The 60,439-nt window shown below is 48.6% G+C and overlaps 1 protein-coding gene across 1 annotated transcript; it reads left to right on the forward strand.

Moving 5' to 3' along the window:
- The first annotated feature begins 22,356 nt into the window (after positions 1-22,356).
- Positions 22,357-28,039, forward strand: Skel (DM13 and DOMON_DOH domain-containing protein skeletor). The gene is made up of 11 exons (XM_089576838.1): positions 22,357-22,540; positions 23,000-23,072; positions 23,140-23,248; positions 23,388-23,553; positions 23,632-23,704; positions 23,763-24,285; positions 24,342-24,471; positions 24,528-24,641; positions 24,703-25,164; positions 26,566-26,729; positions 27,917-28,039. The coding sequence occupies exons 1-11, from the start codon at positions 22,357-22,359 to the stop codon at positions 28,004-28,006; spliced, it is 2,088 nt and encodes a 695-aa protein (XP_089432964.1). The 3' UTR covers positions 28,007-28,039.
- Positions 28,040-60,439: the final 32,400 nt, after the last annotated feature.

Here is a 60,439-nt window from a genome sequence, read left to right on the forward strand (position 1 = left end):
ACGTCATCAGGAAAGCAAGAAAAGTATTCCGAAAGTGCGGGGAACGGAACCAAGGATCTTCAGATTGCGAGATGAGCACGCAGCCCATATGCTACAAAACCGTGTTGCTTCTTAGCGAATAAAAGTGAACCTAGTGTATACGTTTGCTTACGACTGTATGCTAATGAGCAGGGGTGTGATTAGAAAGGAAGAGAGAAAAAGTATAAATTAAAAAATTAATGCTTTCGCCTTCAGCACGTAATAGTTAAGTGACTTCCGTAATTTTGTCTGTGTGTACTGGGCGCTTGCTCGGCGCGTCCCGCTGTCTTTGCTGTGCACCCCGTAACGCTCGCCGCTCTTCAGCGGCCTCAGAAAACATTCGCGACGTAGGACGAATGTATGGACGATGAAGAAGACGATTTTAGCACGAGAAGATACTAGTTAGAACACACTGCTCGAGAGGCTGTTGCGGTGACCGCGTAGTTTAAAGCAGGGCTGTCCCAACGACGGCCTGTGGCCCGCGGCAGGACACAAGCCCCCCATTGACATCCGACTCCTGGCACACCGCGAGGCCTGATCTCGCGCACGCACCGCGTCGAAGCTCTTATTGTTGATCCTCTCCGACCCGTACGCGGCCATGTAAGCGGAGTTGTGTCTGTTCTGCTGCGATAATGCACCAGCGTGTGAAGCCTCCACCTTTGGTATGCTCCACTTACCAGCAACCCACCTACTTCCGCCCTCCACAAGGCCTCCACCTTCGAGAAGTCCACGAAGCAGCAAAACAGAGAAGCGACTACGAAATCGAATTTAATGACGCACTGTGCCAGCTGCCCTACAGAAGCACCCCAAACCGCTCCCCCCCCCCCCCCCCAACCCCCTTCTAGCTAGAGGGCTGCCCACCTACCCACCTCCACCTTCCAGAGGCGGCACCCACCTCACTTCCGCCCACCTTCGCCCGCCAGGAAAATTCTGTCCGGTGTGTGATGCCTCGGCTTAGATTCGTAGAGTAAAAGCATTAACGTAATCAATGAGGGCAGATCCAGCTGCTATCGCAACTTTCTGGCATCAGGTTTCGTGATCGTGCTGTCATTTTTTTTTTTTTTTTAGCTCGCTCATTCGGGCGGATCGATACCTGTAACCGTAACGTAAGCGCCGTCAGTTCCTAGCTGCCGGCGCCTGGCTGTCTGGGCGAGGACGATATAGAATGCGGCCTTCGCGAGAGATGCATGGAATGCTAACAAATTCCTGGCTAGCTGGGTCAAATATCGTTCGCGAACGTGCTGTCAGCCTGAAGATCTGGCATCGCACCGGTAGGATGTAAGAGCTCCTGTTCGCCAACGCTCAGCGCAATATGATGAGCAAAAACGCCACCCTATCCAATTATGCATAATACTGCAGAACGTTCTGTGCCACTGTAGTGTACTGTTGCATATTGCCACGAAAAGTTGAATACAAGTGTTAAAAATCAAGCAGAAATTGTCATTTATACCCGAGAGCCGTCATTACTCAGTGTTGCTGCTTTCATTTTTCTTCGATTCTATTAACCTACTTTGCGGCCCTCTAGCCGAAAAGTTTGGAGACCCCTGGTTTAAAGCATCGGGAAACTAATCTGCTGTGCGTGTGCCGCCGCTAGTTCGAATCCCGCTCAGGGCAATGATTTTTTGTTTCCTACATGACACCGTTCTGACGGAAAAGTTGAGAACTTTTCGGAGAAGTTCGATTTCATGTTCACCTTCGTGTTCATCTTCAGATTAGCCGTGGTTCTCAAACGATGCTCTCTTTAGTTTTCCGAGAATGAGAACTAAAAGCATTTCATGCTTAAAAGAATAGATGATGCAATACTGAAGCTATATACTCAGGAAGGTCAAAATATCAATGTAATGCGTCCGTGTATTAGCGCGTCATTCCGCTGCCCCTACCTGCTATGACCATGTATTGCTCATAGCAGGTGGGCAAAAGGTTTGTTTCTTTCCACTCTTCTTTCGTACTTTTAAAGTAAAAGAGCGCAATCACAGGCAACTACGGGGACACGAAGACGACCGAACACGCTACAACACTTATTTTAAAAGAATGCAGAGCCAACAAGCTCAGCGCCAACTTTTACTGAAGTCTTTGTTGGCAAACTGCGGGTTTCCAAGCCAGACGAACGACAGAATTTCCGCTCTCACATCCGGCTGAGATAAAAATGCCTCACGGTCCTTATGTCCTTACAAGAACCCTGCAAGCGCGCAGCCGTTTTTCGGAAGGGCACCCTTGCGACGCGAGATGTTGACGGTGGAGGCACTTGCTGCGTGAGCTGGAAATCGCCTCTGCATGCGGTCACCGAGGGGACTGAAGTGAATGCGCGGCTTTACGGACGGCAGCAGAAGGCGGCCGACTCGTCTGTATATCGGCAGCACACGCTCCTTGCCGCACACCTCAGTCGCTCACGCAAAGTTCTTGAAGCGTGTGCTGACGGAAGAAATGCACTTCGCGTGGGACCACCGGTACAGTGCACTCGCGGGCCTATTCCTGCAGTTTGTTACGGGCACTCGCAATCTCTGCCGCCTCGGTCTCCGGACAGATTTTATGTCTTTTTTTTTATTCCGTGTTCTCAGGGAAAAGGCCCTTTTCCCTCCGCTGAACGGATGAGTAGGTATGTCATGCATAGAGGCCGGATTTTTAGGCACTAAAAAGCACTTTTTAGGCGCCATAAATAGGCGGCTAAAATTGCATTTTAGGCACCTAACGGAGAAAAATAGGCACTATAAACTTTATCAAAAGTGCACACAGTTCCGAACTTCAGCGCGCAATATCTGCCGTAAAATAAAACAAAAACACAGCAGGAATGATTTGGGACCTTAAGCAATGTGCGAACATTAGAAGTCGTTTTTTTTAAGGCTGTCGCGCAACTTTTCGTACAATACACATGCTTCAGCAGAGCAAAAGGGACGGTTACCAACCCTTTTAAAACACTTTGGTATACCTCGAAACAAACAATTCGCTTGTAGTGCACAAAAGTAGAAACAATGAACACCTTAACAGGAGGCCATGTATTTAGAAATTGATAGAAGAGCGAAGAAACCATTTCGATTTAAGGATCGAGGGAATATGGCGCGGGAGCGATGCCGGAAGTGTGGCCTTCATGTAAGCATTAAATGAACATTGTTTGAGTCATTTACTCTATCGTTTTTGTGCGCGAATGCATTTTCGTATGCACGCATGACTGCCAGCTGTCTGGTGTGGCCTGCTCCAACAAGATTACCGCCAAATGCCATTTGATGAAGATGGCATGCGACTGGGGCACAAGGAACGAAAGCAAGGCAGGTTACCCAGGTGGAAATTTTAATCAGTTAAACTGTTTCCAGCAGGTTTATGGAACATTTTACTGTTGGTTTCAATTGGAACCAACTGGGAATTATTTGGAGGAACCTGTAACTTACTCCGTATACTTTCCGAAATGTGGTGCCATCTCGTCAACTACCACTTTAACAGCCAAAGTCATCAACAAGCTGCCACGATAAAATGGCAGAAAATAGGAAAAAGGTTGCTTTGATATTTTCGGCTGACGTGGTTGGTATTGTGTACGCAGCCGGCGTAGGTGCAGTGTTCACCACAGCCAACTGACGAGGTCATCTAATGTTGCCACGTGTGTGTTCTACTCAAAACCGAAATGGATTCTAAAGCAAACAGAATCTGAAAGCAAAACCACAGCGTATTTCAGGCCACTTTTCTGTAAAATAGGGCATTTTTAGGCACCGACGTCGGAAATAGGCATTTATAGGCACTGACATCCAAAATAGGCATTTATAGGCACTATAAAAAGAGTATTAAACATATTGTCAACACCTAATTCGTGCTCATATGTGAAAATGGTGCGCCTACGAAGCGTTGAAAAATATAGGCATTTGCCTAAAATCCGGTCTCTAGTCATGCATCAGATCGTTTGTTTTTCGCATTTCTGAGGCTAGCAAGGAAGGGGGCTAGTAAGAGGATGTGAACAGTATTTCGCGCAGTTTGCATGACAGAAAGAACTGCTGCGTATACAAACGAACCATTAAAACGACATGGTCCGCTTGGATACTTCGAACAGAGTCCAGCTTGACAATATTTTGCTCTGTCACATTGCAAGAGGACAAGCGTAAACGGTTCACATGTACCGGAGACCGAATCCAATTTCTAGGTTAAAAAGCTCAAAAATTTGAAACAACCACTACAGGGTTCAACATCGAAGTAAATTAGCAATTAGTAACTACAGAACAACATGCATGTTTTACGCTCACTCACTCACTCACTCACTCATTCGCTCACTCACTCACTCACTCACTCACTCACTCACTCACTCACTCACTCACTCACTCACTCACTCACTCACTCACTCACTCACTCACTCACTCACTCACTCACTCACTCACTCACTCACTCACTCACTCACTCACTCACTCACTCACTCACTCACTCACTCACTCACTCACTCACTCACTCACTCACTCGAGGCAACGACAGCTTCGAGTGCGACTCCGCCCAGTTCGTTGTTTATTTGAACTTTGTGTGTGGCAAATAGAAACGCTAAAAATGCGCAACAAGTGTACACATGGCCATTAGTTAACGGAATGAAATAAAACGGAGCGCCCAGATCAAAATGGCTGATCCTTTAGCAACGGTAAGCTGAAGGGCTACAGCAAATAGAGCCCGATCATACTTCTAATCAAACAGGATACAAAGACCAAAGCATTCCTGGCATCTCCAAATCGAAGAGCCAAGGTTACATGTGTTTACTGTGGGCTGCCCCGCCAGAATATCGTCCAAGCCGGACTCAGTGGCTCCTAATCGGATTAGTGACTCCTGAGCCGGATCATCGCATACACCTAATCCGGATTTGCGTCCTTCAGGTCGGAGAGTACTCGGATGCGTAGGAAGATGCGCTCTGCCTGGACAGGAAGAGTCGCTTGATGCTTATGCTCAATACGGTGGCAATCGAGGCTGGAAAAGATTGAGCGAAAAACTAGCAGGGCGGCACGGAGAAAGTTCTTATCTTCTGGGCTTCTCACCGGGAGGCTATTTATGCTTTCACTTCCGCCGTCATGGCTGTTTAATGAAGCAATGTCGCCAACTTTTCTACTCTGCCAACTAGCGTCGACGACTTGCTCTTGCTTTCGCATTCACCGCATATCGTTCTCTCTTCCTTCCCGACGTCTTCCTTGGCTTACAGTCGGGAACCGCTGTATTACGCTGTCCCAATATCCCGCTCCGCTTGATTTCAGGCGGTTTATCGTGCTGTGCGAGTGGTTATTGGGATTTTATTACGATCGGAACTACTGGGGTGCAGGTCCAGCCCGCAGTTTTGCTTCAGTCTTGTTTCGAGACGACGATCTTTTTATTTTTATATTGTTTTGGGTTGCTTTTCGTTCAACGGTTAAGACAATCATTCCGATCTGTTTTTGCGAGCGAGAAAGCATTTATCTCCTTACAGAGTACGTACTTCGACAGGAGAGGTGTATTTCTTGTTATCCTTTGTATGCAGCCTTAGAGTTGCATTTTACTGCCGGTAAAACTTGACAAAAATGGTAGATACAAAAAAAAAATTGATTTCATCTCAGCGCACTCCATAGTCGAGGGTTCCGGGTTAATTTACACACGAGTCTCCTCGTTTCTGGTTACAACCCTATTTTACTCAATTCTTGCACCCCGAACCGATTCTTTAAAATTGGGGTTAAACCTGATTTCTACCCGAAAATGCTGCCCCCAGCGAAAGTATGTCTTCCAGTGCACAAAGCTGATGACACCGCAAGACAGCTAGCGGATACCTGTGCTCATTCCACCGGGGACACGTTTTCGGTTAAGTGATGGCCTTAAACTTCTTTTAACGCTTCTTAGCCAATGCGCAGCTTAATGCTGGGGTAAGTTCAAGAAATGCGTTTTTCAAGCGAAGGGCTTAAAGTAAAGGGGTACTGAAACGATGTTTCATGGGCGTCACTATATCAGCGCTGCCCATGTTAACGACTCCTTGCTCCAGGGCACTTAATTGTGCGTTTAAAATGACCGCCGTCAACTTGAATGAATGCTTTCGCAGAGCACAAACAAAGGCAGGGAGGTCTCTCACGAAGGCAGAAAGGGCGCACAGGAGATGGGAGCTACGAAATAACTGCAATGAATAAAAAGAAATATCTGATTTGATACAGTTTTTTAGTGAAACCCGCCTTTTCATATTTGTATTTAAGTACTGAGCAAGATATGGAGCATTTTATTTCTAGCACAGAAACGAGCTCTCTGGAAAATTATTATTATTTTGCTGCAGTGAATTACCCGGAAAACACCGAATAATGGGACTTTTTGCTAGATAGCCTGGTCTGTACCCTACTTTTAGCTCACAAAATATCGCCCGATTTTTACTCCTCGAATTCCGAGGAAAATAAAACGTGAAAACGAAGTGACATATTTATGCCGCACGGGGTTCTTAACGTGCATCGAAATTTCAATACAGAGCCATTTTTGTCTTCCGCGCCAATCGAAATGCGGCCATAGTGGCTGGGATCGAACCTGTGACCTTGGGGTCGTCCTGACCAGTGCCTTACTCACTGAGCCACAACGGCGAACATGCGAAATGGACGCCACGCGTGAGTTTGAAGTTCAGCGTGCCAGCAGCTGACACGCTTGAATTTCAACACGGCATGTATAGGTTGCATAAAAATTATGTTTTTCCACCTAGACCACGTATGATTATATTTTTCCTTACTTTCAGTCTGTGCATGTCCTCATGAGTTTAAATAATTTTAATCCGTTTAATTCAAACGTTGCAAGGATCTAAACCTTGATTTCGCAGGTTAAACCTCCCGCTATAACTGTCGGGGTGGACAAAAAGGGATCGAGTGATTTGTCCAATACCTCACGGGAGATCGGCGAGATGAAGAGCCGGTTTCATCTTTAGATCAGGTTTTCAGGTGTTTTGTCGCAGTTTTTGGGTGTCCGGGGCAAATAAGCTTGTCTACAGCCCTTTCATCGTCGAGTGCTGTCGGAGACCTCACCGTTGGTCCAAACTGCAATCCGTGTCCCATGAAGCCGGACAATGGGCCTGTGAAATCAGTGTCTTCATCGGATAATAACCGAATGCGGGCTGAACCAAAGTGTGCACGACGGTCGATAGATTTTGCCGCTGTTTTGACGCAACAGGTTGTGGAGATTTTCGCGTTCTGTTTCGCGCAAACGTCGATTGTGTACTGACTCTAGTTCTTGCTTTACTATCCGGGCGTAAATGCTCGCTTTGCCGCAACGTATGCTGGCCCCGGAGAGCGGGCACCACGAAGTATTCTGCGCTTACATTCACTTCGCAGCGAGCTCTTCACGGATCGTCGCCGCCGTGACCCCGTGGCGTCTTCACTGAGCGCGCCAGTTTCGTCGATAGCAAGACCTTACTCGAGATACTGTATATTGCGTTGTTCTACGCGAGTTCAGCAATGGGGGTTGCTCTCTCTCGACAAACAAACAGCTGTGTGTTTGTACACTGACTCGCATCCTGGCTACTATATATGCTGACCAAGGTGCTTGCCTTCTTGTGGACATCATGGAAGTTACCCCAAGGCCGAAACAGCGCACACTATAATGAACGGCCGCAAGCTTAGATGTAATCTCCGTGTGCCTTACCGTCGACAAGAGCGGACATGCCTCGCGGACATAGCAATGAGGTGAGCATGATAGATTCTCTTTGACCAACCTCCTGCGCGATTGCACAGTGCATGAAATCGCAGCACTGGGCTGATACTTCGCTATCTCTGGAAACAGAAGTGGAGAACGAAATAAGCATGCATGCTCTTGTTGCCGCGGGCAGCCACATACAGCAACCAATCCTCGATGTTTCTCTACTTATTAATTAACCAAACGGTTCGCGAGTGCTGCGCAGGTGTCGGTCTGTGTACGTTATACCTCAAGTGGCAACGCCACTTAAGTGCTGACATGAAATTTTCGATAAATAGCAGAAACGTACAAGCGTCCAGAAAGGGGATCTATGAATATACTGACTTTACGGTGCAGTCTTCCGATATGCGAAAAATTCGAAAAAATTGCTTTCGTAAACAACTTCCCGTTGTAAAATTGCGCTTGTCCTCAATTTCTGAGCATGAGGCAGACGGATTGCCTCGCATACCCCGTGCAAGCTCGTTCTTCGCTTTATCCCATGTGGCACTGCGTTGTCTATAGGAGTGGCCGGCTGACGGCTGCTGCAGCCGCTTCTTCCTCCTCCCGCTTGCATTTGCGACGTTCTTGTCGTTGCGAATTATTCGGTTGCGGGCTTCATCTGATGGCACTTGATGGCGGGCGGATCGGCGCTCGCGGCCGAGAGGTCCGCAGGAGCCTGGAGTGGTAGCTGTTGCGCCTCCGCTCCTCCGCGCTGTGACGGTGGCGTCAGACTAACCGATGATGACGTCATAGCCGCAGAACGGTTTGCGCCGGGCGACCCTTCATAAACCGTAAGATATACAGCTCTCGCTGTAAAAATGTTCCCCTTGTGACTGAGTTTTGGCGGAAAATCATAATCCTCAAATTCTCTTGCAGGGCCACCGAAGCCTCACAAAAACATTTGAAGGACGCTGATGAAAAGGAGCAACACCGTTTCAAGGGCTGATTGTCTTGATGAAGAGTGGCCAGTCCTCACTGTACAGCGTGATGATTTCCACGAAACGACCAAACAATACGGCCAGCGCTCTGCAATAACGCAATATCATTACTGCTGCTCGCAAGGGGGTGACGTACTTGGTCAAATCGTCTATGTACAAACTTTTTTTGGACGTCGTCTTGTAAGCTATGTATCGGTGAGCGTGGATCCTGGGCTCCTGAAAAACAAATACATGAAAGGGAAAAAAAATGCGCATCTCCATTGTTCTGCTGCTATTACGGCTCCTGAGTCGTCCGTTTTTGTTTGTCCGTAGCCTTTCCCCTTTATTTCTCTCGGCCCTGGGACGCAGGGCAAAGCTCGTTTCGGCGTCGCAGCACGCATAATGTCCATAAGAAACCCGAGCTCCCATTCACCGCGCGCATTGTCTCTATACGTACGGCTGGCCCATTGTCACCGTTGTCCCAAAACACAGCGCTCATCTGAATGATATGACTAAACGGGGACCTTGCGAGCGGGTTCCAGAAGTTTGTTTGCCGCAAGTTACTGGAGCACTTTATTCTTTTTCATCCGGCCTCTCTTTTTCTCGTGCGGTCACTCCAGCCTCCCGCGCAGCTCGAAGGAAGAAACGCGCGCCGGCCCTTTGGGGGACGATGGAAGATAGATAAATGGTTCTCCCGTCAACTACCGGGCCGCCAGCGCCGCAAGGACCCTCCGCGGCGCTTATTTTACCCATGCATAGAAACGAGTCGAGGAAAGGAGGGTTGGGGAAGGTGACGAAAGTAATTAGAATGTCTCTCGTTACGCCTGTGGCACGGTCGACACTGTCGCTCTCTGTGCCGACGGCGCGGCAACTTGGCCTCTTTTGCTAATTTAAATGTGTTTGCCCGCATCAGGGAGGAGCGGCTTGGGTCGTGCGTAGAGGGATCATTTGCGCCGCTCTCGGAGCTTGCCAACACTGAGCAAGGGCAACGTTATTCGTGAAGTAGACAGCCCTGTTAAACGTACACCTCTTGCACTGCGTCGCTTAACAGGGCTGTACAACAATGTACAATTGTACAACAACAACGTACAAATGCGCAATAACATTTGTACAACAACGTACAATTTGTACAACAACGGATGAGCGCCTGTTATTTAGCTTTTATTTCAACGCGGTTTCTGGGTTGTCCTCGGTGAACTTTCTGAACAATGATGAATATACGCGCTATAGCGTTTCGCCCTGCGATTTCTTTTGCGACCACAGAACCCATACTTTGTTATAAACTCAAAATTTTGAAAATCTAGCTCAAGAGTATTGGCGATTTTCATAAAATCGACGCCACACATTGTGGCCGCGCCGCGACCTCGCGATGCAGCTTCATGTCCATCAATCTAGGAGTATTCTTGCTGGTGTCTTTAACCATGCCGACATAGACTGGGCCACAATGCATCACACATCAGAAACTTCAGAAGCGCTAGCAGACTTGATGCTAAATTTAAGCTACATCAACTTGTTGGTTATTGAACTCGCATGCAAGGCACAGTAAAAAAAAAAAAATCCACGGCCTCATACTTTCTAGCGACCATTTTCTATCAACCAAGTACTAGTGGACATTATTGAAGGAATGTCTGACCACAGTATACCAATGTGCACATTCCCACTCAATTACTACGTTACTAGCTTGCCTGCGGCTAAAAGTTTTATTAACTTTAATAGAGCAGATGACGCCAGCATACTAACTTAATCTATCGCACGAATTACATTCTTAGAAAAGAGCTGCTGAAGAATCCACTGATGTAAATTCACTGTGGCTTCATTTTAAGAGTATTGTTCTGCACGGAGTAATTAATTATAATCCAATGAAACAGAAAAAAAAAACACCATTTCATGGACCCGTGGATCCCACGTGAAGTTATTCCATGCAAAGCGACATGTAAAACGGCTTCGTAAGGCTAGCAAAAATAACCCGAAACGATCTACAATATCCAAGTTAAAAGCTGCTGTTATGGACTTCAAGCAAAAACAAAAAACTTAGATGCAATACAACTACAACGTGACCTTCCCTAACTTCCTGAAAAATGTCCCGCTAAGGTTTTTGATACACCTACGCAATGCACGGCCTACAACAACCAAACTAACTAAAGAAATGGCTACTACAACGTCGAATGTTACACAGTTTTCTTTCAATCACTCACCACGAAAGACAGCTGTATACTTCCCCCTCTACCACTGCTTTGTACCTCGGTGCTTAATCCGTTAATAATAACGGGCAACAGAATCCTCGGTCTCCTCTTCAACATTGTCCCTGAAAAACCGAACGGCCCTGATAGAATTCCAAACGAATTCCTTAAAAGATGTGCTAAGGGGTGCAATAAACATGTGGTACAGGTTTTTCTTAAGTCTCTATCAATCGCTAATCTACCGCATGACTGGAAAAGGCTAAAATAATACCAGTTCACAAAACAGTAGATAGAATCAATGTTGCTAACTTCAGGCCCATATTGCTCACTAGCACTTCGTGCAAAATACTAGAGCATATCATTTCTAAACACATAACTACGTTTCTATAACAAGAAAGTGAAAACTTATTATCGCCTCACCTGAAATGGTTATCGAGCTGGCTCGTCAACCATCCCTCAACCGAGGTAGTTCGTGACCTTACTCTCTGCATCAATAACCGTTCTCGAACTGACGTGCTTTTACTCGACATATCTAAAGCTTTTAATTGCGTGTGTCAGAACAAGATAATTGCAAAAATAGAGCAGGTTATTGGAAAGAGAAAAGTTTTGGCCGGGCTAACGGATTTTTTTAACCCATCGCTGACAGTTATGTTCGACCATATGCCGTTTGATATCGTCTCTGTCACATCTGGAGTTCCATAAGGCTCGGTCCTCCTAGTCGTTATTTTTATTTTATTTTTATTTATTGATACCCTCAGGGTGGGAACATTACAGAGGGGAGTGGGTCAATACAACGATATCGATAAACACAGCAAAAATTTCACAATACAAGTAACAAATAACGTGAATGTCTGCAATATAAGTGTAACAGTGTTAAGTGTGCGGGCATACAACACGATGAATGATTACAACTTACTAGACAGTTTCTATTTGTGATGTAACATGTCAGAGGACACATAGAGCAGCAAAAGTGCAAATGAAAGAAACTAGGAAGGTGATTCTTTACACAGTACAAAACTTGCTGGTAACTATATATTGCCACGGACCTGGCTCGAGCTACCTGCGCACTAAGCCGTGACGAGGACGAAGTGGTCGCGTTCGCGTGAGGCGTTCGAGCTGGCTCTGTTCTGGGCGATTAAAAACCTCGGCCGTTCTGCGGTCCCCCTCTACGTCTACGACTGTGCTCTGTCTGGCCTGTGACATGCTTACTGAAATAATGAAGGTTGGGAGATCCTTGCGACAGAGGAGGGAAGGCGTTTCCAGTCTACTGATGTGCGGGGAAGGAATGAATCGGAAAATGTTTTAGTATTGCATATAAAATGTGCCAACTTTGTGAATGTGGTCTAAACGTGATGACACATATGAAGGTGGAATCAATGGTTTATTGGTTGGTTCATTGGGGTAAACGTCCCAAAGCAACTCAGGCTATGAGGGACGCCGTAGTGAAGGGCTCCGGAAATTTCGACTATCTAGGGTTCTTTAACGTGCACTAACATCGCACAGTACACGGGCCTCTAGAATTTCGCCTCCATCGAAATTCAGCCGCCGTGGCCGGGATCGAACCCACGTCTTTCGGGTCAGCAGCCGAGCGCCGTAACCACTGAGCCACCGCGGCGGGATGGTGGAATAAGTAATTCATCATGCAGGATATCGTGGTAAAAGTTGTTATGAAACGAAGATAGCCGTGCGAGATTACGTCGGGATGCCAGAGATAAGAGGTTTAGGTTAGATTTCATTGTAGATATGCTAGATGTGCGATTATAGTTAGAGAAGATGAAGCGAGCTGCATTGTTTTGAATCATTTCGATCTGGTTAACCAAGACTTTAATACCTGGGTCCCAAATTGACGATTCATACTCGAGTTGGGAACGAACAAGTGTTTTATAGAAAAGAAGCTTAGTGTCAGCAGGGGCTGCATGAAAGCTGATTTTAAGTATCATAGCATGCGATTAGCTTTGCGGATGATGAATTCGACATGTGTTTTCCAGCTGAGGTTAGAAGTGATATGAATGCCCAAATACTTATATGTCGTGACAGATTCAAGCGCAATATTGTTGAGGTGAATCATAGGTAAGTCGCAAGTTGTTCGAGATATGCGCATGAATTTACATTTCTTTACGTTAAGCGTCATTTGCCATGTCTTGCACAAGGAGGAAATATTGTTAATATCAGCTTGAATTGCCTGTATGTCGTCATCGGTTATTATTTCGCGGTAAAGAGCACAGTCATCTGCAAACAAGTGAATGGATGAGGTAACGTAGCTAGGTAGATCATTAATGAAGATTAAGAAAAGCAAAGGCCTGAGAACAGTTCCTTGCGGGACGCCAGAAAGAACGGGATGTCGACACGAGTTAATGCTATTGGTAGTTACAAATTGTTGACGGCCGGTTAAAACACACCGGTTAAAACACACTCTAGCCCAATCATGCGCAGTTTTAGCAGTAAAAGCCGATGACAAACCTTATCAAATGCCTTGGCGAAGTCTAAAAAGATGCAACCAGCAATAGAGCGACGATCAAGAATTGTGTGTAACCTATATATGAGTAAATAAAAGAAGTTGCGTCTCGCATGAGTACGACTTGCTAAAACCATGTTGGGCAGGATGAAAAAATGAGTTTGATTCTAAGAAATTTACTATGTGTGAAAAAAAGCACGTGTTCGAATATCTTACAGGGGATGCTAGTAATTGATACATTGGTAAGTAATTATGGGCGCAGCATTCTGGTAAGTCAGTGGTAAAGTCTTTTGTAAAGTGACTGGAGAATACATTGTTTAATGCTGTTGAACACTCATTGCCAGAAACCACTTCGTCATTGGAGTTCGTTAGAGCAATTCTAGTCGTGTCAGAAGGATTAATAACTTTCCAAAATTTTCTAGGATTTCCTAACAACATATGCGGTAAAGTCTTAGTAAGGAACAATTTCTTTACGTTTTTAATAGCTGAAATATAGGCTTCTTTTGCAGAGCGATATAATGACCAGCGAAACTGACTATGCACTATTTTTGCTGGGCGGTACAAGCGTTTTTTTTTCGATTAGATAAGCGCCTAATGTAGGTGTTATACCAAGGGGCTTTTGAATTATACGAGATGGTCCGAGTTAGTATAAAACGGTTAGTAAGAGTACTAATCTTATGCTTGAACAATGACCAGTTAGTTTCAACAGGGCGCGAATCATAATCTTGTAAAAGCGCTGTGAGAAAGGAGCCGAGCTCACTGTTGATTTTGTTGAAACCAGCACGATGATAGTTGCGCAGAGTTTTAGTCTTCCTATGTGTCTTCTGTTTAGGTATAGTGATAGAAAAATTCAATATGCGATGATCGCTTAGTCCTGGCAAATATGATATTTGTGAACATAGTTCGGGGCTAGAACAGAGAATTAGATCTAGTACGTTTGCGGTAGTGCCAGTTATTCATGTAGGTTCAGTGACAATTTGTGTGAAGTTAAAGCACGAACATAAATCTCTAAATTCTTGGCAAGAAGAGGAATTGGAATTTACAGGATTAACAGAGCAGGACCAATCAATGCCAGGGAAATTAAAGTCTCCGAGTAAGAACACATGTACTGACGGGTAACGTGTGGTTACGAAATTAACGGCGCCATGAAGCTCGGAGATAAATGTAGATGATACATTAGGAGCGCGATAACAAGCACCTAGTATGACTTGGCGGTGGGTTAGTTTGAGAGATACCCATATAATTTCCAGGTCGGTTGCGATGTTAAGAGCGAATGATTTCATGTGTTTGCTAACAGCTACAAGGACGCCACCGCCTTGCCTCGCATACCTGTCGCGTCGATAGAATGTGAACTGTTTAGGTGAATCAAGAATTTCACAATCGTGAATGTTCCTATGATATAGCCAATAATATAGGAGGCAAAACTAAACTCTTAGCGGATGATTGCGTCATATAGGTGTTCCAGCTAAATGTAAACAAGCTTTTAAAAAAGGCGGAGTGTCCTAACCAAGTTAAACCAGCTGAGAGTTGTTGAGAGTCGCCTGACCTAGTCTGCAGTATTTTTCGTTCTTCAAAGTTAATTAATTGGTAGAAACTAATTACCTACCTTTAGTTATTGGCTTGAGGAATAAAGTGGCAATGCAGAAGTTGTAGATTGTCTCGAATAACAGCTGGAAGCGCTGTCTTCATCAAGGGACAATTTACGTAGCTTTATTTACTGGCTTTCAAAGAAAGCTATCACGTGACCAGCTGCTGGCTCACATCTCTGCCCCAGCGCGCACGCAAGCCTCATCGGGGAGAGCACTTCGAAAAAAGCGGATTTTGTTTTCCCGAGACGCGTTGCGTGGTACCGTTGTCACGTGGAGGATTTTTTTTTTGCGACTTGTGGATTAAGGCCGGTAAAAAAAAAAAGTACAATACAGAAAAGGTAGCTTGGTGGAAAAATTTTCGTCAGCTGTTTTTTAACACGATCCAAAGTTTCTGTATTGACACTTTGTTCCTTCAGTCAATTATTAAAAAGTCAGCTCATCAATCTTTACTAATTTATAAAGTTTGGAGAACGAAAAAACGCTGCAGACTAGGTCAGGCGACTCTCAACAGGCCCCAGTTGGTTTCATTGGGGCTAGGGCACTCCATGTTTTTTAAAACCTTTGTTACCTTCAGCTGGGGCACCTTATAACGAAATTAACAGCTAACGACCACCTTATTCTTTCGGAATCTCCTAGCACGTTAGCCGAGTGGTGCTGCCAGTGGCAAATGTGTATTAATGTCAATAAATCAGTGGCAATGGCAATCAAGGAAAAAGCATTTCTCTCACCATATACCGCAAATAACACGCCATGAAAAACAGAAATATTTAGGACTAAAGCTGATATCGAACCTTGCTTGGGAAACACACAACTACTGCACAACGGAAGCTATTTTATCTAAAATGACGCTTAAAGCTCGCTCCAATGAATATTCAGCTACTGATCTATAAAACATTTGTGAGACCTGTTTTAGAATACGATAACACAATTTGGTGACCTTATACTGCAACCAACACAGCTAAACTTGAAGGCGCACAAAGAAAAGCAGCAAGGTTCATTCACAGAAAATATCGCCGCACTGACTAAGCCTCATGTCTCTTAGCGTGCTCAGACCTCAGCACATCATCGACGAGAGCAAAACAAGCTCAGCTAAAATTCCTTTTTCAAAATCTGCATTGTCAGTACAAAATTGGTGTCACACAGTACATTATGTATTCGCAATCTGTAATAACACAGCACCAACACGAGCATACGCTTACCAAGTATTCCTTTTCTAATGACACATTCAGGTGCTCATTCCTTCCTCGGGCAATCAGAGAATGGAATAAACCAAACTCGTCAATAACAAAAGCAAATTCATTATTCCAGTTCATTTCACAGCTAGAACTCATCACAAGAGATTATTAATCCTTATGTTTGTTTCCAACTCTCCCTCATATAGCATTGACAATACGTAGAACTGAAATTTAATACACCTGTTATTACATTGCCCGTTCTGCCTTTGTCTGAGGTGTGCACGTGCTGTTGTCCATTTTATTCTGCGTGTGTTCTGTATTGAATTTTGTATACTCCATCGTGTTTCCAATTTGCCTTGATCTAAGATGTGCCCCAGCTGTTGTCCACTTTATTCTGCGTTTCTTTTATATTGAATTTCGTATACTTTATCGCTTATATTTCTTGAATCGTGTTGCTCGTTCATTTTTGCGTGTTACTTGCCCGTGTGACTTTATGCGGAAAAAAAAAAAGCCTGTTTTTGCCCGACTGCCACGCTCTCGGTTGCGAGTGGCAGCAGTATTGTTTAGTAAATGAATAAAATAAATACCTCTTAAGCATCTGACAGCACGGTGTTTGTCAGGTTCGCCTCTACTGGACGACCTTCACTTTATTAGTGCACTGTTTATTCTTTAATATGCAGTACTGACGCATTGATTATCAGGCAGCCGTGTGAGCAGTCGGACCGCTGCAAGGGCGCTATAGTTCGTCACACTGTGTATCAAGCTGCCAAAAATGTGCTTGCGTATTGCATATTAGTTCTTAATTCACGTAACGGCGAAATACTTAAGCGTCAGTGCGATGCGTAATTCACAGACAGTTTACAACCTCTGCTAGCGTAGACAGTCGTCTTAGTAAACCTGACATGTGTTGGAAGGCCTATGCCGCTATCTAGGCCGCTATGAAAATAGGAACCTCCGGCTGTATCCATGCACGTGCTTTTTGTATTGCTGTTTCTTTGGAGTTTCATCTCGTTGCTGAGCTGATTGTAACATCCTCGGAATTCGCGCAGCAAAAAAAAAAAAAAAACTAATGTCATGTCACGTCAAGAAGTAACCGTTGACGACGCTAGTTTGACTGATGGCTTTTTGCGCCATCTACACACATCCTTTTCCCACCGTGTCGATTTCGCCTAACGCGAAAAAATCACGAGCAAAATCTGTTCTTTGCTCAGACCCCGAGACGGCGCAGCAATCAACTCTGCGCTCGGCTGCAGCAGGCGGCATTCCGCGTGACTGTAACAAAACTAGGCAAAAAGGTTTAAAGAAGAAGTCGCTTCGTTGGTTTGGCTCAAGCGTCTACTTCTTTTGGGCCTGTATCTTGCAAACATGTTGTTCAATCTGCAACGCAGTGAAATGCGCTTGTAAACCGGCGCGTTCGTCTGCTTGCATACGTCGCGACAAACGACAAGAACTCTCAGAAATACTGTCATCACATTTGTGTTGAATGTCCGTCTTGCCGGCTGTGTGCGGCTGCCAAGAAGAAAACGAAAGCTCGGGAAGCTCTCGCGCCAAGGCCGCTTCTTTGGCGCGCCCGTTGGTTCTGTCGCGCTTTGTTTGTCGCCTGACACGAGCTGCGTCCTTCTTGTTACTCGTTAGGCAATTTTCCTTTTTCCCTCCTAGCAACTTGCGAGGGCGGCAGAGAAAAGAAGTGACATCGCTTTGTGCAGTCGCTATAATGTTGTGGTTGCTTGCCCGGTCTTAGGCCTTCTATCCGCCGCTGTCGTACACACATCTATAGCCCGATGAATTAGTTCCGTCCCGAAGGGCTCAGGGAATGACCGGGCCGGTTCTGCTGTTGTCGGTGGCTAGAACTATTTGTTTACCCGTGTACTCGTGCGAATGCAACGCGCCGGAATATGTCACCGAGTGCGGAAGCTTCATTACTTGCTTTGAGAAAGACGACGGACACCGTGTTTCCGACTGTATATGCTGTAAAGTGCACTGGCTTTTAAGACATTTTGTGGCTGTCGGAGCTGTACACCGACAGCCACGGCCCGGTGTCTGAAAGTGGTCTGAGGGACATCTGGTGTTGCAAAGGTCACAAAAAACGCAAGGTTGTTAGCTCATACAAACTGATCACGGTTAGTTAAAAATTCATTAGCCCATGGAGTAAAAATGAGTAAAGACTGAGACGTGATCGCTTCAGTAAACGCCTTTTTTTGAGCAACCTTGACGAAAGGTTCCTCAATGTTTAAGCACAGTGCGTCCATGGGTACGGTAATGACAATACTAGATTTAATATCGCCAGTAAATAGAGCTAATTTGGTAAATCATTGGTAAATTATTTTCGAGCATGTGTCTACCTAAGTTGGTAGAACATTCCGGTATTTTCCGGTGTTCGTTACCGCGCATGGTATGCGGCAGATCAATTCGCAACAAGACTGCTATACCAGAGTGTTTCGCTCTAAAATAGCACCCGCGTGACATGTGCACTAGTATGAAATGTTGGCAGACTGCAGCAATTTCATGATATGTGAGTAGGTTGCATGCTCGCTAATTTACAGGAAACGCTAAGAATGAAAATGAGACGGTTGTTCTTAATTTACGATGGAAGACCCTTCTTGAGCATCGGAATAATTTTTTTCCCACTCTCCAATCAGAAAGTGCAAAAACGTTACCAAGAGATTGCTCGAAAATATGAGAGGGAACAACGGCCGCAGCGTTTTTAGTATTCTTAATGATTTTGCGTAAATGGCATTGACATCATTTGAAGATCGCAGTTTCATCGACTCAGTTGATTTCATCATAGGGTTGGGTACAAATTGTACGCCAGAACGTAATGGGGGTAGTCAAATAAGTTGCTGTCGGGCTTGTAAGTAAATGAAGATTCGAATATAGAGTTTAGTGTTTTAATTATGCCGCCTTGTTTAATGGGCGAACAACGTTCATACCACAACTGCAAATTATAACTTGCGGCGTTTAACGTTCTGTAGCGACGCATAGCCTATGAGGAACGCCGTTGTGGAGGGTTGCAGATTAATTTAGAACGTCTGGGGTCCTTTAAAGCGCGCTGACGGGCGTTTTTGTACTTCGCGTCCATCTAAATACGGCCGCCGCGGCCGGGATTGAACACGAATCCTTGGGATCAGCAGCTGTACGCCAAAGCCAATCAGCCTCCGTGGCGGGTGTTCTTCCCGCAACTGTAGTGGCGAAATTCAGTTAGGCTTTATGACACCACAACTCAGTGTAGTTATCATGAAACCTAGTTGGTAAAGAGAATGAAAAAAAAAAATGACGTTGTTTAGCTTCACTGGCTAGAGACGGGAAATTATTTTTGATACTTGGATACTTACCCCATGCACGGTCATTGTTAGTGCGTTTCACCAACAGAGCGATTCTTTTCTTTTCGTTACCCAGCGTTGTTGATCCGTGATTGACCCACGGTTATGCTGTCCTCGTGGTGACGGTCTCAGTAGGGATGTACACTAATTACCAACACCTAACTTTGTATTCGAACCAGTGTAACAGCAACATTCATTTTAATTTTGAATACAACGGGCCTATATGACGCGCCAAGTGGATATTGTAGAAAGATACAAATTTTGAACTTGACACCCAAACTGAGCTGTAATCAATGCTGGAATACTAATAAGGTGTTCCCTTCAAGTGCGGACGCACTGTACAGGTTTACTAGTTGGTGGATTTTGTTCTTGAACATTGACCAGTTAACTTGGAAAGAGTAATGTACAAGATTGACCTGCAAAGAGCTACAGATTTTGTTGTGTCTTTGTATATACTTTCGTGGTCGCCTCTATCGAAAAGCGTTGTTTCTGTTAATTTTACTGGACGTGTTAGGTGACATTGATATGTGCCGTGGATTACTGGATGATCACTCAGACCAGATAGGTGTACGAGGCGTGGAACGCTATCGGAATGCGTCATGAGCACAATCTAGAGCAGAGTACATTCAATGAATGATTACTTTTCCTCGACGAGACGGTAATGTGTTTAGACAGACCATATGTGTGGCACTGTTAATAAAATCGCTTTCGAAGCTATGTTCCAGGATCATTCAGTGTTGTCAAAAACAATTTAAAATTCCCGAATAAAACGAGAGCTCGAGTGTACGGCGCAGCAGAGGACTGAGTTGCGTTGTTAAATTGCATTACAAAAGAAGCATAGACGTATATAGGCCAGTGAACGGACTCGGTGGTTGGCGGGTTAATAAAAGGCACTATTACAAAAAAGTGGTTTGCAGATCTTAAATAATTTTTACAGGATAGCGGTGAAAGGTGCGGTGAATGGCAATCAGGATGCCGCCGCCAGGTCTGCTTTCGCGGTCATAGCAGGAGACATGGTTAGGAATAGCAACAATGATCAATGATTCCGGAGTGAGCACAGCGAAAGAATTTGACCATGGTTCGGTTAGGACAACTATTCTGCTTTGTATGGCGCGTAAGGCATCTAATTTTGTAGAATGCTTGCAATATTAGTGCAAATGAACAGGTCAGACTAAGCATGACACTTGAAGTGCGAAATGTATTCGAGCTACAGGGGACGCCGAACCACGGCCATGGCACGAAGGTCAAAAGAGTATGCTGCATTTCCAATTATTAGTATGTTACAGCGTATACTGAAAGGTCTTCGTTGCGCTTTGGCGAATTCATGCAAACATTTGCAGGCCAGCTGGTTTTTAGCTTATTTTAGCTTTTTAGCTTATTGCGTCGATTTTACTGGGCGAATAAGGAAGGCATTATATATATCTAAACGAGGACCAGACGCTTTGGATTAGCGCCACCAATAGAGTGCGTGCTGTAGAGCCCACTCACTTTGTGAGTGAGGGTATATCTGGCCCAGTGTTTCGCCACGACCGTTCCCGATTAGTGCAGATGTGTTAACCGTTGCGTCAGTAACTATAGCGTCGCATATTAAAGCTTATAATTCCCGCTTTTAAGTCTTGCGTGAAAGGAGGAAAAATTGTGGAGGAGGCAGTGGATTTCATGAATGATGCTCGTGGATTTTATGAAGACCGTGTGTTCCAATATTCCCCGCAGGTTTCCGCGATGTCATTAAAGGCTACAAAAGACTGAACACTATATACCAGAATGAGGTGGGCCAGCCGAGCGGAGCAATTAAAACACTGCTGGTGCGAACCGGAGAACTATCTCCTCTGTGCGTCCGATAACAGCTATGCATAAAAAAAAAAAAGAAAACCGCGTGTCCTCCTTCCGTACAAAATAAGTAGGTCACTGCAGCATAAATAAGTTATTGTTACAATTTTAACTCCGATTTCAATAGTGTTGTAAATAGTTGCTGTAGAAATGTGTATAATTGGTAGCCGTGACAGTTTAGCCTGCGGCGCTTATATGCCGCACCGCTGCTCAGTTGTTCTACAGGCGCAAAATAACACAAAACTCCGTGCCCTCTTTCTGTGCATAAATAGGTCATGCCAGCCGATATCAGTGATTAGAACAGTCGGGACGGGCAGCGGTAGCCCTTCAGAGCCGCGTTCACACTGGAATTGGGAGCTGGTGTTTTGTCCTAAGGGCAAAAAGAAATGTCCTCGTCTGGGGAGTTAATGCGAAATGTATGTTCACTGTCATACCCGAGAGGAGGCAGTTCGCAGCGTATCCGCGTCTGTCTTGATGGAAGCTGCTCTACGCGACAAATATGTTGTCGGCCACGTCAACTACCTCTCGTGGTTGAGGCGAGACAGGTTTGGTTAGCGTTCGCATCTTTGCTGGCGTATACGCCGTGTCGCTCAGGTAGGCGCCGTGAGAACCGCCGTGCATGCTTATTTTGAGCCGTCGCGTGGGTAAGGAACTTCTGTCATTTTCTCAGCAATGATGCATGCCCGCATACATTCCTAAAGAAACGGATACCTGCAACTTGTTCCTCTTACGTAACCGCTCTCCAGCCGTGACCGTCTCTGCCTGTTCGTTTGAAGAGTGGCAGTTGGGCGCACCTGGAAAGCACGGTAATGAGCGACATCTTACGGACAACTGCGCGAGGGCGGGATAATTTTATGTTGCCGAATTTGGCGAGTGTCGAGCCGACGCGACGTGGAAGTCCAGTGCGGCAGCTGTCATCGCAGCGTTTTGTTTACGTCTGTGGCGGAGGGGCGTCTCCGACTTGAGTGCTGCGGCGGCGGCCGATGCTCTGTCGGGAGGATGGCCCGTCCTTGGGGATGTGCCACCTGAGGCGCGGCGACAGGCTCAAGGTCGCCGTCCGCAGAGACACAATGGCCGCCGGAAGGGATAATTCTCACCTGCCGGCCGGCCACGAAACGGTTCGGCTGGCGGCAGAAAGTGAACCTTGAAATCCAGTTTGTGCGTCGCGAGGGGCAGCCTCCTTGCCCGCTGACCCAATTCAGGGAGCCGGGTCAGTACCGCGTTTATAAGAGCCCCGACGACGGTCATTGCTCCACAGGCTATGCTCCTCGACAGTCGCGCCTGGGTCCTGTGGACGGTTCTCGCGGCCGCGGCCGCGGAGCCGTACCTGGGGACTCGCATCGGAAAACTCAACACACACTTCCACGGCGTCTCCGGAGAGCTTTACGCCGTGGACGACACGACGCTCTACCTTAAGGACTTTCATTACGACGGCACCGGACCAGGTGGGCACGGCGGCTGTGTGATTAGGCTGTGATATCTATGCTGGTGTGTGTGCGTGTGAAACAGTGTTCGCTCGGTGGTCAAGAGCTGCACTGCTGAGCTACCTCGCCGTCAACATACCTCGCTAGCCGGAGGTTCGGAGAACGCGGAAGTGTTGCTCTCGCGCATTGGCCTAACGACATTAGCGTGCATGGTAGCCTGGCTTCGCCGGCTAGCAGGCGTGTGCGTTTTGCTGCAACTCAGGGTGTATTGCGGGGAAGGCTCGAGTGTCTGTACATGCTGGCGCATTCACTGTGCGAAAACGCGCACAATGGAAGCGCCGCTTGAAGTCCAAACTCCGGACTTATCTCGATCCATCAAACCGAGTTAATATATTTGAAGGGTCCCCTTCCCCACTAAATGCAATGCGCCTTCCGGTGACGCAGGTTTAGCATCACATTCTCTGATTCTTTGCCGCGCAGATGCCTACTTCTGGGCAGGCTCCACGACGCGGCCGGACCACACGGGCTTCATCATCCCGGACGAGAAGGGCAGGTAGGAGGCGTTAACCGTGTGTTTCGCAGGGCAGCCATGTACAGCAGCGTTTGCGTTTGTACTGCAGGACCACGCCGCTGGGCGCCTACCACGGCCAAGACCTGGTGCTCAAGCTGCCGGCTGGCCAAACCATCAGCAAGATACGCTGGTTCGCGGTCTGGTGCCGTAAGTTCAGGGTAAGTGCCCGCAGGGTCCTTTCGTCTCATTCTGTTGTGCAGCAAACAAGAAGCGCCTCTCGGCATTCCAGTGTCTTTGCCCCGCGGTGCTTCGCTGCTGTACCGATGCACTGAAACCGCGCGGCTTCGCGACACGCAGGCCAACTTCGGCGATCTGATCATCCCGCGCAACCTGGAGGTGCCCAAGCCGGCCGTGCTCAAGGCTCTGCCGACCTGGGACCACGGCGTGTCCTCCGGCCGCGTTTCGCTCGTGGACTCGCAGACCTTTCTGGTGCCCGACTTCAAGTACGACGGCCTCGGGCCTGGTGAGCGGCGTCCCTGATGTGTACGAACCGAGTGAATAAAACCGCTTGAACCATGTGAGCGTGTGCTTGTCTGTCCAGCCGCCTACTGGTGGGTGTCCAAGGGCCCCAAGCAGCACCGCGGCGGCACGCGGCTGCTCGACGAGAATGGCAGGTGAGTGGCCACACGTGGAACCTGCTCGCGTGACCCGCCCTGGCGCACCTTCTCGCAGCGACGCGCCCCTGGCACCCGCCACGGGCAAGACGGTCTTCATTTCGCTGCCGGACGGGCTGAGCGCCTACGACTTTGATCGCTTTGGCGTCTGGTGCGACGCGGCGCAAGTGGATTTCGGCAGCATCTCCATTCCTCACGACGTTCGCGTCCCGCCGTCGCCGCGTCAGCTGGCGCTGGCGCAGGCTGAGGCAGAGCAGCGGGCTGTCGTGCCGCGCGTTCAGCAGCTCCAGCCCACCGTGGCCCCGGTGAAGCCTGCGAGCAGGACTGGCAGCAGATCCCCTAGGGGCCTCAACTGTCAAGTGCTGCACGAGCCGCTGGGTCTGGAACTGCGCTGGGTGCTGGATCGCGACCAGGCGGTCATGCAGATGGTCGGTCGTGTGCGTCAGGGCGAGTACATGTCCTTCGGCCTGAGCAAGGACGACACCAAATCACGCATGCTGGACGCGGACGCTGTTGTCACCTGGATCGACAGGAACGGTCGAGGGCACGCCGTAGACTACTATTTGTCCAGCAAGGAGCAGGTATGGGAAGGTTCGGCCGCCTGGAGACATGTAAGTTTCATGCTCGCCTTTCACAGTGCGTGGGAAGTCGTGGGAGCTGCCCAGACAACAAAATCAGCCGAGGGGCGTCGAACAGTGTGACGATGCTCGATGCTGCGGTGATCAATGGCTACCAGATGGTCACCTTCCGCAGACCTCAGGCAGCTCGTAAGTGCACTGACCGCTGTTTATTGAGCACACTTGACCCCTCGTTATTTGTTTAGAGGATCCAAACTACGACCAGCACATCTACTCAGACGGTCCGCAAGCAGTCATGTGGGCCGTCGGTCCAGTCAACGATCACTCTGACGCATCCTACCACTCTGTCCATAACCAAGGTCTGTATCGAACTACACAGGAAAGTTGCGGAGGCTAACAAGCGCATCCACAACTGTCCAGGGGACGTATTTTTGGACTTTGCTCGCCAGCCAGCCTGGAACTGCCCCGCCCCGGACGAAGACGCCACAGCGAGCAATGGGGCGCCCGAGGAATCGGCGTCCGCGGAAGACGCGTGGCGGATCCCGCCCGTGGTGTGCCCAGCCGATGGCGTTTTCCAGATGCAGATCGGCCCCGCGGGAGGCCGCAAGGGCTACCAGGCGGTGACGGGACAGGTGGGCTGGGGCATCGCTTGGTACGTCAACGGCGTCCTCATACCAGAACTCTGGGTGGAGCGCGGCAAGACGTATACATTCGTGGTTGAAGGAGGCAACGACCCCGAGAACACAGCCAAGAACCACCCCTTGTACATTACATCAGACTCTGGTGGTGGTTATGAGCACAAGTCAGTCGCCGAACGCAAGGCGGAACGTGTCTATGCGGGTGTTGGTCGCCACAAAAACGGAAGACCTTATCCCGCTGCTGGTGAGTTAACCATGCTGCCTTGTTCCTTCGCGTTCATTGGCGCAAAGAAATGCGGGTAGCGCATCGCGGTGACGTACAGTCTTGTATTTCACATCGTTATGATGTTATTCCGCAGGTGTCATTCCGGCCGCATACGCATTCCAGCTTTTGCCAAAGCGTGGAAGCGAAACGTCTGACTAATGTTTTCAACAGTAATCGATCAGCCTTCAGCGGCAGCACAGCGTCTGGTGCCTTTTGGCGCTGACCCCTGTGTTGCCCACACAAGGTTCCTCGCACTCAGGGCTCTGTGCGTATAAACACCTGGAATGCTCGCGCGAAGCTCTCTCCTGACCACCTAGACGATGTCTTCACGTGTAAAACAGTACTAATACTGACCATGGCTCTGCTTCCCCCCGTTCAAATTTACACTGAACCAAAACGGAAATGCGGACTATAAAATACTGGCTTGATATAATCGTAAGATACGCGGATATTGACTCGTGAAGGCGATGTGCAGAGACCTAACTGTGGCTGAATAAATGGCGTCGGCAGGCAGTGTTAGTTTCGCCCGCCGTCAGCTGTCGCGGAAGCTGGAATCTGGGCGGCTGCTGTTCGCTGAACGGCGGCTGTGCTAAACCAGTTCCGCGCGTTGGGGCGGGGTGCCTGTGCGGGGGAATTCCCTCGGTCGCACCCAGGATGCCGAGCGCGGTCTTCATGTCGCGTACGCGGTCTCGCGCGCTACACACGCTGGCTGTGAGCAGGGAGAGAAGCCTTATAGTAAATGAGGCATAAACTGGCTCAGCTGCTATGCGTTACGTTTCTCTCTGCTAATGCGGTCCATGACGCAAACGAGGTCAAAACAAAATGGGCCTAGAGAAACCTCAGGTGGTTGCATAGGTTAGCTTGCGTGGAGGCAAGTTGGTCTGACATCCCTGATTGTGCGCTATACACGTGAGCGGGTCCCCCCCTCTCCCCCCTCCCCCTTTTTTTTTCTCCCGTCCTGCGTAAATTCGGACAAGCGCGAGAATCTAAGGAGAAGGGTTGCACAGTGATGGAGAAAGAAAGCGAGTCTGACAGAAAAACCACATCGCTTGTTCTTTCTATCTCCATCGCGATGTAACGAGCGTTCTCAGCAGGCGCCGCATTCTGCACGAAGAGCGTGTGTGTCAGTTTTTTTTTTTCTTGAAGGCCACGTCGGCGCTGCCTCCGGCAAGCCTCTTCCGTTGAACGCGCGCTTCATTGCGGTTGCCTCATTGCGCGCCCGTGAGCTTCGTCACTGCCAGCTGGGTCCTTGCGCTCTGTAAAGAGATTTGTATATATTCGCCGCAAGTACAGAGTCTGCCGGCCAAAGTGAAACTATCGCAACGAAAGGGATGAGTTTTGCCTGGTGCTCGTGCGACGGTTCTCTGGTCTCGTACGCAGTGGGACGCCTCTGCGAGTGGCAGCTTCCCCTCGGCGAGCAGCCAGACCGGTACTCCAGCTTCGAGCAGTTCCAGCAGCGGCTCAAGCTCCAGTGTCGCTCCGGGTCCCCAGCCTACCTGCGCTGGACGCCGGACCGCAACACGCCCGACCTCGTCTATTACCAGGTGCGTCCCGCCCCGTCTTCGCCATCACTGCTCTAACGAACGCTATTCCGGAAACAGGCTGCTCTGAGCGGCGCTGGAAAACGCTAGCGTTTTTTTTTTTTTTTTGAGGCTGGTTTCATGGTAAAACGTGTTGATTAACCGAACGCGGCGCCGAATGGGAGGACGAAACACCAAATACGGAGTTGGCTGGCCATATGCGGTGCTTCGTTGGCGTCTTCCGCGCCGGGTTCGTTCAAGAATGTCGGGCGGGCACGCGCTTCCTTTGATCGGCTAAGCTTGGAGCATGCGGCAAAGATGTAAACATTTCCAAGTGAATCTGGCGGTACTTAGGAGGCGAGCTTTGTGCCACTTGTGCCAAGCCAGTGATTGGAAAATTATTAAACTGTTTAGTATTTTAGATAAAATCGTTCCGATGCTTACAAGCGTCAAAATAACTTCGCTGCGACAGTGAAGCGACATGGTAGTCACAAACTAAAGAAGCAAAACGTCAATCTTAACCTCTAAAGATTTTTAAAGGAAAATATCGCGGATGAAACGAGGCTTTGCTATTATGGCTTAGTGAATGCTGTGATCCTCTACGGCAAAACGATGGCAGTAACTGAGAAAGACAAAGTACTGATTAAGAAGGCATCGAACCCCTGAAGCAGCCCCTCCTTACAGTGTTGAGACGTGCGGGCGTATGGTTTCATGGCTTGCATGAGGTGAAAACGTGAAATGGTAGGGGTAAAATTAGTGAAAGTCGCAAAAAGGTTCGGTTCAAAACTTTAAAGAGCAAATAAAGGCTCCGAATCTGAAGAAGCAGAATAAAAAAAAACAGCACCGAGAAGCATATTATTGCCGGAAAATGAACGCGCACTCACGACAACACGTTCCGAAGGCGCGAAACATGTCTATAATGGACTGATGCACTGCGGATTAAAGAAATCGAATCCCTACAGCATTCCCAGATTGAGGAACAATGTTCATTTCCAAATGCAAACCAGCAAATAGGCAAGCAGACGAAAAAGACGCCCGAGAAGTGCGCCTGAGATTCAGCAATAGCTGTGGGTTTTCGAGTTTCAACGTACCGCAGCGCTCTACAGACAGGGTTTGCGCCCTCTGGACGGTTGAGACGATCAAGTGCGGCGAGTTGCTGCTCAGTGTGCCCTGGCGAGGAAGAGGCACTAACCCTTACGCCGGTGCCGCAGTGCTACACCCACCGACACCTGGGCTGGAAGATCCACGTGGTGGACTCCTGTGGGCCCACCAACTCCACCGGCCGCCGCGGCGCCGGCTGACGAGCTGCTGCAATAAACCCGTCCCATCCCTCCCCCCAACCTGGGCTACCTTATCTGGGTGCGTACGTGCCTGCCGACCCTTTCGGAAAGGACCGCACCCACAAAGTTTCTTCGACGCGTACATATACGACACAAAACCTGCGGCTAATTCAGGAGGTCGCGGGTTTGGTTGCTGTTGGCCTCATTTATCATGGAAGCGGGGTAGGCTACCTCTCAGTGGTAGGCGATAAGCCGCCAGTTATCCCAAATTAACGCGGTGCGTCTTTAACAAGAAGCCGCGCGCTATCGTTGTAAAGACGCTCCCGTTCGCGAGCTTTTCGATCCAATTGTGTCTACTACGCGCGTTGTGCACACACGAGGAAGGACAAACGAGCTATCTGGGCCAGCGGACTCTTTCCTCTTCATCGACCCGCTGGAAATCGCCACAACTATCAAGTGAAGGGTGTGTGTCGCAGCGATTTCCAGAAGATCGAGCGGTGGCGTCATGAAATGCCTCCCGATGATCGTGAGCACTGTGTTCGATCAGCGCTCGATGTTCACTTCGGGGGCTGTCGCTGTGAGGAGGAGCTCCCCTGAGCAGGCGCCGCCATCTCTGGGAAGAGCGTTCAGTCGTGATCGACCGAGGGGACCTGGTCGTCACCGCTCTCGCAGACCCCCCGCGCTGTCGCTAGGGCGTTGTGGCGAACGCCAAAGGATTCCACGAAGCTATAAAAGGGGCTGAATGTGACAAACATCGCACGCGAATTGCGCTGCTTGTGACCGTATGAGCCTGGACACCGAAAGCCAAGGAGCGGCGCACGTGGGACGAACGCGAGACATCCTGCGTGTGCTGTCATTCGAGTTTGCGCTTTCAGGATGTCCCGAGTTGCTAAGTATTACAGATGCTATACGCTGCAGCCAGACGACGAAATGCAATTGAGCTCGATCTGTATCTTTACAGTCCACTTCACGCAATAAGAAGAACAATAAGCAGTATAAACTGACGGGGTCCTTTATATTGCATTACAGTAAAAAAAAGTAACACGACTCCTATGCGAAAAGTTTCGTGTGCGACTTTGTCTTCGTATACTGTATGTGTGTGCAGGTGATTTTGTGTGTGTGTCTAAGGAATAACCTGCACGCACATTACTCGGTACTTTTGCAGGCGAGGTTTAAGCTGGGGCCAATATTCAGACACCTGAACAATTGTTATGAGTATAGCCCATAGCATTTGGAGGATACTGTTTACCTCGTTAGTGCCCGCGCCGCCAGTAGTGTTGTTGCCAAGCTGGGTGCCTACTGAAACTTAACCCTTTCGGCCCTGGCGGTGTCAGTTGACACCACAACACAAATATTACGCTCACGTGTCAGTAACAGAAGAAAATACTATTAATTTTTAATAGAATAGTTCTTTAGGGATCCCTGCTGCTATTGACATCGCTGTTCACGGACTTCCATTGAGCTGTGCGGTCTAAGGAAGAAGTAGTAGCATGGGAAGCATGGAGTGAAGAAGCCAAGGTGTAGCAAATTTGTGCATTTTTATCTCACTAACCATTCGTTCTTCTGCGCTCAGATTTTTATATGTTGTGTGAAACGCCTATCCAAGCACACATCCCCGTCGTAAATATTACTGAATTCATAGACGCTGCGTTTGAACACATTTATGACATGTGCGATTTTGACACCATCAGGGCTCAACGGTGCCAGTGGTGGCCATTGAGTGATGATAGGTCATCTTTGTAGAATAGAATCTGCTAGTATTTTAGAAGATGCACCTATACTAACGGCCTTTTTGGACTGCTGACATGATTGTTCATTACAAAAAATGAACAAAATCTTAAAATTTGCTCTCTGATGAATTGGAAAATGGTAATTTTGGCTATCATACGTGGTGAATATTCGGATTGAGCCTGGAAATGACCATGCGGATGTCGGCGAACAGCCACCGGACCAAAGGAATAGCGAGAACAAATGCACACCTGGCCTTGCGCTTTTATTCCTTTTTTTTACCTCTCTCCTCCTCCTGTGAGCTGTGAGCATCGACACTGAGCTGCAAGAAGCGACCTGGGTATTTACATTGAAACTGGCGCTCCGCCGCTCGTGCCGCACGTGTGGCGCGCCCTCGACGTTCGGATCAATGCAGCGTGTTTCGCTGTTTTTTGTTGAGAAAGCGTATCTGGTTTGCTGATAATCAGCTTCCGCTTTCTCCCCGGCCGAGAGATATCCCCAAAATATAAGCCTATGGATGAGAGGAAATTTCCTGTCACCTGTAGGGAACAGCATTCGGGCAAGAAACAGACACGACGAGGTTATGTTCCACTTTACGAAGTATTCTATAGCAAACAGCTGGTTTGAAAACAAGCGCAAGCGAGATGCAGTGTGCCGTGCGCAAGCTTAGAACTTAGATTTGCCGACCTTCGCGCTGGGCGCTACGGAAGTGCTTCGTGAAGCTGGATAGAGGAGGGCGTTACAAATTCGAGGAAAGCCTGTATCTTGACCACAGTCGCCTTCCAGGAAGGCTACGCAAGTTTTGAACATGTGAGCTGTTGACGTGACATGCACAAGCTGGAACACAAACCTGGCAGGAACAAGAACGCGGAGGTACGATACAAAACGCAAGGTAAACAGGAGCGAGCGAAGTTTTTTTTTTTGGAAACTGCGAGATTATATATCTTTTACAAAGTAAAATAAAAGCTGCTTCATAGGTCTCCACACTGCAAAATAAGACATTTTTTCGTTAATTTCTTTCTTGTCGGTTGCGGTTACCAAAACGGTCCCACTAGCATTTTACACCCATTGAGCCCTGATGTCCAATTTTGACACCATATCTGTAAATCGATTAATACTCGCACCACCAGCTTAAACTTTTACTGCGTGGTTATGGGGCCTTAGGCATTGTAAAAACGCGGAGCAAAAAAATCTACGGCCGAAATAAAAAATCCAGGGCCGAAAGGGTTAATGAGATAAAAAGGTGGTTGCCTCCCTTGCACGGCCGTTCCCTCCACATTGTACTTTTCGTACTCATAACCAACGAAATGGTCCTGGTCCAATTCAGGCGAAGGATCTTCTAAGCACTTCATTTGCTGGCTTGCATTCAAACACACGCACATATATTATACTCCGGCTCGCGCTAGCCGCCAGGAATAGCCATTTTAGGAACGAGCCTTCCACGACGAAATAATGAATCTGTCTATTAGCGCGATTTAAAGATTAAAGGGTTTTTGTCATGACCCTTTGTTTGGTGTAGCCAGGGTTATTTGAATAGACAGCTCGGTGCGGTGCTTCAGAAAGGCATACATGTAAGCCGCTGCCTGTCTAAGCGTTTTTCGAAAATGCATAGGAGGCACCGAAAGAAAGCTTGAGATGATATCGTCTTGGGCGTCGAACTGCGAGGATGGTGGTTTGCGCTTATCGTAAGTACGCGCGCCCCAAGGGCTCTCTGAGAGAGTCCTGTTACTTTCCCGTTATTACAGCGTTATTATAGAACATACGGCTGCCTGCAGGCACCTATCTTTATAGCATTGCTTGTCGACCTTGTAAATAGCTTAGCTCTGGCTGACTGATCACTTAGTGCTGAGCGGAGGTGCGATGGGGGGGGGGGGAGGGGGGTGAATGCTTGCATCGAGCGTCGTCTTCGCGCGTCTCATTGGCACGGCTCCCATAAAGGGTGCAATAGCCGACAATACACTAGTTATACCTTATCGGAATCTTCCGCCCCTTACGCTTTTTTTTTTTTTCATAGACTCGGCCTTTACCTCCACGTGATTTGACCATAGGCTGTTCGCGAATTTTTGAGACACTGGCCTAGCAGACTATGATGAAATGCGGCAGGCTGCCTGCAAAAAATCGCCATTGTTCGCAGGTGGGTTTCATAACGGAACACTGCCGACATGGCTTTAATTGAACCGAGATGGGTGCGGAAGGCCGCGTGTCGAAGGTCGTCTCGATGCGAAGTTCGAAGCGGGCTTAGACGCTCATCTTTAAAGCACGATATCGCGGAGCTCTGAAACGCGAAACCGAGCAGGCACCATCGCATATCGAAGTTATTTGCAGATAATCAGTCAAAGGCGCCGTAGAGGGTTTTATTATTTTCGTACGAACAATGGAGGTGAAAAATTAGAGTAACTGGCTGAGGAGAACGGGCAGTAGTCTAAACAGATAACAGGTACTACGCTAGGTAAACAGTTTTTCCTTACAGGGCGGAATATGCCCGCGCCAAAAGGTTCGAGACAATACTCCTGTTTGTGTTTTTTTCCCGGAGTACGCCTATTATAGAGATATCGATGCGACTGTACTCCAGCCGGATGCTGTCAAGAAGCGCAAACGCAACCTGAAAAGGAGATATAGCCACCATTAAGAAGGTATGAGTTAGTGATTGTTGAATACTGGTCGTTAACACCGAGCTGAGCAAGAATGAATAGTGAAGCTATTAAAATGGTACTGCTCAACATCACCATAGTAATGGTTATACTTGGCCGCGCAGTGGCATATTGTGAACATTCCGTAGGAATTGATAAATAGTATGATTCAGTTCTGTATCAGCGTCATTTCGTTGTGTGTGTCGGCCAGGAAATCTTATACTTCAAATAGGCCATAGCGTATTACGTGACGAAAGCGAATTTTGTAATTTCGCATATTAGCAATGCGTCTAACTAGTTCGTGCAAGACACGGACGTACATTACAGAACGGTATGTTGAAGCGCTGCTTATAGAGTGAGAGAGAACTTTGCAAGCACACGTGGTCTATTATGTGAAATAATGTGGAAGAACTTCAAGCTGACTCCAGCGCTAGCCTTGCGGTCGATGCGACGTTGCAGCCCTTGCCGTAAGCGGCGGTAACATCCAGAGGAATTCGCTACGCTAAAAGAACACGACGGATCCAGCAGCTGCGAAGAACGGTTTCTTGACAACCAGTTAAAAGACTAAGCACTTGGAATGAAAACCGCTTCTATACGCACTAGTATACACGCGGCAGATGCTGCCGGCCTAATTCTCTCGTGCTATGCTTATCGGTATTTTACGAAATAGAAACTGCCTCTGCGGCAGAAACTTATGCGAAGTTGTATACATATATGCGGGCGAGCGTAATCTGTCCTTCGGCAGCAGCATACGTTGCGGCGCAAAAGATTCGTAGATGCGCGGCGCCGTTTTTAGTTATTTGCACTGTGCGTGTACTGTGAGTAGTTTTGTCGACAGCTTGCTAAGGAAGCGTTCTAGGAGGAGTTCGAACGCGTATGGAAGCGGCGAGAAAGTTGCTCCCAGTGCTCAAACAATTTGTTTAGAATCAGTTGGCTGTTTCACTAACTGGCCTCGAATTGGCTTGTTCTCGCGCCGTCACTGCAACGAAGTGAGAAACTTTGCGCTGTTCTCGTAATCTCAACAGCGGCGCTGTGTTAGCGACGGACCAAAGAGACTCAAAGACTTCCTCGCACTGAGACTTACTTCTTAAAGAGCAGCCTTTTCTTTGAGCTTTTTTCTTTGAGAAGGTCTTTGAGACGTTTCCCCGAATCAAACTGCGGTTGTCGGCCGCAAAAGGCTAGCATTATGTCGTTTACTATCCTTACTCATAGATATTCGGGGCGTTCGAATATATTCTGGTGAGGATATATGCATGAGGATATATGCATGAGGATATATGGTGAGGATATATGCATGAGCCGCTGAGCCCGCAGCGGCTCATGCATACTGTCTTGCTAGATCAAACGTACACATTATGTTGACTACGTACTGAACGTAATTAGTCAACATAATGAATAATTTTCTTGAAACCGTCTCAAAATAAAGTACTTAGGTTCTACTATCACCAATATTTCACATTCAATCAACACATTAGTAGGGTAATCAATAAAGCAAGTGGAATTCTTAACTTAGTACTCCGGACACTACGTAGCGCTCCCCGCAAATTAAAAATTGCAGCTTATCAGGCACTGGTAAGGCCTCATATGGAATACGCCAGTGTCGCACGGGACCCACACCAGCATTATCTAAAAGAAAAACTAGAACGTTTACAAAACCGGGCAGCCAGGTTCATATCCAAATAATATTGAAGAGAAGCTAGCGTAACTGGCATCAAGAATAGTATCGGACTAGAACCATGGTAAAAAGGCGAAAGAAAAGCAAGCTCAAGCTGGTGCACTCCGTACATTATAACTGAAAGGCACAAATATACTCAACCTCTTCACTACCGTTCGGCCAGAAGGACCATGAACCAAGATTCGCAAAACTAACTGCAAAACTAATTATACGAAATTATCCCTTTTTTCCCCAAAACAATCTCTGACTGGCATGCGCTCCCAGCGAATGTGGAAGGTACCAGCAGCAACACTTTTGTCTCTTTACTGAACGAAATGTAAATTCACTGTTGGCGTTTCTTTTTTTTTGCCCTGAAGACCTCATCATAGGTTTATTACGGTTTTATTTATGCATTTATTTCGACAGGGGTTATTTGAATAGCATAATCGCATGTTATCTATAGCACTGTGACGCCCGATCCGTTCCTGTAATGCCTTGGTGGTGCAGGTAAAGTATAAATCAACAGATAAATAAATAAATAGCGACACTTGAGCTGAACCTGAAGGAACGGAGCTGACGCCGTAGGCGTCGATCTAGCTATACGGACTGCATTTCTGGCTGCAGTTTGTTTTTCTTTTTTTCCAGTGGAACAGACGTCGAAGGAATAGGAATGCGAAAACGCGCTTGTGCCGTAGTCTCTGCTTCCTGTCAAAAGGCATCCGCATTTCTCCCACTGATTCATCCGCGCTGCACGGCATCATTGTTTTCATCTTACCCGAAATAGGAGAGCCACGCGCTGGCATATTTTTCCGATTGCGACGCGGGATTTTTGCAATGCCTCGCGAAAGAGTTAAAGAATGCTAAGCGCGTGCGGAAAATTTGCGCGCGTGATAACGGTGCACGCTCGAGCAGACGCCTCCTGAATTCGATCCCTGAGGCACTCACGCAGCGCGCGCACGCGACGTGGCCGCCCTGTGCGTCGCATGGGATCCGACACGAGGGGGCCGCGCAAATGACGGCCGTAAATAAAGCGCTCGGTGCAATCTTCGAGACGTCGCGGTTTGCGTAATCGCGGCGCCGTGCACCGCTTTCGAAAGCAAACCGGCGGGCAACGTGCGGAAAATTGTTTGTTTGCGGACCTCGAGGCGTACACGACCTCGCCGTTCGCCGTGTTCAGCATTTCTCCTTATGTGTTTTTTTTTTTTTTTTTTAGGGCGCCGGGGAAGGCTGAGGTTGGGTGGGCCCACTCTGCAGCCTATATGGGGCGACACATCTTGAGCGCTGTGGGAAGCGGAGAGGCAGGGGGAAGGGAGGAATAAAGGCTGTTTAATTAAACACTAAATCCGATGTCACGACGCCAGGATCGCTCTGACATTCTGAACTAGGGTTTTCTAGTGTTCCGAAGAAAGTTGGGGGGGGGGGGAGTGAGCCATATTCACCCACGAAATTGGGGGGGATGTAGCTTCAGCCCCTGCACCCCGTCTTTACGCTTCTGTGTGCACTGGTGCTGCATTCGGTTTTGAAAAAGAAAGGTTGTCTCCGGTTAGCAATAGCTGTTAGGGTCACGGCGAAAAGGAAAGATCAGGACAAGTAACCGGCGATGCAGCGCGGATTGGCTGGATAACGAGACGGTATCCAGCGTCTTACTCTTGTGCCAGTCACAGAAGAAGATCCTGGGCCAACAGCACGAAAGGCTTGCACGCACACCCAGTTCTGGAGAAACCACGCCCGGATACGGTCCAAGGAAACAGTCTGCCTGTGCGAATGTAAGAGAGCGAGCAAAAGCACTTTATGATCGCTGAGCCGGAATCGAAACCGCAACCTCTCGCTTCTCGTTCTGACGCGCACCGTATTGAGCTGCTCGTCGCGCCTCGGCGTCGCGTACGCTAGCAAGTGCTGAGAAGAAGATCGTACGGTGCCCTTGTGTGTCAGTTGTCGAAGACTATTCGTGATCGCGTAACCAATATATGCATTGGAGGAGGCGCCTCATGCCCGTGGCGTCATCCCAAAACGTATTCAGCGTGCAAGCTGCAAACAGATGCGACGAGAAGAGAGATCTGTCACCGGTCGAAGTCAATGATAAGTTGCGCCGACGTGAGTTTTTTTAACTCCTTATGCATTATTTTAGCGTTCTAGCATTATTCATACTAGAGCGAGAGAGACAGAGAAATACTTGATTTGAAAGAGTAGTGAGTGCGATGGCATCGGTTCCAGACTGTGCTTGTATCAATTAGCAGCCCTCGAAACAAGCTTCTGAGGGAAATTAACCCGTTCCAGCCCCCAGGTCTCTGGAAGCGGACCGAGAAGTTTCGTTGATTGCTTTTCTCAAGACCACAAAAACCAGCCGACCACAGCGCCAGCGGGATATCGTTTTATCTAGGACGTCATCGAAGCTGGTTTAAGATGTTTAACCGCGCCATTTCGGTGAGTCGTGTTCTCAGTCTCGGCTCTTGCCAATGTTTCGTCTTTCTGGTCGGTGCCCGCGCGTCGCATCGGTATTTTCTAGACGCTCACGTCACAAGTAGTTCGGAAGTTATTAAAGATGAGGACTTGTGTCCCAGTTCGGGTGCTGAGAGCACCGTGCCGGAAGAGAGAGATGGAATTGAAGTGAGAAAGAAACTAATAAAGAGGAAGCCGATGGAATAACGGTCATCAAAATCACCGCTCGTAGGTCGCCCGCACCGCCGTGTCCGCGCTGGCGAGGGGGAACCTTCGTAGGGCTTCCACTGCATGAGGGAGGCAGGTGAGGGGCCCAGGAAGGACCCGGAAGGTTGGAATAAAGAGAACAGCACCGGCAGCGAATCCATATATCGGTCCTCCCCTCCGGCCCAGAGCGCGCACGGCAGGCGTTCCATCTTGCGCGATATATATATACTCTCTCTCTCTCTCTGACCACCACGCCCTCACAGCTCAGCAGCGTGTGCGCCGAGCGAATATATTGCGCGGCACCGACAGACCGAGCTGGCCCGGAGGAACGCGCGCGGTTTGTGCGTCTGAAATGCACTTAGCGCGCGCGTAAAGTTTATGGGTCTCCCTCGACTCGGTTCCCGGCCCCCCCTACCCGCACACAGGCGGGGATAATGGGCTGCCCTTCGCGTGCTTCTAGGACCACCGCCGGGAGAAAAAGGGTCGGCGTTTTATGGCATCCGCGAAGCCCCCGCGATGAATGGCGAATGCGCGCACTCGCCTTTCTTTTACAGACAGTCCGGTTCTCGTCGTAATGACGGATGTACACCGGGCGCTGATCCGGCCCAGAGGTGCCCTTGCTTCGCGTGCCAGTGCACGGCGCGCCGTTCATTTATCGCCGACGCTTCGCTGCGGGAGAACCTCTGCGAAGGAAAGGAAATAAAAAAAAAAGACGCGCCAAAACTAACAGTGGTACATTCGTGAGCGAAACGGTGGCAGCCGCCTTACCGCACTGGTGCGAATGTAAGCCTTAAGCTATTCTCTGGCCTGTTCCTTCTTTTACGGACGCGCTTTCAGGCGACAGCTGTACGTGCGTCGCTCTGCGAAATCGTCACCGTCGTCCGGGCACATCGCACCCGCACACCATCTACCCATACACTTCCTGATAATATAGACGGATGAGCAGCCGTGCGGGATACACGCCTACCCTGTACCTCTGCCCCCGCACTCCTGCTTGGCATCAGCCGTTTGGACTCCATATCCCATTAAGTCCTGCTACTCCAACACCATCAACGCCGCACCCCCACACACACCCTCCCTCGCTGCGCCTGTAACGCAGGTCGCCTGGCTTATACGGATGGATGTGCGTATGTGACGCAGATCCACTCACCTACACACGTAACCCCACACTTCCACTCTCTCAATTCATAAATGGTCACTGTGCCCGTTTGCATCAACATTCTTTGCGATAGGCTCTCAGATAAGAGCCCAACTTCCCCGTGGCGTTAATGCACTCGTGAAACGGCATAAACGCAACCCAGAGTTATACTAAGCGCTCTTACTTGCATCGGCATTTTACGCCAGCTGTCCTGAGATTCGCATTACTGCATTACTGCAATGGTCAAAGCCCGGTCAGTTTTTCCGATTACTCTTGCTTGCAAGGGCTAGGGAGTAAGGGGGGGGGGGGGGGGGGGAGGTGGAGGGGGAGAACGTAACGTCTTGAATTTAGCTAACGTCCCGCTCTCTTCACCTTGATTTGACGGGAAAGGAACGTTGTTACGTCCGGGTCAATACGGTAGCAATAAGCTCGAAGCTGTCCCGATTGCCTGGAACAAAGCGTGTGGCAAACGCTGTGAACAAGCTAGCCAACCCAATCAGCTGCATAGGCACCCTTTGTGTGCTGCGCACCCGTGAGGTGTGCGGCTGCCACAATTCTCGGGCGTTGTTTTTTAATGCCGGTGTCTTTCATGAATGTGAACGAGAGCTATATGGGGCTTAAAACTGATTTATTTTTTCTTACTTTTCCTTCATTTCAACAAAGCGTTTGTACACATATAATGAATAAAATTATCCAATAAATGAATTTTATAGGTAACGTACTTAGCATAGGCCGCCTTTCATCAGCGCCGTGCCATGACAGCCTATAAAAAAAGGACTATGATACCGACTGCATTTTTAATTATCTTCTTTGTTGCACCAAAGGGAGACAGACAGCGATCTAAGTAGCCACAACATTGACGTCACGCAGATGATTCTGAAATACCCTCGACTTGCGAACCAAAGAATGAAATAAGCGTTACCTCGTGCGCTTTCTTTAGCTGGTTCTCAACTTTTCGTCTATTTTGTATGTGCTCTAAGCAGAAGTGGGCCAAGCGGCCGCTTGGAGATATCGTTGCAGAAAAGGGACGAATTGAAAGCCCCTCCCCACCGCCATTTCTCCCTCCGTCGCACCCCTGTGCGAGAACTTTTCTCTCGGGGGAAATACACTGACCCTGGCTTTTACCGGGAATAAAGTTTTAAAAACAACAGCCGCTTCCCCTCAGTGCACGACGAGTGATCAGCGCTAGCTGGTTCGCGAAATGATTGACACAATGAGGACGCCTTGCCGCGCCGCGCCACACATGACCATACGACACACAGCCTGTATATAGCCCTTGAATGACGGGGCTGATTCGTGTCTTAGGGCAAGTATCATCTGAATCACGCGTCCCGTGTTAGTGCCTCAGCTACGAATTCGGTTGTCCAAGTCGGCCTCTCGCCGGAGGGAGAAGCCAGGGGCCGCACCCCAGATCCTGGAGCTTTGTACGTTTATGTGCATATAGTTGTCTACTTGCCCCGAGTTCTCCTACGCGGGTGCATTCTACGCATAGGGTAATGGGACGACGGTAAGCCGGAGGTAATTTGCTAAGAAAGCGCTAAAAACAACGCATAGTGGACATGCCGTCTCTAAGAGCTGTCCACAGAGGCGCCCCTGCGCCTCAATTGAGAAGACTCTGGCGCATCGGCATGTTCGCGCTCCCCACGGCACTTCCAACGGCTGCCGCCGGTAGCCAGGTCTCGCAGCAAATGTTTAATGAATCCTGCCTGACCCGACGTCTTGGAGGTGTTACGAGCTAACACGCTGTCCGCTACGACCACGTAGGAGGGAAAACGAGATAGTGAGCGCGCGGCTCCTTGGCTTTCGCCACTGGGGCACGCGTTGGCCAATTCCGCTCTGGTGGTCCCGACGGGACGGCACGCAAGGAAAAAGCCGATTAGTATGCAACGTCGGCGCACTGCCGCTAATTGAATGCCAACTCGTTGCATTGGCAATTACGCCTGACCCCGACGTCTACAGACTGCGCACAGTGACGCGAGCCGATTACGCGTGCCAACCGATGCCGAACCTCGAACGCGTGCATACATTTCTGGGTGAGACCCTGCAAGAGGCGGTGCCAAGAAGCGCGCGCTTCGCTTAGCTGACGGACCGCTATCACCCGCGACCGGGGGGATTTCGTGTCCTCCGTCAGCACCCGGCATCAGCATGCAACGGTGCGCAGCTCAACCGGGCGTTCTGCGGAATGCGCGCTCGCTCAGCACGCCGCGTAATTCCAGGCGGGTTTTCTTTCGCCGGACGACGCTCGCCGCCTTCACGTCACGTGCGTTGGAGGTCTCTTCCGTCGGCTCTCCTCGGGAGCAGAAAACTTCCCCCACGGCGAACCGTCCCGGCGGCTTGTGTATGGGGGACTCTCGTTTTCGCAACTGTCCGAACTGCGGGCACCCCGTCGGGGGGACCACTTCCGCACTCGCTCGCCGGGCCGCGAGCGAAGGCTTTTCGGCTCAGCGCTGAATAAGTTTCCGGGCCCGATTCCGCCCACGTGCCACCCGCGACGAGTGTTTTCTTAAAAGGCGCCCCGGCGAGGAGGGACGCTCCAGCGAGTAAAGTGAAAAGCCCGCATCCGCGATGAGGGAGAAAAAATAAGAGCGAGACGGGCGTTAAAAGGACGCCGGAGGATGGAGCGACGCGCTAAGCGTTTTCCTCCGCTCGGCGTAAAACGCGGTCGTCACGGTGCGGCCGCCGCGATCCGAGCGCCGTCCTTTCATCAGGCGCCTGTCAGTCGGAGCTCCGAATCGCGCGCGCGAAAATGGGGCGCGCTGGGAGGGCCAGTCACTGTCGCGCGACTCTGTGGCGGGGACGCGGCGACTGCGCGCACCGCGGGGGCCGCCCCCATTTGCATGCAGATCGAGCGAGACGCATGAATAGACATGTGTCTTCCAGCGTGGGAAGCCACTGGCGGCTCCGTTCTTCGCCCACCGTCGGAGGAGATGCGATGCAATTACGCGAGCGCCACGGCGGTGCCCGCAGCCAGGGAGCGGGGGCGGTATGCAGCCCCGGCGGGACGCCTGATCGATGGCGTCGAGAGGCGCGAGAGGGAAGGGCGCCGCTTGACCCGCGCTCCTCCCTTTCGCCTGGCGCTATCAATCACGAAAAATTGCTGCTGGCAAGTGGGGAGCCCCAGTTTTTAATGTCAAGGTCTTATTTATTTGGTCCCCTCCGTGTCTATACGCAGCGCGCTCGCTTTTTTTGGGTCCCCATTTTATTGGGCCCCGTTTGGTCCTTGCGCGCCGCATCTGAAGCTGCCCGTTGCCGCAGCGTCTGCCCAACAAAGGAGAGGGAAAGGTAAAAAAGAATGTCCGCGCGTCCGTTTGACGAAGGTTGGCGTATGCCGGCGCCCGTGGCGCTGCCTGGCCACCCGGGCTTTGTCATCACCCCCGCGTGGCTCCTTTCATTAATGACTACCGACGCCTGTTCCATAGCCGTCAGCAGCGTGCGGCGATGATTTTATTAACGTCTCCGGTGAAAGTGGCAGCCGGTTCAGCGCCTCGCGGGCATCGACGTCTTTCGCTTTCGGCGCCCTCCTACGGTATCGCATATTTGTCGCGATGCGCGGAGGGGCTTTCCTTCGGTGTCGGCGCTCTGATGTGGCCCGACGAATGCACGCTCTCTTGTCAAGGCATACAGAGAGGGGAAAGAGGACGCACTGCTGCAAGCATCACCTGTAGGTTAGCCCCGAAGTGGGCTTCAGTTTGGCGACAAAAATTGTAGGGGACACTTAAGTTCCGCCTTACGGGCAAGAGGCGATAGCGTTAATGTGTTGATGCCCATATATGAGCCATTGTTCATTCTCGACTTTACATTCACACGGATCCCTGGGACTCCTCATACCACTCCTGGCGCAGTGGTGCAGCGGTCAAGCGATGCGCCACTGCCCTGCGATGGGAGGTGCTGCCACCGGTGGGGCTTCTGCGACCCAGACTGCTCTTCCCGAGCAACCTCTCGTGAACAGTCATTAATTTAACTGCCACCTGCCACGGTGGTCAGTGTTCTCACAATCCGGTGAATAGCTTGTGATGACGCCATAAGGTCATGTGACCTAGGTGCCCCCCCCCCCCCCCCCCCTCCTAGGTTACTTCTCCGGAGATTTTTCGCTCACAACGCCGACGCCGAATTTTTTGCAGAACGCGTTAAAACTAAATGTCCATGACAGAAGCAGTCGTGGGCGCCCTCACTTCCGTCTGTCCTCAGTCTCACGGCGTGAACTGAGGGCGAGGGAGTAGCAGAGTAAAAATAAAATAGCTGACGGTTTTTTACTAAGCACGGAATATTATGCTAAAGCAGTCTTTAGCAGGTGTAGACCACCGCCACGTACATGAAAGCGCGACTGAGGTGTCCACTGACCCTGGAAGCAGTTATGCGCCTTACCTTTCCTCAAAATCAACAAAGTCTACAATGTTGCCAACGACAACGCCAGTGAGCCCAATGAACGCCGGCGACCTATTGGTTGCCCACAACACGATGGGCAGGTGGGCCGCCTGCCACAAAGCTGTCTTCACAGACATACATAATTATGTACAGCCTTTGTCAAAAGTTTATAGCTCAGGGATTTGCTTCTAAGCCGTGTAGTGGGGCTCATGCAGCTCTCTTGAAAGCCCTAGCCATTGGAGGAGGTAGGGCGAAAAATCTTCTTACATTCAGGATATTTTAATCACTAAGGAAGCATTTCAAGCCACACCGTGCGGCTAGAAGCACGCACCGGAAGTAAACACTCTAGAAGGGTGACAAGCTACGTGCACGTACGGGATGCGTGTGGGGCAGAAACGTTTCTCAGAGCGCGTCATATGCGTGCCCCTTTTGTTGTTGTTATTCTCTCTCCCGTTCGCAGTTTTCTTCTGGAAGGAAATTCTGTTGGCGGAATATGATACCTGTCGGAATTATATCCCTAAAAATTAAATAAATGGAGAGTGAACAAGTTTCGTTCTTGTGATCACCCAGAATATTCTGGACAACATTTAAACGCGACAGTTCAGGAGGGGAAATAGTACAAACTACCACTAACTGCCTTCAACAACAGCAATGCGCGAAGGCGAACTCATCGTTTTCGTGCAGTCGTTCGGAGAGAAAAGCATTGCCGAAGGCTGGATAGGTACGCAGTGCAAACGACGAAACGCGCGCTGACTTGCGCTGGACACAGAATAACACAGAGCAAGCACAGAAATGTGCAGTAGTAAAGTACATAATATAATATGGGCATGCAGAGGCCTTTCCGCTGGCGTGCGGACGTTCCCGACGTTCTGTGAAGCCTGTTCGTATACAAGCACAGCTCAGTAGCGTTGGAATTCTTGGCACCATGCGGTGGCAGGAGAAATAGCAGCGGGATTCTATATTAGAAAACCACTGCTTATCTGTCGGTGGCTCACAAACAGCGCTCGGAGGCAAAGAAATGCGCTTTCTTGACCAATTCATCGGAAGGGTTTTTGCTTTTTTCTTATTATTTCGTATTCTTTGTGAAATGACAACGTTGCTTAAGAGGCTCGCGCTTTAAGCGTATGTGAGTGACGTGAATTTGCATTGGTTGCACCTGCTAGCTCGTTCTGTTTTCTTGCGTAGCCTGCCGCTCCTTTTACACGTGAACGGGCACCAACTCGACCCTCGGTCAGACGTTATGAATTGCTCTAAATCACACGTAGCGCGCTGAAAGCGAGGGGAGCTCGCGTGTTTTTCCGCCGCCTTGACTCAGGTGAGGACAAATTGGCCTCACGCTGACCGACGCCCACTTGGCCTGTAACTTGTCGGCCCTTCCTTTCCCTCGTCGCGTGCAACACACAGCGCCGAGTCGGGCGCGGCCTCTGCCCGAGTTCGCAGCCTTGTTTGCAGTGCAAAGCATTCGCGTGCGCAGAAGGCCACCCGTGTCAGGTTTTTCCGCGCCATTCATGCAGAAGATCGTATCGCTCAGCGGTGTCAAGCGGCCGCAACGAAAGGAAACGCTGAAGCATTCTTACTAGTTCCAGTGCTGCTGTAGACAGATTTCCGGAAATTTTCTGCTTGCAACAAGAAAGAGAAAAACTTGCAGTCATGCCCCGCGAGCGCCGGCCGAGACTACTAACAACAGGAATGCGCGCGCAATTCCTCTGATCGTGATCTCCTCCTCCCAGCGCTATGCACGGCTGAGTTGGAGTGCTACCGCGCCTTCCTTTCATCCTCATGGCCTCCCCAAATGTAGACGCGGAGTGCATCCCTGCATAAATAAATACCTATTGCAAATGGAGCTCCCGTAGAAGCGCTTGTATATCGTCGAAGCTACCTTCATCTTCATATTACGTAGAGAGAGGGAGACGCAGAGAGGTTTATTTTATAGAAAGGCAGAGAGGTCGGCCAGAAGGATCATTATCCGGCCTGCTAATCAGCACTGCGGAAGGGGAAAAGGAGAAGAAATAGGGATATGATGAGGGACGGTGGGGACTGACAAGAGATGGGAACATATACGCAGGCACACCAGCAAAGCGCCTAATCACAGCCCCGAGTCGAGACCCGTGGCGCGCAAGAAACGTAGATGCGCCTGCGTTGCCCGGAGAGCTTAATCTCCATCTCTCCGGCCAATCTCCCTGTACAAGGTCCTCCAAGAGTGGCATCCAAATGTGACAAGGAAGCGGCCAACGCCAGTCTTTCGGGCGCACATACAGGGACTAACGTAAGTACTAGGTGCTCCACAGCCTCAGTGGCTACATAATAAGTGTGTCCAATTACGTGCATGTAAGTACCTATGCGTTAAAGCGACGCCCAATCTCACTCTATGAAGGAGGCTTGCGTGGATGCTCGGAATTCCACGTGGGATGGAAAAGGTCATGGTCAGATCTAGCCTTCTGGGACGCATGTGCCGTGTCTCTGGTTGAGCCCAATGCCTAGCTGTCGTACTGCTCATTAAGCCCGAAAGAGGGCGAATACGTCTTATCCAGAAAACGGCACTACTGTTCGGAGGCCATATTTTAGGGTGCTCTTTGCTTCTGCGTCAGCAATCTCCGTTTCAGTGAAGCCTGCACAAGTACAGATTTCTAAGCCGTCACGTTTAATTGTGAGGCAACTGTACAGCATTGTAAGAAACTTATGAGCATACTGATGGGAATGGTCTAACCTTTCAGCGCGTAGCAAAATCTTCGTTGTGAAGTTTGTCCTGCGCTCGCATTGAGTAGTTCAGATTGCCGTAGAAAACCAATGGGGCGATGTATTGCCAGTGAATAGCATAAAACTACAAGCCTCTTAAGAAGGGATCTGCTGATGCATTGATTATTGTGGTGCAATCTTAATGTACGTAAAAAAATTTCGTTCATGAACAACTTCTCGTTGAAACAATGTGCTTTTCCAGAATTTCTGGGTATGTCCCAGGACTCACTAAAACGCAATACAATGGCCTTGTTCTTGAGAGGATGAATGGGGCTCAGCGACGTCCAGGGCCAAATACCGGTAACTGATCTGCCATAAAAAACTGTCCACAATTTGAGCGCAGGCTTATAGTCAGAGAATGCATGCCACGTTTGAGGTGACTCTCCGCAGCTGTGGCGAGCAGCGGTTGATGTCGTTTTGTGATAAAGACTGTATCGGCGAATCTTCTGCTCTGCGTATATTACAACAGCCGCTGTTGATGCGTTTGGCGACGCAAATCCGTCGTAAACGGGGATATAGTACTTATATTCCATCTCATAAGTTCATTGCAGCACTATGGGAGCCAGATACTTTTTCAGCCAATCAGGAGAGTGGGTTAAACGTGTTCCCCTGATCCTCCTCATCCGCTTGTCGTCTGCTCGTGACGTATGCAGATATGGTTGGCAAAGAGTATAGACGCTGCCTGCGTACGAGGCACTGAAGGGACATTAGACAGTTTTAAAGTAACGTATGCACGGTTAACGTACGCTAAAGGCAAGCATTTTGCGGGACATTACGCTGTTTTCAACACATGCAAACGGAGACGCAAAGATAGCTTAAGCCTAGAGACGCCATGTGGTTTTCGGAACAGAAACTATTTTTGTCAACAAACCGAGGCATTTTTCTTTAGACCTAGGAGCGGCAGAATCTGCACTCGCAATTAAAATAAAGCAGATTTATCGCTGTCATAGATATTGCTGTAGGTGCGGTTAGACAAAGCGAAAGCCCGATGCTTCATTTGCGTCCAGTGAACGTACTGAAAGCCCATAAACAACGACGAATTTTCTCCGAAGAGAGAGGTCCTCGCTCTAAAGTCGGGAAATAGCTTACGTAACGCAAGCGTACGGCCTACGTTAAGGCTCTATTTTAAAAAATTGAGGGGGCACTTTGACGATTAGAGTGCGCGAGGCGAAAGCCTTGCCATGCAACTTTGGCTGCACGGCAGAGGGCACACACGAGGAGGCTATGGGACGACTTGGATTGGCAAGTCATGACTAATTAGTCATGAACCATGACTAACTAGTCATGGTTGGTTAATGACTAACAAGTCATTACTAATTAGTTGATGTCTGGTTAATGACTAATTAGTCATGACTGATTAGTTGATGACTAACGAGTAATTATTAGATAATGACTAACTAGTCATGACTAACCAGTCGTGACTTGATAATGACTAACCTGTCGTGACTGACTAGTCATGACTTGTTTATGACTAGTTAGTCATGGCTTGTGACTAGTAATGACTATTTGACTTTCACTTCAGATGTAACCGACGGACGGACAGAGTCATGGCCGCGAGTATGAGCCATTAAAGGCTTTCGCCTTAAAATAGCGTTTGGCGCATGCGCACTACGAAGCATCCTGCCCCATGTGCCTATATAGATAGATAGATAGATAGATCTTTATTTAGACAACAAGGTCTCGGATGCAGGGGCAAAAGGCAGATGCACTCTGCCTGACGGGGCCCAAGCACCCGACACAATGCTCACGACAAGCGGCAAAAGAAGCAAGAGCTTCATACACTCTCATTAGAAAAAACAACACATAATTATACAAGGTAAAAGTAGGAGGAAGGTGCATACTTTTGCAATGACATAATTAAAGTAAATATTTACAAGACACATCACAACAAGAAAAACACGAGAATTCAAAGAGTTGACGGAAAAACAGGGACATCAAGAATTTTAATCATTCGGGCGAGAAAGGAGGTAAGCTTTAGCATTTCTATTGAATGACTTTTGGGAAACAGATTTCTGAATAATTTCTATGGCCTGTGTATGTTTATTTAGAAGACTGGGAATTAAATATGAAAGCATTTCGGTTCCATAGTTAGTCCTTACAAATGGTACTCTGTAAGTGACGTGCCTTAATTTATAAGGCGCGTCACTACTAGAGTTTAATTGAACATATTTAGTGGGATGATGTTTGAAATCGTTAAACACATAAGAAAGCAGTTTCAACTCAAATAATTCATTGATTTTTAGAATAGAATGCTTAGTGAAGTACAAACCTGTATGATCATTGTATGCAAGGTTTTCGACATATCGTATTGCTTTTTTCTGTAATGTTATCAGCCTCGTGAGGTTAGTTTTCGTTGTTGATCCCCAAACAAGTAAACAATAATGAAGATGTGATTGAATTAGGGTATAATATAACTGCCACTTCAGCAATTTCGGAACAAGGTCTCGAAGTTTATATAATACACATAATGACCTTGATATGCTGGCATGAATCTTATTAATATGCAGGGTCCAACTCAAGTGTTCTTCAAAGATTATGCCTAAAAATTTGTAGGAAGAAACACGCTCAATTACGCTATTTTTGAATGTAAGATTAATTTCACTGTTATCAGGCTTGTTACGTGCCTTAAATACAATAAGCTTTGTTTTATTAACATTTAACTCTAGTTTATTTATATTCAACCATAAAGACAATTCTTGTAACCATGCATTTGCCTCAGCCTGAATATTACTAAGATGCATGCCAGAAAAAAATACACTGGTATCATCTGCATATAAAATTATTGTGGGAGTTCGAGGGATGGCTATTATATCGTTGATATAAAGAATGAAAAATACTGGACCCAAAATAGACCCTTGTGGGACACCGTATATTAATTGACCAGGTTGTGATTGATGACCATTCAAACATGTATACTGAACGCGACCGGAAAGATAAGTACGGATCAGATTTAAGGCAACTCCTCGAATGCCGTAAAAAGGTAGCTTATAAAATAAAATATCATGTTTAACTGAATCAAATGCCTTCCTGAAATCTAAAAAAAGTCCAACTGTAAATTGTTTGTCATCCATATTAGAAAATATTTTTTCCTTTATACTAAGCAATGCCATTTCTGTTGACTTCTTCTAACGAAATCCGAACTGTTCGTTAACAAAAATTTGTCTGTCGTCAAAGAACTTACACAGTCTGATTTTGATCAAATATTCCAGCAGTTTAGAAAACAAAGGGAGTACAGATATAGGTCTGTAGTTGTTTATATTGTCATAAGGGCCACCTTTGTGTAAAACAACCACTCTGGCAATTTTCATACCATCTGGAAAAATACCTTGAACTAACGCGTTGTTACATATATGCTGCAAGGGCAAGCTAATTAGATCGGCAACAGCAATAATAGGCTCGGCCTTAATTTCATCTGCGCCTGCCGCAGTGGATTTGTCTAGGCTTCTAAGAAATGTGAATACTTCATGTTCGCTGCAAGGATTCAAGAATATGGAACTACCAATTGGAGAGGCAATATACTGAGCAATTTCATGATTTCTATCCTGCTTCTGAGATGATTCGCCAGAGGATAGGAAATGAGCATTAAACTTGTCTGCCAAAGCAGCGCCACTGTATTCAACACCATTGAATGTTAATGTGCTGGGAATATGGGTTGTCGCCCTTCCCATGAGGTCGCTCAAATAATCCCATATTTTCTTAGGGCAATTGGAGACTGCTGAAAATTTATTCTGATAATACTGTTTCTTAGCTTTTTTAATATCAGAGCCTAACTTATTTCTAAGTTTTTTGTATTCCTTAAGTATGACTGGATCTTTTGATTGGATGAATTTGTCAAAAAGCCTGTCACGGGTTTGAATTCGTCGATATAACTCTCTCGTAACCCACGGCTTTCGAGACTTTTTGTGAGTTTTTCCCACTGTCAAAGGAAATGCGGTATCATATTTGCTTTTTACTAACTGAAGAAAGATATTGTACGCTATACTAGGATTTAACTCATTGTAAACTTCGCTCCAGGCAGTGCTTTCCATCATGGATCTAAACCTAGCTAAGTTTTCTTGATTGAAACTGCGATATACTATCTGGGGAGTTGGTACTTGCTTCCTTTTTTTATCGCCCGAGGAAAAAAACAGAATATAGGCAGATGGTCGCTCAAATCAAATGTAAGCACACCTGATAGCACTCTTGATAACTCATGATTTGTAACACATAAATCTAATAATGAGTCCCTCTCTAAGGCTATTCTTGTTGGTGACTGAATAACATTGGTGCAGAGAAATGCATCAATGGTTTCACAAAAAAGACGTCGCGGGGAGCTATGCGCATTTTGCACAGGCAGTACATTCCGCAGAGTCAGAACGTCGCCTCTACACTCATCCGAGGTTTGGTAGTAGTGCAAGGAACTATTGAGATGGAGTGTACGCTCTGACAATATGCACTACATCAGAGTAAGTTGCCTTAGCCCAGCGACTGGTACCGTCCAGCTGCCATAGAGGTCCATGTTGTGATTGTTGCCCTCAAGACATAATGGCGCGTACCCGGAAGGGGGATTGGATTGGTCATATATTCTATCCAGGCAATTACCTTCTTCTTCGTCCATTAATTCTTTCTCTTCCGAGCCTGCAAGGATAAAGCTGTATTCTATCTTCTATTTTAGAGCGCAGCTCTTATGCGCCCGTTTCTGCGTTTCGCGGCGTCGCCGTCGCCGTTGCTGTTGCCGTCGCCGTCGCCGTCGCCGTCGCCGTAGCCGTTGTCCGTTGTAACCAGCAGTGGAAAGCAATGGAGCGGGAGCTTGGAGAGGAAAAAGTAAAAGCGCCACCTCCTCCCCTCCTGAGCAACCGGCGCGCCAGTGGGGGGCGCAGCTGTGCATAGCAACCTAGGGTGCCTCGATGCCAGCGCCTGGCATCGAGGCACCCTATAGCAACCGTGACGCCACACAGTAGCGGTAGAACGAGCGCGCACGCGTCGGCGGTGGCAGCTACACCGCCGCTCCATCGCCAGGCGTCTCGTTGCAGTTGAGTGAGCAAGACTCATGGCTCCAAAGCGGTCCAGTGATTCCGCGCCAAGCGGTTCGGGGAAGTGGCAGTGGGTTGACCACAAGGCTTTCGCCAAGCACAATTTAGAATTTCCAAAGTGTCTTCGGTATTTTTTTTTTTTTTTGAGGAAAGGAAATGCGCAGTATCTGTCTCCCACATCTCGGTGGACACCTGAAACAGAGAGAAGGCGCATAACTGCCCTCTTAGAACAGTGGACACCTCAATCGTGCTTTAAGCTACGTGGCGGTAGTGACAGATGTGCGCTGCATGCTTTGGCATTGACAACGTTTTGCCGGAAACGCTGCCACCTGCCAGGGTGGCAGGATGGGTGGGGACATTAATGTATATATAGAGACAAGCGGGAATTTCTTACCACTTATACGGGAGAACATCTCATTCCTCTCGCTCGTAACGGCTCCCACAGCTGGGACAACCTCGAGAAATACTTGCGCAGACCTCGTCTTTGAGAACCAGGCATTTGTGCAGCAAGTCGAGCATATATCCATCTATTTCTCCGTCCACAAAGCTTCCTTCATGAATATCAAGAACTGTTAGTGGAGTGTTTCTTGAAGAAGGAATATGTGTGAAAAATAACAAGTTGTCTTTAGTTCCACATATATGTCTTGCTCGAATTCTTTGCCTCAATCTATCGAAAAGCTTCAACAGCTGATGAGCTGCGCTCAAATTTCGCATTAGGAAGTAACGTAATCGTCGGCAATTTTTTTGTTCGAGAAGTGTGCCATGAGGCATAACTTGAGAAAGGGGGAATAGAATGCAGGGGCAACTTCACCTGAGACCGGCAAATTTCTGTGCTCGGATTGAGAACAGCGGACGTGGCGGACGCCGGCGTCCATGAATCTCGACGTTAACCACACTCCTGCATTAAAATAGAAGAATGTGAGCCTTCAGATCACTACCCAAAAGTTCTTGTTTGAACGCGAAGTCCTTTTTGGAGCGCTGCTGGAAATGAGTAGGAAAAGCCGAAAACATCGAATTCAAAGGGGGCCACGAAGTAGTTCGATATATCCATAATTCGATATATATATAAATGGCAATTGTACGCTTTTGTATAACCTATAAGCAAAAGTGCGTTGCACCCACGTCAGTGACGCGTTGTTGCAGCAACGTGCTGCCAGCCGGCGTGCTGGCACCTCACCGCTTGCTAAGCGTTGCTATGCTTAACCCTTTGAGGTTTTTTTACCGTATATGTACGGTGGTGGTTTTCTGTTCCACGAGGTCCTTGCCGTACGGGAACGGTTTCAACCTTCCGTTTGAAATTTCGCGCCATAATGACGTTGGATGCTCACTGGGACGTGCTGCCACCTCCTAGGACTTACAAGAAGCGTTCGAAATTTGATTGCGGAACCTTCCTGCGAAGGTAAACACGATCTGATTTCTAGCTGCTGCGTGTCGCGCGGTCTGCGGCAACTCCTTTTCGTGGTTTCGTTTTCGCCGCGTGATCGCAACGGAGGCGGGCGAAACTTGGTTTTTGTCTTTATTGTAGAGGTAGCGGAAGTCGATTTCTATCTTTATTGGCGCTCCTCTTACCTTGTTTGTCACAGACGCTCACGAGGTATAACCTGGTAACCCGCTCTCCTTGTTTACGGAGTTTCCTTCGAGTTGTTCACATGCGCGGCGGCAAAGCTACGATACGGCTAAACGCACTGTCGCTTCTCTTGACACCGACAGCGATGATTCTTCCGACTTTCTGACTCTGTTTTTGTACATTTAGTCCATTCAAAATCCGCAATAAAGTAATTTGACCATCTTGGATTCTTTTTTTATTCGACCCTCAAAAGGTTTTACCTTGCTTCACATCGATTCCGCAGTATACGATGCTTTGGAAATAGCCACTGCCTGTCATAAAATTTCTGATCTTATTACCAGTACACTATATATAGAATAATCTCCTTAAAACTAAGGTAAAGTTTGTTTCAGCAACGCCTTCGCCAGTGCGGCAGGCCAGGTGAGTACCACCGCAAGGGTTTACTTAGGTTGGCTTCACCGCATGATAGCGATGTGATGTGGAAAATTGTGGCTTGGTTTGGTTTACAGGGTTTAACGTTCCACAGCGATTGTTTATATGAGGGACGCCGTAGCAGAGGGCTCCGGGTAATTTCAACCTCCTGGGGGTTCTTTAACGTGCACTGACATCGCCCAATACACGGGCCTCTAGCATTTCGCCTCCATAGAAATGCCGAGCACCATAAGCCCTGGACCACTGCGGCGGCAACGTGGAAGATGAGTGCAGAGGGCGGCAAAACGCTTGTGCAGAACACGTTCTCGGCTTGTTTCGGGCTGAACGCGCGATATCTAGGGTTAACATTTGGTTAAAAATGGTCTGGATGTAAGCGTGTGCAGTTAAACTCGTAGGATTTGATTGTCATTTTTTGCCTTCCTGGTTACAGCGGTTTTTGGAGCTGCGGAACACAGTTCGGCCGTTCTAGACATGTGTTTTGCCTTGTACAAGGGACCGAACGCACTTCACATCCACCTCGTGACACAATTTTTACAGCACCGTAGCTGCGAGCAGGTGCCGATTCGTCTTCGAGCACGGAAAGTGTTTCATGAAATACGTTAAGAGACGCGCACTTGCAGGGGCACGGCGCACAGTTCGATATCTCGAATGCTCTGCTGGTCGCGTATTCAATATACGCGAAAAACAGTGCGAGACTTTTCCATGGGATTTTCCAGGGGATGTTCTTACTGTTCGATATAAACAATAATCCGATATATCCGGGGGCAAGATATATCCGGTCTCGACTATAGCTGTGTGGGAAATATCTGCTGCGCCCTAATGGAAAAAAAGAGAAAGAAAAAGAGGAACAACGTAACATTATTGCTGGATTCTGTCTTTCATAAAGGGTTTCTCTAACTCTCGAGCGTGGGGCTTGGCCGCTCAGCGCTCTAGAGCGGAGCGTTGGCCGCTGGGTCCGAGACCTTGCTGCGCACGCGGTGCATTTGCGGTGGCTGACGATAATGGCTGCCATGCAGCCACCCCAGCATGGTCTCGAACCCAGCGAACAACTCTCTGTGGTGCTGGCGACAATCCAAGCTGCGCGCTCAAACTTTCGTGGTACATTTGCGGTCGGCATGGCGGTAGACTGTGCTTCAACCAGAAACGCCGAAAGCCGGCTTCACTGCTGAACAAGTTGTGCTGTAAAGCGCACCCACAGTGTTTGTGACGGAGACCACGAACCCGATAAAGAGCCTAATGGCACAACACGTAAGCAGACAACAAGGTGTAGGAGGAGGAGAGTGGGCACTCTGTGATGAAAAGTTTTGATTCCAGGCTGGAAATATAAGTGGGAGGCTACCCCAGGTGAGGAAGTTAAGAATAAATGGTACACATCGACATAAATGTGACGCGCGCACACACACATAGAATTTCCATATGGTACAAGAGTATTTGGAGGAAACTTTCTAGCAGGCGCGAAGTCAGTCTGGAGCGGTATTCTACAATAATTCATTTGTTCATTTCCCATTTCGAATCCGTTTGGTTCTCTGGCATTGGTCACTGTTGTTCGGTGACGTAGCTGCGGCTCTCAAGCGCCCGCGGGAAGCGACCGGACCACTGGCTGGTTGGCGACGCGACCTCGCCGTTGGCGGCATATCGCTGCCAATGGGGATCCGCTACCTTGTGATTTGTGTGCTCGGACGCTCTCTGCTTTGTTCTGACGATGCTTTCAAGCTGACGTCAATCCAAATGGAATGGAAAACGGATAACCATTTCAAATGGATGTTTTTAAAATACGGCCTCTGGGACTGTATTTTCTAATGATTCATTTCCTTTCCGTTGCATTTGATCATCTGCCATTGGTAGCTGCTCCCATTGCCGTAGGCCGTAAGAGCAAATGTACGCTGGTAGTGAATAGAAATATGCCCGCGATGCCACCTCCTTACGTAAACGCGTCTCGAGGCCATGTCGCACTGGCCGACCGTCACCGACACCCACGGGTGACAGAGCACGATGACACGTTCGATACGACTGCCGAGCTTTATCGCTGCTAATTCAGACTCAACAAAAAAAAAATAAATAAGTAAAACTGGGCGTCATTTGTGCGCCGAATTAGCGCAGTGTGTGTGATCCGTATGACTCAGCCGGACTACATGCGGCAGCACGAGGCTGGCTGTCTGCGATTCGCCGTTCGCTTTCCTAGCTGCTATTGCTTTTGTCACATTGACGTCACCGGCAGATGAAACGGAAAATCAAATAGATCGGCAGCGACGCTGCCTTTGAAACCAACTCACGTATGCGAATATTTCAAAGCGTGCGTGTTCCTTGTGGTTGGAAACATTTCTGTCAGTTCCCGGACAATAGTTCCACTCTTTTTCAATCTGTTCGCCAGACGGACTTACCGGGCGAAACACTGCATCGCTTCCTTCTCCACTCCTAGTCTGCAGCAAGTGACAGCGCAGCTGCGACTAGTTGACCGAGAAAGCACGAGGTATAGAGGAAGACTGATCATTTGCTCAACTTTTGGCCCGATGCAGCATATCCTACATGTAGTGCAAGAAGTAAGACGAGGCGAAGCTGCTTTTTTGCATGACGAACGCTGTGATGGGCTTCCTGTTTCTTTTTTTTTTTTTTTTTTTGCGAACCACTTCACTCCGAACAACGTGGAAATTACTGGGCACTATTAAGTCAGACAGACACTTCGAATAAGGAAAATGCGGTCTCTCTATTCTTTGGAACTTTGTCGAACGCGCTGCGAACTTAAATGCTTTCTTCTGCTTTATGAAACAGACATTTATGGCAGGGTTCGAAGTCTGGCGTCATCGGTTGTGACCGCAATAATGCTCTCTTTTTGCTCACTTTGCTTTGAGAGAGAAGCACGAGAGCATACATAAAAGTTTTCTGCGAGCTTTTCGAACGAAATTTACGTTCACCCTGCTGAGCTAAAGTCATTCTGCTTCTTATTTTAAAATCTGCTGTCATGTACTCGCCTTCTGCTTGATCAGAGTGGCTTTCGCCTTTCGCCCTTATCCGACCGCAATAAACTTGCGGAAGCTTGTGCCCATTCCTTACTTCTTCCTTGAGGCTCAACCACAATTTGTGGGCATGCCGCGAATTGTGTTCAAAAACACGCAAGCGTGGCACACCGAATACGGATTGTCCCGCTTTTTGCCTGTGCAACGAAAGTCACTGTCACTACTAGACGCCAGCCCCGCCGCATCTCCGTGACGTCACGGCCTGACCCTAGTCTATATCAGCTGAGACGTGTCCAAACCGCGTACAGACATTGTCAATTTATAGCCGCGAATTGGGTCGTGGTAACGCAATGACCCTACGAGACGTGTGACGACGCCGCGAAAAAGCTCGAAAAATTAAGCATATATGTACGAAATTTAACAGTACTTACGAGCTTCTAACAGCATTCTGTTTAGTTAAAAGGCACGAGAGCAAAATTGGTTTGGATTTTGCCATCGTGCATTTCGTCATACATTGAGTAAATTGCACTGGAGTCATGTCTGCGCACAATGCGGCAGCGTCTCATCAAGTGACATTCGGAGTGGCTCCACCTGGATGTTGGAATTGTACTACATTGACTTTGTACTTTTATGGTTCGTACATACGTTGCTAGCGCGCCTACGTCGCATTTCGTTCAACGAAGTAAACCGAGGTTATTTTTTTTCCACACGAAGGTAAAAGGGACGGCTGTAACACGGAAGAACCACGGCTCAATTCACCACGGCAAAAATAAAGAAAAAAGAGCTAAAGGTTTTGGCCCACTCGTTTTTTGCGTCGCTTTCACTTCTTCCTTTTTGCGCCCATACTCGGACACGAGGCAGGATGCGGATAATAAGTGGCGCCGCAATTCCAGGCGGTCTCCTCTTTCGTCCTTTCTCGCTCGGCGTCATTGGGGAAGTTCCTATGCGCAGTTCTCGACCTGCGCGAAGACGAAAACAGAGGCGAAAACAAACGGACAGGAGAGACGCACTAGTCCGCGCGCTGCTCTCCCACGGGCTCGTGGTTACCGCTCACGCTACGCTCCGCTCTTCCTACCGGCGAAGGAGCGCGGCGTCAGTCAGGCGCTGCGCACCCGAAATGCGAGACTCCTTATCGGAGTCCGCTACCGAGGAGGTAGGCGACGGACGCTCCGACCGTCGACACTCGAGAGAAGCGTGATCGATGGAGTAAACAGCGCGCTACACCCAGCCGTGCGTGGCCGCAAGGGAACTGGACACAGCGTTGTTTCCCGCGGTCTGTTAAGAGAGCAAGGGGTAAGGGACAGAGGGGAGATCGTCAAAAAGAAGAAAAAGCCGGGCGCTGCATTCCTCACTCGCAACGCGGTATGGTGTAAAGCTGGGGGCAGGGAAAGTGATACTCGTTCACTCTTGAGCTGCGCTGGCCCTTGAGAGCGCTGCCGGGAAACGCATTCGCCACCACTACTGATGGCTGTGCTGTGCACAGGTTCTCTCGCTCGCTAAATCGGCGCATTTGGGGTCTAGGTAATGTTCCGGCGCCTCATAGACGAGGTCACTCGCTCGGAACAGGCGCCTGTGGATTGGCCCAACGTTGATTGGCCGGGCTCTCGTGGTGGTCGTCACTGGCCAGTGCATGGGCTCCGCCTTTTATTGGATTGAACTGGATTGGATCTGGGGCTGGTCCCGTTATAACGGGTGTACACTAAATAATGTACTAGCCTAGTCCTAGACGCTGCGGCAGAATCTGCCCCGCAGTGTTGGTCTACTAATCGGTGATGACGATGATTTGACTTTTAATGTCTGAAGCAGCGTGGCCAAAGAGCGCCATGGCTGACCTGTTTGGTCTGTTAGAGGCGGTGTCAATGACCCATTTAACCCAAGCACTTCAGCTTAGAGAAGCCGATCACCGGGCATGGGAAAGCTTGTACCCATATGAAACCGGTGGGTATCATGCAGCATGAGGATCGAACCACGCGTCTCCTGCACCCGAGGCGGACGCTTCCGACTGATCGATAAGCGCTTCAAGGTTAACGAACTGCCCTTACCCGATTTACGCTTTTTCTCCTTCATCATGTTGTCTATCTACGACCTTTGGTGACGTGGTTGATATAGCTGGCAGACAATTAAGGCTGCCTGCACTTCTATAAAAGACGCTGCCGACCAATGGCAAAGAGGGAAATTAATGAATAAGGGGGTGGAGGGGGGAGGGGGGGGGGGAGTGTGGCAGCTATAGTCGAGGTTATTGAACGAGCTTCAGCATGCAGATCTTGTTTCTATTCTTTTTTTATTTTGTTGCTTTTTTTATCTGTCTGGCTGTTAAGAAGGAGTGCTACCGGTCTGCAGTTCCTTTAATTAAGAAAGACAAAATGAACAAATAATAACGTTGCGAGGAGTGGAGTGCAGTTGACGTTATGCAACGGGGGAGAACGCACTGAATCAGTGTTCACACCCCGTCCGCGAAAAGACATTTCGCACTCCGTTCTGCTGTGACACCGGCGTGTTATTTTCAGTTAATAACTGGCATATCTCGGCACCTGAGCACCCAGGTTTTTATTTCCGCCCTCTCGTTTTTACTTCGTTTTGGCGGCTGCAAACGGGGCACTGTGGAAGAGAAAGAGCGGGCGGTCGCTGTTCAGCGACAGAAATTTTTACTCCTCTTCCTCTCACCTTTCCGCCAATTCCCGGCTGCAGGCGACACAATGCCGCCCCATCGACGTGCAGGCAAGCGAGTGGGCCAGGAATGAAGAGCGCGCGCGCCCCAGCTCGAAGCGGCGCGCTCGAAGACAATCACACGTGCTGCGGATCCAGAAATGGTGGGGAGGATATAAGCGACCCGGCGCAGAAAACTGAGCAAAAAATAAAAAAATAGAGAAAGGCCTCCCCCCCCAAACTAGACGAGTTGACAGCGGCGCCCTCCTGCGCGCGCCGAGAGGGCGGTGCCGGGCGCGACGAGGGAAGCGGGCCTGATTAGTTCTTTAATATCCGCGTGGACCGCTCCACCTGACAGAGCTTGTCCCGGGTGCGCCTTTGTCGCGCTGTTAGCCCCGCGGCTTGACCGAAATGGGCCCGTTAACTCTCGTGGCGCCGCGAGAAGCGCCCTGCCGTTGCACGGGCTTGTAGGTGCTATAACGGTGCCACTCCTGGCTCCGCCGTTTTGTCGCCGACGTACCCGGTCTTCGCTCAGTGCAGTCGAGGGCCGAAGGAGGCGGCGGGTCGTCAGCCTTCGATGTCTCTGCGTCGCTCGGTGTGAGAGCCCGCTCAGCCGCTACCGACGTCGGCGCGTTGCCGCTGAGCGCCGTGAGGGAAGACGCGGCTCTGCGGATGACTTCGGGAAGGACGCGGCGTTAAGCGGCGCGACCTCTGGCTTTCTTCGCGGTCGCCGCTGCTGCTTGTGTCGTTGCGAGAGGCACGGCCTTGGATCGGATTGCGCACCGTCGGCGGGTCAGCGGGTGCCGATAATGGGCGCCCCTGATGCCTGTGTATTTGCGTGCGCTCTTACCGCGGCGCCTTAGCGCTTCCTCGCCGAGGCTGCTCGGGCCGTTGGCGGTGGGTGGAAGCGCGTCTGGAGTCCGCTCCGCCTGGCCGCAATCAGGCGCGTCATCGGACGCGTGCATCGTGGCTGCGCTAAATGCTTTCTTCGATCTCATGATCCGGGCGGGCAGGACCAGCTTCGTTCGACTTTGCTCCACTGGGCCTGGGGAAATAGCTCCATTCGCGTATAATCCGTAAATACTGCGCAGTTAACTGCACGAACCTCCGTCGGTAGTTTTGCCAAGAGCGCGAAGTGATTGGAATCTTTAGACCCAGTCTTAACGACCAGAAAAGCGTGGGGTTGGGGCTAAATCAAAGTCACGACTCCAGTGTGCTTCCTCATTCATCGACCTTCACTAACTTTATTTTTTTTAACTCTTTCGGTACAGTGCATGCACGCCAACGCGTCGTGACCTGGGAGAGGTGAGCGACGTTGCGCGACATCGGACTGCAGTCCTTGAAGGCCAATCAGGCCTTGACTGCCCATGTAGGGTGGTACTCGTTAGCATGTTCGATGAATAGGGAATCTCAGACTTCCACTCAATTCTCAAGCGGAAAAGACGATCCATTTCGGCTTCTGTCTACCTCGGCGACATGGGGTGTCTTCCCATGGATATAGGTAGCCGGAAATTCTTTCCGAAACGGATCTCCTCGTACGAGCGGAGATATGCGCATTATCACCAACTTTTTCGCCATCCTAAGTGTCACACAGCAGCTAACGAACATCAGTATAAAATTGTCTTCAGGGCCGCAGCCACAGGTACAAGGTGAGGCTGCGGACCTCCTTCATCGGGTCCGGGTTGAAACTCAGCGGCAGGACCGCACTTACGCTTTCGATGCGACCTGGTTTGCTGAGAAAGATTTCGTGTGCGTATTACAGACCACAACGCCGCTTGCAATAAGTTCTCAGTGACAGCCTTACGCGGTTCTTTAGGACGAAACTACATCAGCATTCAAGGCATCGACTTCAGTGTTGTATCAACCGATATATATATATATATATATATATATATATATATATATATATATATATATATATATATATATATATATATATATATATTATAACTGGAAAAATAATTTCCCAGTTATTTCAATCCACGAATTATACTATAACGCAGCGTTAGTCCATTTTTTCTGCTGCTCAGTGTGTCAGTGTGCGATTGAAAAGAAAACACATAATTTTATCGCCTTCGATAATTAAGTTTGCCATCTGTGGTATCCACAGGGATGAATATGCCGAATGCAAGCAATGATAGCATCTTTTGACCAAGCCGGAAGAAATTAGAAGGCAACAAAAACAAAACACCCTTGCGTCCTCGTGACACTGGCGCACAGCTCAGCGTACTGCTCATTCATTCTACGTGATGTAGAGCAGAAGTAATAACGTGAACTAGTTTTGTTTGTTTTTTTGCTCTAATGAAATTGCGTCTCTTTCAGTATTGCAGCCAGTATCGTAATATCAGAAGGTTTATTCTTGATATTACGAGGCACTAATTTATATTGCTGTGTAGTACTCATGGCTGTCAGCAGTCATTCTGTGGTTGCAAGCCTTTTGTTTCTGATGATTTTGTGTTCAGAGGTACCATGCCGTCTTCGGAGACGAGAATTTTGCAGAAAACATGCTTTCGTGTTTAATCTCACCGCAACACTTGCTACCTTGATGTAAACTTTAAAAGATTCGGATGGTAAAGGTTCCGTTTTATGACAAGGTAAGTTGCTGGGCGAGTTGGTTCCGATATTCCATGACTACAGCGCAACGAACGGGACAAGAAGAAGGACACAGGCAGTGTCTCTGCCTGTGTCCTTCTTCTTGTGCCGTTCGTTGCACTGTAGTCATGGAATTCCGTTTTATCACTCTGAAATCGGGACTGCGATATGCAATAAAACCTGGAAGAAAAACGTGGGAAAATTATTTGGGCGCAGTGCATTAGAAGCTCCAGCAAAACATGGTCAAAAAGGCGTTCAATCAAGTGTCCCATTCATTCCTTTTCTCTCTTTTATGTCACGTCAATCTTGGTTCAGTTCTTTCTACTGGGATATGCCTTTGTTACATAAACTGTT

Source organism: Amblyomma mixtum, chromosome 3 (assembly GCF_055824585.1).
Source record: "Amblyomma mixtum isolate Tamu chromosome 3, ASM5582458v1, whole genome shotgun sequence".
Taxonomy (NCBI): domain Eukaryota; kingdom Metazoa; phylum Arthropoda; class Arachnida; order Ixodida; family Ixodidae; genus Amblyomma; species Amblyomma mixtum.

Coding starts and splice junctions, on each gene's coding strand:
- Skel (XM_089576838.1), top strand. CDS start 22,357: ATGCTCCTCGACAGTCGCGCCTGGGTCCTGTGGACGGTTCTCGCGGCC. Junction 23,073..23,139: donor ATCCCGGACGAGAAGGGCAG/GTAGGAGGCGTT, acceptor TTTGTACTGCAG/GACCACGCCGCTGGGCGCCT. Junction 23,705..23,762: donor CTGCTCGACGAGAATGGCAG/GTGAGTGGCCAC, acceptor ACCTTCTCGCAG/CGACGCGCCCCTGGCACCCG.